Genomic DNA, 72,089 nt, shown 5'->3' with positions numbered 1-72,089 from the left:
TAAAGTTTGCAAGAGGGGTGGCATCTCTATTTGGCTAAGAGAAGAATAACAGTTCTCTCCTCAGGGTGGAGATTCCTCCAAGATGGACTCCAGGGCTCACGCCTATAGTAGAGTCCACTATAGAACTGGTAAGATCAGACCACCCCTTCCCTACTGTAATGGCGGAAATCCTGACTTTGTGGGTGGGTTAATATACCAATAGATAGAATATTTGCATTCTCATTTCAGGAGCCATCGGAGGGACAAACTGGCCATTGTTCAGGGTAGGAAACATCTCCCAGAGTAAAAAACTTGCAGAGGGGAGATATCTCTGCTTCTGCTTGTGTCAAAAGACAGATGACACAGGGCAGTTCCACTGGGAGACCAAACCCCTTGGCAGGCCAGCTGGGAGGTTCTTGGAGCCTCCACATGGCCACTTTTGCAGAACCGGCCATGGCTGCTTTTGATCTTTCTCCCCTTTGTCCCCTCCCCCCCCCCAACAGAGAGAAGACATCTTATATTTGGCTTCAAAAGCCCTCGGAGGTAAGAAAGTTTTGGCAGTGGGGCAGAGGGTTAGCGTTAGGGTTATGGCGATGCCTTGACTCCTGATGGGAGGGGGAGAAATTATGGTAGATATCTTTGTAAGCTTAAGGCTTGCAAAAGCTTTCTCCCCCTCCCATCAGGACTGAAGGCATCTCCCTAACCTTAAGGCTTGCTGTTGGCCCACGGGGCCTGATGCACCCTATCCTTTAGCAATCTTATTGGGAGGCAGAAAGCTTAGGATATAGACTCCATATCTTCATTTGCAGGATTCAATGTCAGCACAAATGGGGTCAGGGAGCAGTAGCAGCATAGACCTGGCTTCATTGGAGGGATCCTCCAGCAACACAATGTCTTCTCAGTTGGGGAGGGATGGAGTTCCCTTAGTTAGTTCTCCTAACCTGAGCGAGCTGTGCTGGAGCGCTCTGGGCAGCGGAGCAAGGGGACACCCGGCCCTTGGGAGAAGGTACTTAGGTTAGCCACATGCCCCCAAGCTCTGGTGCCACTGGTTCCTTTGCCACAAAGCATCAGGGACTGGTGTCCTAAATGGGGAATGTGATCATTGTTGTTCACAGGATTCTCCAGAGGACACTCTGGAAGACGTTAGCAACTTGGAGTAGGACACCCCGGACAGCTTAGAGCGCCTCCTCCAGGAATTAGAGGTATGTATTTCACCCTCTTCAGGGATCAATGCTTTGCCTTGCGAAGTTCAATGAAGCAATGAGCTATGCTGTGCAGGGCCACCCAAGTCAGACAGGTCATAGTGGAGGAAGCTGACACAACGTGGTCTTCTGGAGAAGGAAATGGCAGCCCTCTCCTTTCTGCCAGGATCTGATATCCGTTTAAGGCTGGCAGGGATCTGGCATTCATGGGGTGAGTGTTCTCTCAGCTGAGGGACTCTGAAGCCCCCAAGAAGTTGGCTAGGAGTAAGGTTTGCAAATGGGGAGGCATCTCTACCCTCTGCCTCTACTTTGGCTAACAGAAGAATGACTCTGGCCCTTTGTTCTCTCCCAAGGATGGAGATCCCCACAAGATGGACTCCAGGGCTCTCCCCTATTTTGGAGTCCACTACAGAACTGGTAAGGCCCCCTCCCCACTGTAATGGCAGACACCCTGCCAAGAAATTATGCCAATAGATATAATATTTGCATTCTCATCTCAGGAGCCATCAGAGGAAGAAAGTGCCAGTGTTCAGGGTTGGTAACATCTCCCAGATTAAAAAACTTGCAGAGGGAAGATATCTCTGCTTCTGCATCTGCTTGTGTCAAAGGATAGATGACCCAGAGCAGTCCCACTGGGAGGCCAAACCCCTTGGCAGGCCAGCTGGGAGGGTTCTTGGAGCCTCCACATGGCCCCTTTTGCAAAATAGGTCATGGCGGCTTTTGATCTTTGTCCCCTTTATTTTCTCCCCCCCAGAGAGAAAACACCAGACATTTGGTTACGAAAGCCCTCGGAGGTAAGAAATTATGGTAGATATCCTTCTCAGCTTAAGGCTTGCAAAAGCTTTCTCCCCCTCCCATCAGGAGTCAAGGCATTGCCCTAACCCTAACCCTCTGTCCCACTGCCAAAACTTTCTTACCTCCGAGGGCTTTCACCATTAGCACAGATGGGCTCAGGGAGCAGCAGTGGCGCAGACCTGGCTTCATTTGAGACACCGATTGAGAAGGGATCTTCTTCCAGCCCTTGGGTAAGTAAGACAAAGTCTTCTCAGTTGGGGAGGGATGGAGTCCCCCTAGTTAGTTCTCCTAACCTGAGCGAGCTGTGCTGGAGCGCTCTGGGCAGCGGAGCAAAGGGGACACCCGGCCCTTTGGAGAAGGTACTTAGGCAAGCCACATGCCCCAAAGCTCTGGTGCCACTGGTTCCTTTGCCACAAAGCAGCAGGGACTGGTGTCCTAAATGAGAAATGTGATCACTGTCGTTCACAGGATTCTCCAGAGGACACTCTGGAAGACGTTAGCAACTTGGAGTAGGACACCGTAGACAGCCTGGAGCGCCTCCTCCAGGAATTAAAGGTATGTACAGTGATTCCCCGGGTATCGTGATCCCGATCATTGCGAACGGGCTAAATCGCGATTTTTCAGCAATTGATACCATCTCGATCGTTGCGAAACGCTATACAGGCTGTATCGCGATTTTTCCAAAAAAAAAAAAATTAAAAATACGTGCGTGGTTTTTCCCGCCCGATGATGTCACGCGTCATCACCAAACTGACGTGTAGCATTGCTGGTTGGCCGAAATCTCGGCCAATCAGCTTTGCCATTGCAATAAGTTTGCCCGGCAATGGTGATACAGCAAAATTTCAGCCAATCACCGTTGTCATTGCTGATGGACAGAAATCTCGGCCAATCAGTGTTGTTTGCTCAGCTTTGCTTTGCTTTGAAACTTTTGCAACTTTTGCAGCCCTTTCTTGGAGCTTGCGTGTCTTGCATCTGTGTCTTGGATCTGTTCCTTGGATCTGTTTCTTGGAGCTCTTTGTGAAGACTTCGTGGAAGATGGCACCTAAACGTTGCACCCGGAGTGGAGCCGGCGATGCTAAAAAGACCCGGAAGATGCTGACAATCAAGGAGAAGATTGTACTTTTGGACATGCTGAAAGCGGGACGTTCTAATGTAGAGGTTGGTCGGCATTATGGGATCAATGAATCGACTGTGCGATACATTAGGAAAGATGAGAAGAAGATAAGGCAAACTTCTCTGATATCATTCAACAAGGCTGCAAAAAGAATAGTGACGCCTAGAACCAAACGCCTTATGAAGATGGAAGCTGCTTTGTCTGTGTGGGTACAAGACTGCCGAAAAAAGAGCATTGCTTTGGATACGAACACTATACGAACCAAGGCGCAGCAATTGTACAACCGTCTTGAACACACAGAAGGAGGCGATGCAGATGAGGGAAATGCAGGTAAGGGCTGGGGTTTTTTATTCTGTCATTACATACTGTATTTAAGTGTTTTTTAAGGAAGGAGGGAGGGAGGGAGGGAGGGAAGGAGGGATGGAAGGAAGGAAGGAAGGAAGGAGGGAGAGAAGGGAAGGATGGAAGGAGGGAGGGATGGACGGAAGGAGGGAGGGAGGGAGGGAGAGAAGGATGGAAGGAGGGAGGGATGGGTGGAAGGAGGGAGTTATGGAAGGACTGTATGCTTTCATTCAAGTCACTTCTCTCTCCCTTTCCTGTCATTCTCTGTAGATGAAGGTGTTGTTGACTCTGATGACCCCCAGCCATCAACATCTTCTGCTTCTTCAGCCCCAGCCACATTCACAGCAAGCAAAGGGTGGTTTGACAGATTTCAACGGCGCTATGGCCTGAAGAGTGTGTCATTGCATGGAGAAGCTGCCTCAGCAGATACAGGTGCAGCTGAAAACTTTGTCCGGCGCACGTTTAAACATCTAATTGCAGAAGGGGGCTACCTTCCAGAACAGGTGTTCAACATGGACGAAACAGGCCTGTTCTGGAAGAGGATGCCTTCACGGACTTTCTTGATGCAAGATGAAGCCAAAGCCCCTGGCTTTAAGGCCATGAAAGATCGGGTGACTTTGATCATGTGTGGGAATGCAGCAGGCTTTTTGATGAACCCAGGGCTAATTTATAAGTCACGAAATCCAAGAGCCCTCAAGAACAGAAATAAGAATGCATTGCCAGTGTACTGGATGCATAATCCTAAAGCATGGATTACAAAACCCCTCACGCGGGACTGGTTTCATCAGTGCTTCATCCCACAGGTGAAGGATTATTTGGCTGCCAAAGGACTCAATTTCAAAGTGCTTCTCCTAATGGACAATGCTGGAGGCCATGATGACCTGGCACATGAACATGATGGGGTGCAAGTCGAATTCTTGCCACCAAACACCACATCGCTTATCCAGCCGATGGATCAAGGTATTATCCGCGCATTTAAGGCACTGTACACGCGCAATTCTCTTGGAAGCATCGTGGAAGCAATGGATGCTGATCAAAACTTCACATTGAAGGCCTACTGGCGTCAGTACACAATTGCATCTTGTCTGAAGAACATTCAGGGTGCCTTAATGGATATGAAGTCACAGACAATGAATGCCTGCTGGAGGAAATTGTGGCCAGAAGTGGTGAATTATCACAGGGGATTTGCTCCCGAAGAAATTCAAGATGCTGCAGTCCAGAACTCTGTGAAGCTGGCACAGGCACTGGGTGGAGAAGGCTTCGTTGACATGACACCAGAGGAAGTCAATGGTTTGCTTGATGAGCATGGCCTACCGCTGACAAACAAAGATCTGGAGGAGCTGACCAGGTCAGCAAGTGAAGAAGAGGAGGGAGCTGAAGAATCTGACGAAGAAGAAGATGTTGGCCTAACGCTTGAGCGGCTTGCAGAAATGAACAGAACTGCTGCACATCTGCAACGCATGGCGGATCTTTGGGATCCCAACATGACTCGCTCTATACACTTTAAGGCCTCCCTTGACAACACCATTGCACCATACAGAGCCATGTTAGCCAAGCAAAAGAAAACGCGCCAACAACTGCCCATAACTATGTTTGTCACGAAAACCAAGAGGTCTGCCACACCATCACCTGCAGCATCCATTGTAGACATGGTGATAGAAGAAGATCCCGATTTATCCTAGTTATGCTAACCCCCCCCCAAAAATGTAAAAATGTAAATAAATATTGTTATTGTTTCTATCAGGATGACTAAGTGTGTTATTCAATGTGTACAGTACAGGTACAGGTAGAGGTACAGTACAGTACATTACATTAAGGGGATGGGAAATGGTAATTTGTGGGTTGAAAGTGTTGGGACTGAGTGGCATAGAGAAGAATGAATGAATGACTGAATGAATGAATGAAATTCAAACACAGGTGAGGGCTGGGGGTTTTTATTCTGTCATTGTTTAGGTGCTTTTTACGAAAGGAAGGAGGGATGGAAGGAGGGAGGGATGGAAGGAGGGAGAAATGGAAGGAGGACATGAGGGCCAAAAAACCTGGTTCAAATTGGACTGGGAAATCAGAAGTGTGGAAAGTGTTCTCACTGAGAGCTAGCAACTTGGGAGGGCCAAAAAACCTGGTTCAAATTGGACTTGAAAATCAGAAGTGACAGAAGTGTTCTCACTGAGAGCTAGCAGCTTGAGAGGGCAAAAAAAACCAGGTTCAAATCTGAATGGGAAATCATAAGTGACAAGAGTTCTCACTGAGAGCTAGCAGCTTGAGAGGGCAAAAAAAACCAGGTTCAAATTGGAATGGGAAATCATAAGTGACAAGTGTTCTCACTGAGAGCTAGCAGCTTGAGAGGGCAAAAAAACCCAGGTTCAAATTGGAATGGGAAATCATAAGTGACAAGTGTTCTCACTGAGAGCTAGCAGCTTGAGAGGGCAAAAAAAACCAGGTTCAAATTGGAATTGGAAATCAGAAGTGGCAAGTGTCCTCACTGAGAGCTAGCAACTTGAAGCACAAAAAAACCAGGTTAAAATTGGACTGGAGGGGATGGCCGGCATGAAAAATAACCATTGCCAGCCTCCGAACTGCCGTCGCCCTACCATCTGCGCATGCGCGGCCTTAAAAAAAAAAGAAGATCGCGCATGCGCAGATGGTGTTTTTACTTCCGCAGCGCTACTTCGCGAAAAACCGATCATTGCGAGGGGTCCTGGAACGGAACCCTCGCAATAATCGGGGGATCACTGTATTTCACCCTCTTCAGGGATCAATGCTTTGCTTTGTGAAGTTCAATGAAGCAATGACCTATGCTGTGCAGGGCCACCCAACTCAGACAGGTCATAATGGAGGAAGCTGACACAATGGAGAAGGAAGTGGCAGGCCTCTGCAGTACCCTTAGGGAGAAAACCCCAGGAAAACAATGCCAGAAGATGAGCCCCTCACATAGGAAGGAGTCCAATGTGCTACCTGGGAAGAGTGTAAAACCATTACATGTAGCTCCAGAAAGAGCAAAGCGGTACCAGTAATAGCCTTTCATTCCTCCCACGGGAGCTGCATCAGAATGCCGAGGTCAGCTTGGAGGAGGAACCAGCCCTAGGCACCTCCAGAGGTGAGTTGTCAGTGGCTGAGAGCAGCCTGCCAAGAAGGATCTGGCTGAAACAACAGCTGGAGCAGGGCAGCCCTGAGGGTTCACGTGGGGAGGCACACATATATAGATGCCAGCTGGTTAGTGATGATGATGAGGAACTGCCTTCTGCCCATGAACCAGGGGTGAAATGCTCGTGGTTTGGACCAGTTCGGATGTACCGGTAGGTCTGTATGCCCCTTCCTCCCATGTCCACTCAATCACCCGCTTGCCATTTTTCTCACTCACTACTTTTCCTTAAAAAAAAAAAAAGCCTGCTTTTCCTGCTACTCAGGTCAGCATTTCTGGCCCACCTACCCCACCTCCAGCCTATACAGATTGTTTCTCTTTGCACAGGTGATGTTCGTCCATCGCGTTCGAGGAGGACCTTGACTTCTAATGGGTTGTGGGTTGTATACAATGTGTCCAGCTAATAAGGCCTATATGGGCACCAGATGTTCTGCCACATGTTGGGCAGATATGTGTGGGCACCACTGTCACAGCTTTTTCCTTTGCAGCCCTGGCTTTGCAGAGTGCTCGCTTCTCTACTGCTCTCAATGTTCTTCTGGCCTCAGATGTCTGGCCGCCTGGGTGGATCAGCATGCGCCCCATTGGTTGACCTTGTGCCAGGGCTTCCCAGGAGGTTGGTGTCAATATTGAGGGACTTGAAGGGGGCTTTCAACATGTCTTTGTAACGCTTCCTTTGTCCCCCAGGTGACCGCTTTCCTTTAGACAGCTCACCATAAAGGAGCACACTGTGGTTGATATCCACCTGGGGCATTCTGCCGATCGTCTCATTGTTGATGGAAGATGGGCGGTTCAATACAGGTTGGAAGTGCTGGGCCCAACACTATAGAATCAGGGTCGATTCAGTGATGAGAGCTGAACCGGCTGTGTCCAGTACAGGGGAGCTCCTTGAGCGCTGAGGTCCATACATGGATCTGAGGGCTTCATAGAATCGTTTAACATCATTTCTCTGGAACCTCTGGATTTCTTCTGCTTTGGTACTCAACCAGGAGTCCTACATCTTGCAAAGCTTGCTATGTACGATCCTGCAAGTGTTGTTGAAAGCATTTTGATGCACCACCGACCTTCATGAGTGACAGTGTCAGATGCCTTAGTGAAGTGGTGTACAGTTCACGATTCTGCTCTTGACACTTCTCTTGGAACAGGAACAGGTACTTGCTTTGCCTCGCCTCGCCCGGACACCTTGTTCCTTCAACTGGGTAAGTAACTTTTTTTTTCCTTTAGAAAAATAGTAAATTGGGTTTTTTTCCCTTGGCGGTTTTTTTGGAAATTTTTTTGGGTTAGACATAGTTATCTAAAAGATTTTGCAGCCTAGCTAACCACCTACCTTCCCCCCCCCCCAGCCTCCACCTTGCTTAGTTTTGCTCTTCAGACCGAATTGTGAGCTACCACTTGCAACGCCTTCCTTGCTTTATTTGGATTACAGCCTGCAATCTATCTCCTAGGAAAGAGGAATGGATTCTGCCTGCCTTGTTCCTTCAATTTGGCAAGTAACATTTTTTCTTTTTCCTTTAGAAAATTAGTAAATTGGGTGGGGGATTTTCTTGGTGATTTTTAAAGGATTTTTTTTTTGGGGTGGGGGGTTGTTAGACATAGCCATTTAAAAGCTTTTGCAGCCTAACAAACCACCTACCTTCCCTCTAACTTCCAGCTTGCTTACCTTCACTCTTCAGGCTGAATCCTGAGCCGCTGGTCAAAACAACTGTCTTTTGTCTGGAGTGTAACCTGCAATCCATCTCCGTGTCCAGCAATTGTATAATCCATCTCCTTGGAGAGGAATTGAATCTGCCTGTCTTGTTCCTTCAGTTGGGCAAGTAACTTTTTATTTTTTGCTCTAAAAAATAGAAAATAGGGCAGGGTCTTTTTTCTTGGAGTTTTGTTTAGGATTTCTTTTGTTAGGCATAGCCATTTAAAGCTTTTGCAATACTGCTAGGCAGGGGGCTGGACTAAATGACCTTGCAAGGTCCCTTCTTCCAACTGTTAAATCTCTTCAATGTGTTAGTTTGGTTGCAGGAATGAGTAAGTTGTGTTCTTGGGTGTGTTTAAAGTTGTATTTTGAGCTTTTTGTGTGCTTTAATATTGTGTCCTCAGTTAACAAAGCTCCTTTTTTCCCCTTTTGCAGTAATAGCTTTTACTGGGAAGGATGAAAAGGCAACAGACAGTGATAGGTTTCTTGGCCAAGAAACCCAAACTGGCACAACAACACCATCAGAAGTGCCACTCTTGGGTGATCCATTCCAAGCAGAATATTAGTAAGTTGGGAGGGGTTTCTACTTGGATTTTTAAGGATTTTTTTTGTGTTAACATAGCCATCTAAAATCTATTGCAGCCTAGCTAACCATCCTCCTTTCCCCCCAGCCTCCACCTTCGCTTACCTTGCTCTTTGGATCGAATCCTGAACCCCTTGCAACAGGTATCTTCCTCTGTATCAATTGCAGCCTGCAATCCATCTTCTCAGCGATCAACTGTGCAATCCATCTCATCAGAGAGTAACAGAATCTGCCTGCCTTGTTCCTTCAGTTGGGCAAGTAACTTTTTTTTTGCTTTAAAAAAAGAGTAAATTGGGGAAGGGGGGGTGTTAGGATTTTATATTTTTTTTGGTTACACATAGTCCTCTAAAAGCTTTTACAGCCTAGCTAATCACCTACTTTACCTCCAGCCTCCAGCTTGCTTAGCTTCACTCTTCGGACTGAATCCTGAGCTGCTGGTCGAAACACCTGCCCTTTCTTTGTCTGGAGTGTAGCCTGCAATCCATCTCCGTGTCCAGCAATTGTATAATCCATTTCCTTGGAGAGGAATTGAATCTGCCTGTCTTGTTCCTTCAACTGGGCAAGTAACTTTTTATTTTTTGCTCTAAAAAATAGAAAATAGGGCAGGGTCTTTTTTCTTGGAGTTTTGTTAGGCATAGCCATTTAAAGCTTTTGCAATACTGCTAGGCAGGGGGCTGGACTAGATGACCTTGCAAGGTCCCTTCTTCCAACTGTTAAATCTGTTCAATGTGTTAATTTGGTTGCAGGAATGAGTAAGTTGTGTTCTTGGGTGTGTTTAAAGTTATATTTTGAGCTTTTTGAGCTTTTTGTGTGCTTTAATATTGTGTCCTCAGTTAACAAAGTTCCTTTTTTCCCCTTTTGCAGTAATAGCTTTTACTAGGAAGGATGAAAAGGCAACAGACAGTGATAGGTTTCTTGGCCAAGAAACCCAAACTGGCACAACAACACCATCAGAAGTGCCACTCTTGGATGATCCATTCCAAGCAGAATATTAGTAAGTTGGGAGGGGTTTCTACTTGGATTTTTAAGGATTTTTTTTGTCTTAACATAGCCATCTAAAATCTATTGCAGCCTAGCTAACCATCCTCCTTTCCCCCCAGCCTCCACCTTCGCTTACCTTGCTCTTTGGATCGAATCCTGAACCCCTTGCAATAGGTATCTTCCTCTGTATCAATTGCAGCCTGCAATCCATCTTCTCAGCGATCAACTGTGCAATCCATCTCATCAGAGAGTAACAGAATCTGCCTGCCTTGTTCCTTCAGTTGGGCAAGTAACTTTTTTTTTGCTTTAAAAAAAGAGTAAATTGGGGAAGGGGGGGGTGTTAGGATTTTTTTTTTTTTTGTTACACATAGTCCTCTAAAAGCTTTTACAGCCTAGCTAATCACCTACTTTACCTCTCAGCTGAGGGACTCTGAAGTCCCCAAGAAGTTGGCTAGGAGTAAGGTTTGCAAATGGGGAGGCATCTCTACCCTCTGCCTCTACTTTGGCTAACAGAAGAATGACTCAGGCCCTTCGTTCTCTCCCCAGGATGGAGATCCCCACAAGATGGACTCCAGGGCTCTCCCCTATTTTGGAGTCCACTACAGAACTGGTCAGGCCCCCTCCCCACTGTAATGGCAGACACCCTGCCAAGAAATTATGCCAATAGATATAATATTTGCATTCTCATCTCAGGAGCCATCAGAGGAAGAAAGTGCCAGTGTTCAGGGTAGGTAACATCTCCCAGATTAAAAAACTTGCAGAGGGAAGATATCTCTGCTTCTGCATCTGCTTGTGTCAAAGGATAGATCAGTGTTTTTCAACCAGTGTGCCGGGGCACACTAGTGTGCCGCGAGACATGGACAGGTGTGCCGCGAAGCTCAGAGAGAAAAAAAGCAAGAGAGAGAAAAAAAGAGAGAAAGAAAGCAAGAGAGAGAGAAAGCAAGAGAGAAAGAAAGCAAGAGAGAGAGAGAAAGAAAGCAAGAGAGAAAGAGCGCGAGAGAGCTAGAAAGAGAACAAGAGAGAGAGAGAAAACAAGAGAAAGAAAGAGGGAGAGAGAGAGAAAGAGTGGGAGGGAGGGAGAAAGAGAGCAAAAAAGAGGAAGGAAGGAAGAGAAAGAAAGAGGGATGGACAGAGAGAGAAAGAAAGAGGAAGGAAGGGAGAGAAAGAGGGAGGGAGAAAGAAATAGAGTGAAGGGGAGGAAGAGAGAGAGAGAGGATTTTTTTGTCCAAACTTTTTTTAGCCGCCGCCCCCTCCCTGCTCAATGTGCCCCAGGGTTTCGTAAATGTAAAAAATGTGCCGCGGCTCAAAAAAGGTTGAAAATCACTGGGATAGATGACCTAGAGCAACAGAATCTGCCTGCCTTGTTCCTTCAGTTGGGCAAGTAACTGTTTTTTTGCTTTAAAAAAAGAGTAAATTGGGGAAGGGGGGGGGTGTTAGGAATTTTTTTTTTTGGTTACACATAGTCCTCTAAAAGCTTTTACAGCCTAGCTAATCACCGACTTTACCTCCAGCCTCCAGCTTGCTTAGCTTCACTCTTCGGACTGAATCCTGAGCCGCTGGTCAAAACACCTGCCTTTTGTCTGGATTGCAGCCTGCAATTCATCTCCTCGTAGAGCAACTGCATAATCCATCTTCTTGGAGAACAATGGAATCTGCCTGCCTTGTTCCTTCAGTTGGGCAAGTAACTTTTTTTTTTTGCTTTAAAAAAAGAGTAAATTGGGGAAGGGGAGGTGTTAGGATTTTATATTTTTTTTGGTTACACATAGTCCTCTAAAAGCTTTTACAGCCTAGCTAATCACCTACTTTACCTCCAGCCTCCAGCTTGCTTAGCTTCACTCTTCGGACTGAATCCTGAGCTGCTGGTCGAAACACCTGCCCTTTCTTTGTCTGGAGTGTAGCCTGCAATCCATCTCCGTGTCCAGCAATTGTATAATCCATCTCCTTGGAGAGGAATTGAATCTGCCTGTCTTGTTCCTTCAACTGGGCAAGTAACTTTTATTTTTTGCTCTAAAAAATAGAAAATAGGGCAGGGTCTTTTTTCTTGGAGTTTTGTTTAGGATTTCTTTTGTTAGGCATAGCCATTTAAAGCTTTTGCAATACTGCTAGGCAGGGGGCTGGACTAGATGACCTTGCAAGGTCCCTTCTTCCAACTGTTAAATCTGTTCAATGTGTTAATTTGGTTGCAGGAATGAGTAAGTTGTGTTCTTGGGTGTGTTTAAAGTTGTATTTTGAGCTTTTTGAGCTTTTTGTGTGCTTTAATATTGTGTCCTCAGTTAACAAAGCTCCTTTTTTCCCCTTTTGCAGTAATAGCTTTTACTGGGAAGGATGAAAAGGCAACAGACAGTGATAGGTTTCTTGGCCAAGAAACCCAAACTGGCACAACAACACCATCAGAAGTGCCACTCTTGGATGATCCATTCCAAGCAGAATATTAGTAAGTTGGGAGGGGTTTCTACTTGGATTTTTAAGGAATTTTTTTTGTGTTAACATAGCCATCTAAAATCTATTGCAGCCTAGCTAACCATCCTCCTTTCCCCCCAGCCTCCACCTTTGCTTACCTTGCTCTTTGGATCGAATCCTGAACCCCTTGCAATAGGTATCTTCCTCTGTATCAATTGCAGCCTGCAATCCATCTTCTCAGCGATCAACTGTGCAATCCATCTCATCAGAGAGTAACAGAATCTGCCTGCCTTGTTCCTTCAGTTGGGCAAGTAACTGTTTTTTTGCTTTAAAAAAAGTGTAAATTGGGGAAGGGGGGTGTTAGGATTTTTTTTTTTTTTGGTTGCACATAGTCCTCTAAAAGCTTTTACAGCCTAGCTAATCACCTACTTTACCTCTCAGCTGAGGGACTCTGAAGTCCCCAAGAAGTTGGCTAGGAGTAAGGTTTGCAAATGGGGAGGCATCTGTACCCTCTGCCTCTACTTTGGCTACCCTCTGCCTCTACTTTGGCTAACAGAAGAATGACTCAGGCCCTTCGTTCTCTCCCCAGGATGGAGATCCCCACAAGATGGACTCCAGGGCTCTCCCCTATTTTGGAGTCCACTACAGAACTGGTAAGGCCCCCTCCCCACTGTAATGGCAGACACCCTGCCAAGAAATTATGCCAATAGATATAATATTTGCATTCTCATCTCAGGAGCCATCAGAGGAAGAAAGTGCCAGTGTTCAGGGTAGGTAACATCTCCCAGATTAAAAAACTTGCAGAGGGAAGATATTTCTGCTTCTGCATCTGCTTGTGTCAAAGGATAGATGACCTAGAGCAGTCCCACTGGGAGGCCAAACCCCTTGGCAGGCCAGCTGGGAGGGTTCTTGGAGCCTCCACATGCCCCCTTTTGCAAAATGGGTCATGGCGGTTTTGATCTTTGTCCCCTTTGTTTTCTCCCCCCCAGAGAGAAAACACCAGACATTTGGTTACGAAAGCCCTCGGAGGTAAGAAATTATGGTAGATATCCTTCTCAGCTTAAGGCTTGCAAAAGCTTTCTCCCCCTCCCATCAGGAGTCAAGGCATTGCCCTAACCCTAACCCTAACCCTCTGTCCCACTGCCAAAACTTTCTTACCTCCGAGGGCCTTTCACCATTAGCACAGATGGGCTCAGGGAGCAGCAGTGGCGCAGACCTGGCTTCATTTGAGTCACCGATTGAGAAGGGATCTTCTTCCAGCCCTTGGGTAATTAAGACAAAGTCTTCTCAGTTGGGGAGGGATGGAGTCCCCCTAGTTAGTTCTCCTAGTTAGCCTTTCATTCCTCCCACGGGAGCTGCATCAGAATGCCGAGGTCAGCTTGGAGGAGGAACCAGCCCTAGGCACCTCCAGAGGTGAGTTGTCAGTGGCTGAGAGCAGCCTGCCAAGAAGGATCTGGCTGAAACAAGAGCTGGAGCAGGGCAGCCCTGAGGTTCATGTGGGGAGGTACACATATATAGATGCCAGCTGGTTAGTGATGATGATGAGGAACTGCCTTCTGCCCATGAACCAGGGGTGAAATGCTCGTGGTTTGGACCAGTTCGGATGTACCGGTAGGTCTGTATGCCCCCTTCCTCCCATGTCCACTCAATCACCCGCTTGCCATTTTTCTCACTCACCTACTTTTCCTTTAAAAAAAAAAAATGCCTGCTTTTCCCGCTACTCAGGTCAGCATTTCTGGCCCACCTACCCCACCTCCAGCCTATACAGATTGTTTCTCTTTGCACAGGTGATGTTCGTCCATCGCGTTCGAGGAGGACCTTGACTTCTAATGGGTTGTGGGTTGTATACAATGTGTCCAGCTAATAAGGCCTATATGGGCACGAGATGTTCTGCCACATGTTGGGCAGATATGTGTGGGCACCACTGTCACAGCTTTTTCCTTTGCAGCCCTGGCTTTGCAGAGTGCTCGCTTCTCTACTGCTCTCAATGTTCTTCTGGCCTCAAATGTCTGGCCGCCTGGGTGGATCAGCATGCGCCCCGTTGGTTGACCTTGTGCCAGGGCTTCCCAGGAGGTTGGTGTCAATATCGAGGGACTTGAAGGGGGCTTTCAACATGTCTTTGTAACGCTTCCTTTGTCCCCCAGGTGACCGCTTTCCTTTAGACAGCTCACCATAAAGGAGCACACTGTGGTTGATATCCACCTGGGGCATTCTGCCGATCGTCTCATTGTTGATGGAAGATGGGCGGTTCAATACAGGTTGGAAGTGCTGGGCCCAACACTATAGAATCAGGGTCGATTCAGTGATGAGAGCTGAACCGGCTGTGTCCAGTACAGGGGAGCTCCCTGAGCGCTGAGGTCCATACATGGATCTGAGGGCTTCATAGAATCATTTAACATCATTTCTCTGGAACCTCTGGATTTCTTCTGCTTTGGTACTCAACCAGGAGTCCTACATCTTGCAAAGCTTGCTATGTACGATCCTGCAAGTGTTGTTGAAAGCATTTTGATGCACCACCGACCTTCATGAGTGACAGTGTCAGATGCCTTAGTGAAGTGGTGTACAGTTCACGATTCTGCTCTTGACACTTCTCTTGGAACAGGAACAGGTACTTGCTTTGCCTCGCCTCGCCCGGACACCTTGTTCCTTCAACTGGGTAAGTAACTTTTTTTTTCCTTTAGAAAAATAGTAAATTGGGGTTTTTTCCCTTGGCGGTTTTTTTGGAAATTTTTTTGGGTTAGACATAGTTATCTAAAAGATTTTGCAGCCTAGCTAACCACCTACCTTCCCCCCCCCCCAGCTTCCACCTTGCTTAGTTTTGCTCTTCAGACCGAATTGTGAGCTACCACTTGCAACGCCTTCCTTCCTGCCTTTTGTCTGGATTGCAGCCTGCAATCCATCTCCTCGTAGAGCAACTGTACAATCCATCTTCTTGGAGAGCAATGGAATCTGCCTGCCTTGTTCCTTCAGTTGGGCAAGTAACTTTTTATTTTTTGCTTTAAAAAAAGAGTAAATTGGGGAAGGGGGGGTGTTAGGAATTTTATATTTTTTTTGGTTACACATAGTCCTCTAAAAGCTTTTACAGCCTAGCTAATCACCTACTTTACCTCCAGCCTCCAGCTTGCTTAGCTTCACTCTTCGGACTGAATCCTGAGCTGCTGGTCGAAACACCTGCCCTTTCTTTGTCTGGAGTGTAGCCTGCAATCCATCTCCGTGTCCAGCAATTGTATAATCCATCTCCTTGGAGAGGAATTGAATCTGCCTGTCTTGTTCCTTCAACTGGGCAAGTAACTTTTTATTTTTTGCTCTAAAAAATAGAAAATAGGGCAGGGTCTTTTTTCTTGGAGTTTTGTTTAGGATTTCTTTTGTTAGGCATAGCCATTTAAAGCTTTTGCAATACTGCTAGGCAGGGGCTGGACTAGATGACCTTGCAAGGTCCCTTCTTCCAACTGTTAAATCTCTTCAATGTGTTAATTTGGTTGCAGGAATGAGTAAGTTGTGTTCTTGGGTGTGTTTAAAGATCACCCAAACTGGCACAACAACACCATCAGAAGTGCCACTCTTGGGTGATCCATTCCAAGCAGAATATTAGTAAATTGGGAGGGGTTTCTACTTGGATTTTTAAGGATTTTTTTTGTGTTAACATAGCCATCTGAAATCTATTGCAGCCTAGCTAACCATCCTCCTTTCCCCCCAGCCTCCACCTTCGCTTACCTTGCTCTTTGGTTCGAATCCTGAACCCCTTGCAACAGGTATCTTCCTCTGTATCAATTGCAGCCTGCAATCCATCTTCTCAGCGATCAACTGTGCAATCCATCTCATCAGAGAGTAACAGAATCTGCCTGCCTTGTTCCTTCAGTTGGGCAAGTGGTTTTTTTTTTGCTTTAGAAAAATAGTAAAATGGGGTGGGGGGGTATGTTTAGGGTTTTCTTTTTCTTTTTGTTAGACAAAGCCATCTAAAACATTTTGCAGCCCAGCTGACCACCCACATTCCCACAGGCTCCAGTTTGCTTATCTTCGCTCTTCAGACCGAATCCTGAGCCGCTGGTCACAACACCTGCCTTGCTTTGTCTGGATTCCCACCTGCAATCCATCTCCTCGTTGAGCAACTGAATCTGCCTGCCTTGTTCCTTCAATTGGGCAAGTAACTTTTTAAAAATCCCAAAATAATTAATTTATTGATTTATTGATTTATTGATTTATTGATTTAATTAATTAATTAATTATTAGATTTGTATGCCGCCCCCTCTCCGGTTTTTTCTTGGAGTTTTTGTTTAGGGATTATTTGTTTTGTTAGACATCACTATTTATAGCTTTTGCAATACTGCTTAGGCAGGAGGCTGGACTAAATGACCTTGCAAGGTCTCTTTTTCCAACTCTGTTAAATCTCTTCAATGTGTTACGTTGGTTGCAGGAATGAGCCATTTGTGTTTATTTATTTACTGGATTTGTATGCCGCCCCTCTAAAATTGTGTGTTTAGGTTTTTGAGCTTTTTGTGAGACTTTATATTTTGTGTCCTCAGCTAACAAAGTTCCTTTTTTTCCCCTTTTGCAGTAGTGGCTTTAACCTGGAAGGATCAAAGGAAACAGACAACAAAGGTTTTATTGGCCAAGAAACCCAAACTGGCACAACACCACCATCAGAAGTGCTACCCTTGGATGATCCATCCCAAGAACCACAACATCCCAAGCACTACAGCCATCTCATTTGCACTTGGAGAAAGCAGCAAGTCCCTCGAGCCTGAAAAAGAAATCTTTCTTCCAGATTGGGTTTATGCAGGATTACCTGCAAAAAAAATGTCATCGCATTCTGCTCTAATGATCCCAGTGTTATGCTTTAGGATAAAATCTGGAGTGAGCACTAGAATAGCAAAAGAGCTTCCAAATATCATCAGCTCCATTTTTTTCATCAATCCAACAAGAACAAAATTAAACTTGACAAAATAGGCGTTGATTGCTTACCTGAACGCCTCTTCTCGTACGGTGAGCGGGTACAGCAGTCACATGGGTTGCTCATGTCCAATCCGGTGGAACTGAGCCTAGTATTAAAAAAGCTTGCCGGATCCGCCCCTTCCCCAGAATTCGCGAATCCATAGACTAGGCTCAGTTGTGAAGCTCTGTAGTGTTCAACTCTCATTGTTAGAGGAAGAAAGGATATAGAAAGGTAAAGAAGACACATACAAGGGCGGGAAGTGACTGCTGTACCCGCTCACCGTACGAGAAGAGGCGTTCAGGTAAGCAATCAACGCCTATTCTCCGTACTGAAGGAGCGGGTCCAGCAGTCACATGGGACATACCCAATAGATGGTCCCTAGGGTGGGATTAACTTGCTATCGTGTGAGATAACGGATTGGAGTACCCTTCTGCCGAAGGCAGCGTCCGCTGAAGCGTAAGAATCAATTTTGTAGTGCCTGATGAAGGAATTTGGCGAGGCCCAAGTGGCTGCTTTGCAGACCTCCTCCAACGGGGCTTGAGTCGCCCAAGCGGCCGAGGTGGCTGCGCTCCTGGTGGAATGCGCAGTGATGTTCCTTGGAACTGAGAGGGAGGCCGACTCATAGGCCTTAGATATAGTCCCTCTGATCCAACGGCCTATTACTGTTGAAGACACTTTGGCCCCCATGACTCTGGGATGATAGGCTACAAAAAGTGCTTCTGACCTCCGAAAGGGTCCTGTGCGTTGGATATATATTCTCAGCGCTCTGGTGAGATCCAGGGTGTGCCATCTAATTGCCAAGGGATGGTCTCGTTGGAGGCAGAAGGAAGGTAGGACAATATCCTGAGATCTGTGGAACATGGAACTGACCTTGGGTAAGAAGGTGGGGTCCAGTCGCAAGACTACCTTGTCCTGATGGAATTGACAAAGGTCCTGCCTGATTGAGAGGGCAGCCAGCTCCGAAATGCGTCGGGCAGAGGTAATAGCCACCAGGAAGGCTACCTTAAAGGATAGGTACCTGAGGGACGCCGATTTTAGGGGTTCGTATGGTGCCTGCGTGAGGGAGTGGAGAACCCGTGGCAAGTCCCAGGATGGATACCTGTGGACCTTGGAAGGTCTGAGGTTGGCTATGCCCTTGAGGAATTCCTGAACTTCAGGGAAGGATCGGAGAGGCTGTCTGCGGGGGCCCCCTAGGACAGATGAAATGGCTGCCAGATGACGCCGGAGGGTGCTGGTGGAGAGTCCTTTATGGAAACCTTGCATAAGGAAGGAAATAATTCTGTGTATGGGGATGCACAGAGGGGAGAGACCTTCCTGAAGACACCACTGGTGAAACTTGGACCACGTGTGGTCGTAGATTCGATTGGTCGAGCCCCTTCTGGCCTTTAGAATGACCTCCACTGAATCGGGGTCATGCCCACGCAGTTCTAAATCTCTCCTGATAACAGCCAGGCGGTGAGGTGGAACCACTCCGGGTCTGGATGGAAAGAGGCCCCCTGCCGCAGCATATCCCCCGAAACGGGGAGTCGCCAAGGGTCCTGGACGGACAGCTGTTGGAGATCTGCGAACCAGGGCCGGCGGGGCCAATGAGGGGCGATTAAGATTACTCGGGCCCTCTCGGTGAGGACCTTGTGAATCACGTCCGGGAGGATTGGGATTGGAGGAAATGCATAGAGTAGGCCTGGAGGCCATGGACTCCGGAGGGCATTGATCGCTTCCGCTCCCGGGGATGGAAATCTGGAATAGAAGCGAGGGAGTTGGGCGTTTGCATTGGTCGCGAAGAGATCCAGGACTGGTAGGCCGAATCTGAGGGTGATTTGATGGAACAGGTCTTGATGGAGGTTCCACTCTCCTGGGTCTATCGTTGCTCGGGATAGCCAATCCGCCTGGATGTTGAGACTCCCCGAGATGTGATCGGCTAGGAGCGACTGGAGATGTTTTTCCGCCCAAAGACCCAGCTTGAGGGCCTCCCTCATGAGAGCCTTGGATCTCGTGCCCCCTTGCCTGCAGATATGGCTTTTTGTGGCAATGTTGTCGGTGAGAATGAGAACGTGCCGGTTGGGGATGCGAGAAGAGAAATGCTTCAGAGCCAGGGAGACGGCTCTTAACTCTAGCCAATTTATTGGCCTGGAAGCTTCCTCCGGGGACCACGTGCCCTGGGCTATCATCCCCTGGGCGTGGGCGCCCCATCCCGATAGACTGGCATCTGTGGTGATGACAAATTGATCCGGGCACCTGAACGGGGATCCTCTGTCCATGGCCGGAGACTTCCACCACTTGAAGGATCTGCGAACACTCAGTGGAATGACGATGCGTCGATTTGAGTTGCTGTGCCCCGATCTCTGAAAAGGCAACAGAAGCCACTGGAGTTCCCTAGCATGAAGGCGAGCCCAGGGAATGATGCCTATGCATGACACCATCTTCCCCAAAAGGGAAGATAGAGTAACTATGGATACTGAAGGATTAGATAAAATGTTAGAAATTAACTCCACGATACTGAGTTTTCTCTCGGGAGAGAGAAAAACCTGGGAAGATTTTGAATCAATAATGGCTCCCAGGTGAGGAATGGAAGTGGAAGGTTGGAGGTGACTTTTTTCAAAGTTGATGGAAAACCCATGGTCCTGAAGGACTGACATGGTGACAGAAAGGTCTGATTTCACTCTCTCTAGGGAGTTCCCATGAATTAAAATATCATCAAGATAACATAAAATGTGGATGGGAGACGCCCGGATATAGGCCGCCAGGGACCCCAAGAGCTTTGTGAAGACCCGAGGGGCCGAGGAAAGGCCAAATGGCATCGCCCTATACTGGAAATGCCTGCCTTGAAAGGAAAAACGTAAAAATTTTCTGTGGCATTTGGCTATAGGAATGTGAAGGTAGGCCTCAGTGAGGTCTAAGGAGACCATGAAATCTCCCGAGTGAATGGCGGCCAAAATAGAAGACAAGGAGTGCATTTTAAACTTCCTATATTTGATGAATAGGTTTAGTTTCTTTAAATCCAAAATGGCTCTCCAACCTCCGGAGGACTTTGGAACCATAAATAGGATGGAGTAAAAACCTAGGCCCTTCTGACCGGAAGGGACCGGCTGAATGGCTCTAATGGACAATAGATGAGAAATGGCCTCCTCCATACGGTTACAATCTGAGGATGACCTGGGCGAAGGGCAGGAAATAAAACGTTTAGGGGGAGGAGAAATAAATTCTAAAAGAAGGCCTGTTTGAACAGTGTCAATGACCCAAGGGTCCTTGGAGGTGAGACGCCAATTTGCAGCGAAATGAGCTAGGCGACCCCCTATGGGAATGGAGGAAAGGTTACCATCTAGGTTTTTTTGAAGCCCTGTTAGAGGCAGCTCCCCTTTGGAAACGAAAACCCCTACCCCTGGAGTTCCTACCTTGGGAACGAAAGCGGGGGGAATACTGACCTGGAGATCTCTGATAGGAAGCCGCTTGATCTTGCTGGCGCCCTGGGCGACGAAAGGACTGCGTTTTAGTAACCTTTTTAGTGGTTGGACCCAAAACCTTCTTCTTGTCTGTGGTCTCCGTGAGGAGAGGATCCAGAAGATCACCGAAGAGAAGGTCGCGCTTTAAGGGGCCCTGGGGTAACTGCCACTTTTGGCGAACTCCCGCTTGCCAAGGGCGAATCCATAGGAGTCTTCTTGCCGTTGTAGAGGCTGCAATAGACTTAGCAGAAAATCTAGTAGATTGTAAGGTGGCATCGGCCACGTACTGGGCAGCTGCAAAGACCTTGTTGAAGTCTTGTTGACCTCTCAAGTCATCTGGAGGAATGTGCTGTTGAAGTTGGCGAAGCCACAGCAGCATGGCTCTGGAGAAGAAGGAGGCTGCTGCAGAACTTTTAATGGCCCAGGAATCAGCGGAGAAGCCTCTTTTGAGCATTTGCTCGATGCGCTTGTCCTCTGGACGGAGGACTTCCTCCGCCTCGCCTGGCACAGCCGCTGCCGAGTGAAGAATTTTGACAGGTTCATCTGGTTTGGGAAAAGATAGAAGCTCTTCATAGGAAGAGGAGAGTTTATACAACTTTCTGTCCTTGGTAGAGGGATTAAGGCCAGAGGCTGGAAAATCCCACTGTTTAAGTAAGGCATCTTTAAATAATTTAGGCATAGGGATTACCTCGTTATCCTCCTGTTCCTCTGTGAAGTAAGGTAAATTCTCCTCCGGGGGATCAGTGGAAGTGGAGGCTTGTTTCTCCTGGGCCGCTAATCCCGTAGAAATTCTAGCTTTGAGGAGGAGAGATTTGAATAGTTGAGAAGGGAAAATAGTAATAGGAGGAGGGACCTTTATTTGGGATTCCTCATCCTCTGATAAGCCCTGGAAAGGGTCTTCATCCTCCTCTACATCCTCATATTCATCTTGGGAGGACTCTGAGTCATCCTGAATAGGAGCTCTGACCGCTGGGGAAGAACCCAAGGGGCGGGAGGAACGAGAAGGAGGAAGAGGTAAAGGAAGCTCATTGATGGAGGAGAGTTTGGCATCAATGGCTTTGGACAACACAGCAAAAATAGATTGGAACTCAGGAGGTAAACTGGAAATATCAGCAGAAATGGCAGAAGAATTCCTAAAGGCCTGGGAGGATCCTGGCTGGGGGGAATCTTCCATAATATCTGGTTCCTCTGGACCTATGCCCCATAGGTTAGGTTGGGGTCTGTCTAGGTTTGGCTCATCCAGAGATAACACAGGGACCCCAGAAGGAGGCAGACTAGAGGCCTCTGGTGGGTCTTGACTACTGATTACTTGGGCCTGCACTTTCAAACGTTTTGCTGATTTATCATGAATCTTTTGTAGGGCTAGGTCCCTTCTCTTCTCGGCCCTGGTGACCTTGGTCGAGGGGCGGGCCCCTGGAGAAGAGGAGGAAGAGGCCTGGGGGATACTAGTAATCTCATCGCCTGTAGGCCTGGCCTCTCTGGGACCTTTAGTTGTGCCTCTCTTGGGAAAAGTAGCCATAGTCTGACAATTAACAGAAGACAAGGCTGAGCCAATAACTAAATTATAAGGAGAAGATTTCAAGGACTTCCCAAGAGGAATGGATCCTGCTTCGAGGCCTCGAAGCTGCTGAAACGTGAGGACAATCTGGGCAAACCCAGAGTTCGTGCCCCCAAATCCAGCGGGGCCAGCCTCCCTAAACTTTGCAATTAAGTAAAACCAAGGCACTCTGGTTGGAGGCTAGGCCGGTGGAGAATTTAGCCTGGGACCCCCAAGGCCCGCTCCCGGATCCACGCGGTGGACTGAGGCCTACGCGGCTGGCAGAAGGCCAACACGAGAGGCCTAGATATTTTAAGAAAGGGCGCGAAGGCCTTCGCGCCAAAAAATCGCTTCGTAGAATTTCTTAAGGGAAAAGCGATCGACTAAGTCCAGGAGACTAGAGGCGTCCCACTCCGCAGGAGGTATTTATAAGCCCTTAAATATATTTTTATACAATAAATAAGCAATAATCCAATGATAAATACTTGCACCAGGACCTCCAGGCCAAGGGATTAGAAGAATCCACAAGCGGCCGCAGGAATCGTAACCGGCAAAACCGCCGGGGGAAAACGAAACCGCAACTTCTCCCAAGTAAAAAAGCCTAGCCGCCTTTTACTTTTTTTCCTTTTTAAAACGGCTGGCGCAAATAGTGCAAGTAATAAAATAAAGACAATAAATCTTACTACTTTTTTGAAGGAAAGATCGAAGGGAAGGTGTTAGAATGTTGAACGAGCTATCACATACAACCGCAGGATATGCGAACTGAGCGAATTCTGGGGAAGGGGCGGATCCGGCAAGCTTTTTTAATACTAGGCTCAGTTCCACCGGATTGGACATGAGCAACCCATGTGACTGCTGGACCCGCTCCTTCAGTACGGAGAATATCCAAAGAACTTGATATTGACATCGTAAGGATTAGTAGAATTTTTGGGCCAAGATGGGCTGCCTGTAGTTTAAGGGCAACCATAACTGTGTGGCGTGCTTATCCAGGGCTACATCAGTGTTTTCAGAAAATCATTGATTTGTTGGACTTCACCAGGAAAGACTTTTAGGAAGCATCATAACCAATTTACAGAAATCACTGATGGACTATGAACATTTAATGGACTACCTTGACTGTGGTTTCTTCCCCAAACCCCCAAAATTTACAATCCAAGGTTTAGAAAGCTTAGAACTACATTGCCTTAAACACGACATATGCGTAGCCCATAAAATCATCTGCTACAATGTCCTTCCTGTCAACACTACTTCAGCTTCAACCACAACAACACACAAGCACACAACAGATACAAACTGAAAGTAAACCGCAACAGGAGAAACTATATAGGAGAAGCGGCAAAACGACAAAAAACTAGGGTGAACGAACACAAACTAGCGGTCCAACGCCAGGAACAGCGCTCCCAGATTTGGGCACATATGGAGGAGCAGGATCATGAGTTTAACTTCTAAGTGGTGGCTTGTGATGAAACAAAAGGAGGCCATCTCCTGAAAGAAGCTTGGTTTTCGAACAACAACTCGCTTAATAGACACATTGAGAGACCACCAGCATACCAGGCATTAAGACACCGTCAAAGACTTAAAGGGAATGGATCATTAGAGTTGAATAGAGTTCCAGGAAAGTTTCTTCTTTATTTATTTATTCCCCAAAGGATAGAGATTAGCCCAATGAAGGTATAATAAACCTCAACGAAAAGAGCACACCAGGAGGGCAACAGAAAGAGGAAGACAGAGGGGGTGAAGAACAACGTAGACCCACCACAAGACGATGGGCAAAATGTGTTCGACATGAGGGAGAAAATAGCAATAAATTTATTTATTTATTAGATTTGTGGCAGTTGGAATGTTGGAGACAGCCAACAGAAATCCCAACTGCCAGCATGAATAAGACAGAAAAAAACCAAGTTAATTATAGGAGGGAAGAAAAAGTGTGGGCCCCTTACGCACACAATGACCAGTTGAAGCAGCATCTGATGAAGTCAATAGGGATTGACGAAAGCTCAGTAATTTTTTAATAGTTTTAAATAAATTTTAAATATTCCAGAGATCGTGATGGTGATTGCCTCTTCATTTATAACTATACCTGGACCTCACATTTTTAGGACAATTCTCTTTTACATATATTTACATATAATATTAGCCATTAATCAAACAATTATCTTTGAACTTAGGTGGGTAAACCATATGATGGATGGTTTTAGGAACTGGGTATGTTTGGTTTCGAGAAGAGAGGAGAGGAAGAGAAGAGAATGAGAAAAGGATGTTGAGACTCTCGAAAGAGTACAGAGAAGAGCAACAAAGATGATTAGGGGACTGGGGGCTAAAACATATGAAGAACAGTTGCAGGAACTGGGTATGTCTAGCATAATGAAAAGAAGGACCAGGGGAGACATGATAGCAGTGTTCCAATATCTCAGGGATTGCCACAAAGAAGTGGGAGTCAGGCTATTCTCCAAAGCACCTGAAGGCAGGACAAGAAGCAATGGGTGGAAACTAATCAAGGAGAGAAGTAACTTAGAACAAAGGAAAAAAATCCTTACAGTTACAACCATTAACCAGTGTAATAGCTTGCCTCCAGAAGTTGTGAATACTCCAACACTTAAAAGTTTTTAAGATGTTGGATAACAATTTGTCTGAAATAGTGTAGGTTTTCCTGCTTAAGCAAAGGGTTGGACTAGAAGACCTCCAAGGTCCCTTCCAACTCTGTTGTTGTTGTGAAGAGAGGAGAGGAGAGGAGAGAAAGAGAAGAGAAGAATTATGGATGACAAAATAGCAATCTTCCAATATTTGAGGGCTGTCACAAAGAAGAGGCACTCAAGAGCAGGACAAGAAGTAATGGATGGAAGATTTTTAAAAATGATCCAACCTAGAACTAAGGAGAAATTTCTGACAGTGAGTTCAATTTATCAGTAGAATGGCTTCCTTCCAGAAGTTGTGGTTGCTCCATCATTGTAGGTTTTCAATAAAAGATAGAACAGCTATTTGTCCGGGATGCTAATAGGTGGTTGGGCTAGACGCCTCCAAAGTTACTTCTAATTCTGTTACAGGTAGTGCTCAACTTACAACCACAACTGAGCCCAGAATTTATATTGTTAAGTGAGACATTTGTTAAGTGATTTTTTTCCCATTTTATGACTTTTCTTGCTTCATTTATTTATTTGATTTGATTTGATTTGATTTGTATACCGCCCCTCTCCGGAGACTCGGAGCGGCTCACAACAACAAAACAGTACAAATCTAATAGTTAAAAACAATTTAAAACCCTTAATATAAAAACAGTCATACATCTCATACAAGCCATACGTAAAGTGGAAATGGCCAAGGGGAATCAATTTCCCCATGTCTGACGGCAGAGGTGGGTTTTAAGGAGTTTGCGAAAGGCAAGGAGGGTGGGGGCAATCCTAATCTCCATGGGGAGTTGGTTCCAGAGGGTCGGGGGCCGCCACAGAAAAGGCCCTTCCCCTGGGTCCCGCCAGACGACATTGTTTCGTCGACGGGATCTGGAGAAGGCCAACTCTGTGGGACCTAACTGGTCGCTGGGATTCGTGTGGCAGAAGGCGGTCTCGGAGATATTCTGGTCCGATGCCATGAAGGCCTTTATAGGTCATAATCAATACTTTGAATTGTGACCGGAAACTGATCGGCAACCAATGCAGACTGTGGAGTGTTGGTGTCACATGGGCATACCTGGGGAAGCCCATGATTGCTCTCGCAGCTGCATTTTGCACAATCTGAAGTTTCCGAACACTCTTCCCCATGTAGAGAGTGTTACAGTAGTCGAACCTCGAGGTGATGAGGGCATTTGTCAATCAAATTGCTGCCTTTCTTAAATTAGCATAGTTGGTAAGAGAATCTGGCTTCCCCATGGATTTTGCTTGTCAGAAGGTTGCAAAAGAGGATCACATGTCCTAGGGACACTGCAATGATCATAAATATGAACCAGTGGTCAAGTGGTCGGAATATAAATCACGTGCCTATGGGCTACTGCAATGGTTATAAGTTTGAAAAATGATCATAAGTCACTTTTTCCAGTGCTGTTGTAACTCTGCGTGGTCACTAAATGAAACTCTTTAAGCATCGATTTCTATCTGCTCACTATCCAATCAAGGGGAAAAATTAAATCCAGGTCTCATTTCAGTCCTGGTCAACACTACTGTATATAATGTTAACAAATAAGATATACTGGCAATTATTTTCCAGGTAGGCTTTCCAGCCTGGTTCTGCTGATGTGCTAGGATAACTTCCAGAAAATGGTCAGATTGCCTGGGAATCAGGGAACTAGAAGGTGTCAAAAGGACAAAGGAAGTCACCTGTTCCTTGTAGTATAATCATATTGCAATTAAAATCCCTTGGAACTCCACAAGTTATACAAAATATGGCAGTATTTACTATCTGTAGTCAGCTTCTGCACTGTTTCTTTCTGCAGTGAACTTTATACATAAGACCAACTCTCAAAGTTTTTCCACTTTTTAGTTCTGAAATAGGTGTACGGTTTTGTCTCCTCTCCTTTTAAAAAAACATTAAGTATTGACTCTTTCGAAGTTGCTCATGAAGAATGTGCAGGTTTGGGGAAACTTTCAGCAAAAAATGAGCTTAAACTTCTCAGGCAACCTCTACTTTTTACTCTTTTTACCTTTCAGATTGCTACAGCCAAATTCAAGCCCACTGTAACTCAAAGTGTCACTGCTTCAATCTCATAAGGAGTAGAGAAACATGGGTTCCTTACCTTTAAATCTCTGTGGATAATAGGGGGTTTCTGTTTGTGCATATGTTGCACAGCACGGCAAGTCTGATAAAATATCTTCAAAACTGTATCGCACGAGAGGGGGCCTTTCGATTCCACTTTCTTTAAAAATTCCACCAGCTGCCCTATGAACATAAAATCCATGAATCACACACACATTAGGGAAAAGGCAACGGGAATGCTAATTTTGATGACAGACAACAGAGGCAGATAAATACCCTCTCCCACCCCCAGATCCCTTTACTTTCTTAGCATATTCTAAGGTAAGAGTTGAAGCTCAGGTGTTTTGGATCATTCTGAGATTGTGTGATGAGCCCAGCGTTAATGGCAAGTGAATACATTGTATGCTGCTCCATGTGCCATTAGAAAGGGAGGAGAAAAATGTGCAAATCGGTCCAACTCTGGGATTTTGCTGGGCAGAAATAAGTCTCCTGTAATGTATCCTCCACCTTGCAACAACACCTTAGCTATATGCCATCTTTTTAGAAGTATAAGACACACCTTTCCGCCCTAAAAGAAACTGAAAATTTGGGTGCGTCTTATACTCCAAATGTTGCAGGTTTTTTTTTCCTCCAGCCCTAACAAGATGCTAATGATCTTCCCAGCTTGCAGGATTGTTTCATTGCTACTCTGAAGAAGTTTTTTTTCCAGCCTTGTCTTTGCAGGCTTTATTTTCATTGCTACTCCCTCCAAAAAAGGGGTTTTTTTCAGCCCTAACCAGGGGATAAAATAATGTGCTGACCAGACTTAGGATGCTAGCCAGATGAATACCTGGTAGATGGATTCCCCCCACCATCAATTTTCCTCCCCCAAAACTAAGGTGCGTCTCATACTCCAAAAAACACAGTACTTCTTTTCTTCAATGCACTCTATCATTATTTTGTATGATAATAGACTGCAAACAAGTACTGCAGTACACTCCAATCATTATTCAGCCTTTGTAAAGGTTTGGTGCAGTGAGGTATGGTGTAGTAGTGAAGGCGCTGATCTAGTAACCAGGAGTTCTACCTTAGGCTGTAAAGCCTGGTGGGTGACTTTAGGCCAATCATTGTCTCTCTTAATCCGACCTACCTCACAGGGTAGTTGTGGGGGAAATAGGAGAAAGTAGGAGGACTAGATGTGTTTGCCAGTTTGATTTACTTATAAAGTAAAGGATAAAAATCTCATAAACAAAGGGAAAACAGGGAAGACCAAATACTGAACAATTTTTGGTTCATTAGCCTATCGTTCTTTTGGCGAGAAAAATGGCAAGTTTTGAAATGTAAAATGTTTATAAAAGTTTTTCTTTTCTTTTTTGTACTCAGTTGAGAACTTTTTTTAAAAAAAAGGTCATTTTATTTCTTTTTAAAGGTATTTTTATTGGGGGTTTTTTAAGACAAAAAGAAAACATACTGACAACAAAAAACAAAAAAGTAATTTTAATTTTGCATTTGTTTCATGTCTGACACTAGGACAAAGAGGAGGAGGAGGAGATAAACATATTCATCAATCTTAGTCAAACCAAATAATTAGTCAGAAAATTTTAATAGGCAATGAAAACATTAATTAAAATCCAGAGTCCTGAAATGGGGAAGAGTCACTTGGTTATTCCTCTGTGACCCTTAAAATAATGTTTTTGTTCATTCTGTTTCTAAAATATTGCTTGAATCAAGAAATGTCAGAAATGAAAAGGAAGGAATTAAGTTTCAAATTCCAGATACTGAAGACTATATATTTTGTTCAAAATACGTAGCAGCCCTAGAACCCTTTGCTGATACTAAACATTTTTGTTCTAAAAAACATTGCCTGAGTCTCAATAGAGCCAGCCTGGCTGAGTCAGTGAATGAGGCTGTCAAGCCAAGGTGATTCCACAAAAAGACAACAACAACAACAACAACAACAACTTTACCTTTACAAAGTTCTGTGAGCAGAAGAAACTCCCCTTGCCCAGTATCCGATTCTTCTTTTCCAATGGAGGCAGCAGAACAGAACTGGACAATGTTTGGATGCCCAGATAGTTTTTTCTGGATCAAGTGTCTATTAAGGTTTCAAGTGTCTATTAAGTTTCTTGTTTATTTGGAAAACCTCTTTGCAGGCATGCAGTAGAATTACAGTTTACTCAGGTGGATTATAATTCCAATTCTGAACAAGAGACCATGGTCAGGAACACCCAGCCCAGGATGTTGAAAACTCAATGGATTTTGCATTCCACTATTATTGGCAAAGTTTGGCAAGTGTGCTTCCTGCCTCCAATGCGATTAAGAATGGCTTACATTGAATTTATCCAATTAACATTAGTATGCAACTTTTAACCACATTCTATGCATAATTTAAAGCAGGAGAGAGAAAAGGACAGAAAAAAGCATTTCTGATGTAACAATAATATTTCAAAAGAATGTAAGAGTTTTAAACAAGGATTAATTTACACAAATTAGGAGGGAGGTAGAACTGAGGCAACTACAACTTCAAACAAATTTGCTATTCTATATATTTAATCAAAGATCCCATTTAGAGTAGCTGTTCTGTCCTCTGCCTCTTCTGCTTTTCTTGTCATATGAGCAGCAAAACAATCTGGAATACAATCGTTAACTGATATTTTAGCTGCAGACAAATCTGGGTTTCAAATTCTGAGCTGTTTGAAAGACATTCAGATAGTAAATATAAAACAGACGTTTTGCTCTGATGAAGAAGCATAGAAGACTGATGGCAGAAAAAGACCTCATGGTCCATCTAGTCTGCCCTTATACTATTTTCTGTATTTTATCTTAGGATGGATATATGTTTATCCCAGGCATGTTTAAATTCAGTTACTGTGGATTTATCTACCACGTCTGCTGGAAGTTTGTTCCAAGGATCTACTTACTACTCTTTCAGTAAAATAATATTTTCTCATGTTGCTTTTGATCTTTCCCCCAACTAACTTCAGATTGTGCCCCCTTGTTCTTGTGTTCACTTTCCTATTAAAAACACTTCCTTCCTGGACCTTATTTAACCCTTTAACATATTTAAATGTTTCGATCATGTCCCCACTTTTCCTTCCGTCCTCCAGACTATACAGATTGAGTTCATTAAGTCTTTTCTGATACGTTTTATGCTTAAGACCCTCCACCCTTCTTGTAGCCCGTCTTTGGACCCGTTCAATTTTATTTATTTATTTATTTATTTATTTATTTTATTTACTTATTAAATTTGTATGCCGCCCCTCTCTGTAGACTAGTCAATATCTTTTTGTAGGAGAGGTCTCCAGAACTGAACACAGTATTCCAAATGTGGTCTCACCAGCACTCTATATAGCGGGATCATAATCTCCCTCTTCCTGCTTGTTATACCTCTAGCTATGCAGCCAAGCATCCTACTTGCTTTCCCTATCGCCTGACTGCACTGTTCACCCATTTTGAGACTGTCAGAAATCACTACCCCTAAATCCTTCTGAAGTTTTTGCTAACACAGAACTGCCAATACAATAGAAAAGAAGCCACTTTTATATCCTAACGTATTAAACCAGGATTTGACAGTCCAAGCATAATATAATTTCACCTATCTCCAAAAGGATACCATGAAGCAGACTTCTTGAATGATGGCTTTGTTCTTTTCCTCTTCATTGGACAATAATCTCTGCCAGGGGAAAAAAAGAGATCACAAAGAGAAACATTTTGGTTTCTTTTCTCTTTTGTTGGTGTGTTTGTTTTGTTTCCAAACAATAGTAATTGTACCCTTCTCTTATAATTATATTAAAATAAATTATCAGCTCACACAAACTTTGCATGTAAATACATTCTGCGAAACAAATAATTCCCTCACCACTGTCAAACTATTCACTAAGGTTGCATTACTATTACTATTAGTCTTCTCATCGCTCCTATCACCCATCCCCTCCCACTTATGACTTGTTGTTTGTATCCTTGCAATTTATATTAACATTAATTATTTCATGATTGCTTATTTGTACCGTATGACAAACATTAAGTGTTGTATCTCATGATTCTTGAGAAATGTATCTTTTCTTTTATGTTCACTGAAAGCATATGCACCAAAGACAAATTCCTTGTGTGCCCAATCACCCTTGGCCAATAAAGAATTCTATCTATCTATCTCATATCACTGATTTCAAGAATTGTGGTGGCGCAGTGCTCAGAATGCATTGTTGTAATTCTGCCCACAGCCTGGAGTTTGATCCTGACTGGCTCAAGGTTGACTCAACCTTCCATCCTTCTGAGATCAATAAAATGAAGATCCAAACTATTTTGGGCAACATGCTGACTCTGTTAATTACTTGGAGAAGGCTGTAAAGTGGTATATAATTGCTAAGTGCTATCATGCATGACCTCCAGGTTTAGATGAAATCAAGTGTGGAAATTAATCCACAAGTTTTGGTTGGATCCTGGCTTCACTGTGCAAATTCACAGGAATCTTAATTTTCAGCTGAAAATCATCTGGGTTATTGCTAAAAATACCTCAATACGTGAAACTGTATGCTATCAGAAATCAAAATGTGGTAACTAGGTTCTATTACTGGTGATTATTTCTTTATTAGTAGGAAAGGCTCAAGTATGCAGGTAACGGTATTTAACATTCATACACAATCCTTTAGGGACTGTAGGCTCAAGGTTGACACAGCTTCCATCCTTCCAAGGTCACTAAAATGAGGACCCAGATTGTTGGGGGCAATATGCTTACTCTCTATAAACTGCTTAGAGACAGCTGTAAAGCACTGTGAAGCGCTATATAAGTCTAAATTCTATTGCTAATGCAATTGCTATATTTATTCTTGCTTTCCTCTCCTCAAATAAGAGTTTAATCTGATACAGTGGTACCTCATCTTACGAACGCCTCTTCTAACGAACTTTTCACGATACAAACCCGGTGTTTAAGATTTTTTTGCCTCTTCTTCCGAACTATTTTCACCTTACGAACCCAAGCAGCTGCTGCTGGGATGAAGGGGTTTCTTTTTTTCCCCTTTTTTGAAGAAAGAAAAGGGAGGGGCTGCTTGGAGTAGGAAACATTTTGCAGAGAACAACGTGCTTGCAAAGGAACTGAAAGGGTGTCTTTTGAAGAAAGAAAAGGGAGGAGGGAGGGGCTGCTTGGAGTAGGAAACATTTTGCAGAGAACAACGTGCTTGCAAAGGAACTGAAAGGGTGTCTTTTGAAGAAAGAAAAGGGAGGAGGGAGGGGCAGCTTGGGGGAGGAAACATTTTGCAGAGAACAACGTGCTTGCAAAGGAACTGAAAGGGTGTCTTTTGAAGAAAGAAAAGGGAGGAGGGAGGGGCAGCTTGGGGGAGGAAACATTTTGCAGAGAACAACGTGCTTGCAAAGGAACTGAAAGGGTATCTTTTGAAGAAAGAAAAGGGAGGAGGGAGGGGCAGCTTGGGGGAGGAAACATTTTGCAGAGAACAACGTGCTTGCAAAGGAACTGAAAGGGTGTCTTTTGAAGAAAGAAAAGGGAGGAGGGAGGGGCAGCTTGGGGGAGGAAACATTTTGCAGAGAACAACGTGCTTGCAAAGGAACTGAAAGGGTGTCTTTTGAAGAAAGAAAAGGGAGGAGGGAGGGGCAGCTTGGGGGAGGAAACATTTTGCAGAGAACAACGTGCTTGCAAAGGAACTAAAAGGGTGTCTTTTGAAGAAAGAAAAGGGAGGAGGGAGGGGCAGCTTGGGGGAGGAAACATTTTGCAGAGAACAACGTGCTTGCAAAGGAACTGAAAGGGTGTCTTTTGAAGAAAGAAAAGGGAGGAGGGAGGGGCAGCTTGGGGGAGGAAACATTTTGCAGAGAACAACGTGCTTGCAAAGGAACTAAAAGGGTGTCTTTTGAAGAAAGAAAAGGGAGGAGGGAGGGGCAGCTTGGGGGAGGAAACATTTTGCAGAGAACAACGTGCTTGCAAAGGAACTGAAAGGGTGTCTTTTGAAGAAAGAAAAGGGAGGAGGGAGGGGCAGCTTGGGGGAGGAAACATTTTGCAGGGAACAACGTGCTTGCAAAGGAACTGAAAGGGTGTCTTTTGAAGAAAAAAAAGGGAGGAGGGAGGGGCAGCTTGGAGTAGGAAACATTTTGCAGAGAACAACATGCTTGCAAAGGAACTGAAACGATGTCTTTTTAAGAAAGAAAAGGGAGGGGCGCCCCCCTTGCCTTTCTTCCTTTCCACTCACCCTTTAGCCTAGCCTTGCTTCTTCCACCCGCCCCCTTTAGCTGCTCCTCCCTGCCCTCTGTTCGCCTCCCTTCTAAAGTTTGGGATTTTCCTGAAGGATTTGCTTTTACATTGATTCCTATGGGAAACATTGTTTCATCTTACGAACTTTTCACCTTACGAACCTCCTCCTGGAACCAATTAAGTTCGTATGATGAGATACCACTGTATTTACCTTGCAAGCTCTTTCATTGTTACTCTCTGCAAAGAATGTTTTCCAAGCCCTAAGACTTTCCAGGGTTTTTTTTCTTTGCTCTAACTTGCTCCAAATAAGTTTCTTTCCAGCCCTAAATCCGGGCTAACAATGTTCCCATCTCTTACAGGCTTGCAAGTTTTAGGGAGGAAAAAGGTGCATCTTTCATTGTTACTCTTTCCGAATAAAGTTTTTTTAAAGCCCCAACCTGGGCATAAAATAATGTGCTATGGATGCTGAATACCTGATAAGCAGATTCTTTCCCCTATTTTCCTCCCAAAAAACTAGGGTGCATCTTATGCTCCAAAAATACGGTAGTCAATTCTGGAACTGATTTGTTCTTAACTGCTGTACAGGCAGTCCTCAACTTACAACTACAATTCAGCCCAGAATTTCTGCTGCTAAGTGAGAAATTTGTCAAATGAGATTTGCAACTTTTCTTGCCACATTTATTAAGCGAATCAACACAGTTGTTAAATTAGCAACACAGTTGTTAAGTGAACCTGGTTTCCTCAATGACTTTGCTTGTCAGAATGATGAACACAGGACTCTGCAACCATCATAAATATGAATCATTTGTAAAGCATCCTAATGTAAATCACCTGATCATGGGAAGGCTGCAATGGTTGTAAGTGTGAAAAAAAGATCATAAGTCACTTTTTTTCAATGCCATTGTAAGTTTGAATGGCCACTAAATGAACTATTGTAAAATCAAGGACTAACCGTATTTGCTATTCACAGTGTTACCATCAATAAAGTCAACAATAAATAAAATAGCAGATAAATAAAAATCCTCCAAAATAAGATAATTACCTTTAAAGCATAATCCTTGCCACTTCCAAGATCCTGAGCTTCATATACAAAAGCAAAGCCACCTAAAAAGAAAATGAGATGATTAAAAAACCTTTCAGGCCCAAACCCCAGAGACGATGAGATCCACTCAAATCCAGATCCTTATTTGATTACACCTAATAGACAGAATCTTGCCGGACTAAAACTATAACCATGTAACCTAATACAGTAGTTATGGCTTGGGAGACTCTAGGGCAGTGACGGTGAACCTTTTTCCCTTCGGGTGCCAAAAGCACATATGTGCATAATTCAATGCCCCTCATGCACCCTATGCATGTGCATGAGACCCTCCACTTCTGGTCCGCCCCCCCATGCTCACATTTCCCAATTTCCGGTGAGCCCAATGGGTCGGCTTTTAACCCTCCCCAGGCTCCAAGGCTTTCCTGGAGCCTGGGGAAGGCGAAAACAGCATCCCCCACCTCCGGAGGCTCTCTGGAGGTCAAAAACGCCTTTCCAGACCCTCCACGTAAGCCAAAAATCAGCTAGCCAGAGCACACACATGCTGTTAAAAAAAGTGTAAAAATGTAGGGAGGGATTGAGCTGAAGTGCCCTGTGGAAGAGTCAGCTGGAGCAGTGGTGTTATCAGGGCTCTGCTGAATGCCCAGGATCAGTGTTGTGTGGCTCCAGCTGGTTGGCACTTCCAGGCACAACCCGCAGCCTTGGGGAAAGGAGACGGTTGGAGCTGCACCAAAGAGAAAAAAAGAGGAGGAGGAGGAGAAACGGAGAGAAAGAAAAATACAACAGGGAAAAACAAGGGGACGGAGAAAGAGAGACGGAAGAGAGGAGAGGCTTCTCTGAGACAAGCAGAGGGAGAGAAGAGCATAGAACAGTGCAAATATTAATGTCAGAGAAACAGGCACCTGTTTCCCATTAAAAGTGTGGTTAAATGGATGCACAGATATCCTGTTTCCCCAAAAATAAGTCACCCCTGAAAGTAAGACATAAGAGAGATTTCGTAGAATTGCCTAATATAAGGCATCCCCCAAAAGTAAAACGTAGGAGACGTTTTGTTTCTCAGCATTCCCAAACAGAACATATAGAATAGAATAGAATAGAATTTTATTGGCCAAGTGTGATTGGACACACAAGGAATTTGTCTTGGTGCATATGCTCTCAGCGTACATAAAAGAAGAAGATACATTTGTCAAGAATAACATTGCTGTCCATAAATTGCATCCCAAAACGCTGCATCAATCAGATTTAAAACACATCCAACATGCATCCAAAATGAGGCTGCGTGTTTGGATGCATTTTTTCTGCAGCGGGACACAGGATACAATTCATTGGAAAAAAATAAGACATCCCCTGAAAATAAGACATAGCACATCTTTGGGAGCAAAAATTAATATAAGATGCTGTCTTATTTTCGGGGAAACACTGTAGTCCTCAACCTACGACCACAATTGAGCCCAAAATTTATGAAGCTAAGTGAATAATTTGTTAAATGAGTTTTTGTCCCATTTCACGAGTTTTCTTGCCAAGTGAATCACCACAGTTGTTAAATTAGCAACGTGGTTGTTAAGTGAATCTGCTTTCTCCTTTGACTTTGCTTGTCAGAAGGTTGCAAAAGGGGATCACGTGACCCCAGGATACTGCAACCATCATAAATGTGAATCAGTTACCAAGTATCCAAATGTAAAACAACTGACCCTGAGATGCTTCAATGGTCATATATGTGAAAAATGGTCATAATCACTTTTTTCAGTAACTTTAAAAAAAGGATTTCAAGCAGCTCGAAATCTTTTTTTAGGTACAGTTACAGCAAACCAGAATATTTTTGTGGCCCTTTAAAGACTCCCAGAAAGAGAGGAGTAACTTTGAAGGAACCTGGTCTCCCTATTCCTAGTCCATTACCTTAACCACTACAGCCATGGTGGCAGTTTATAAATCTCATAATTCAGACAGCATGGATGTAGGGATACGGACACTTCGGGTTCAAACCCATCATTGGCTAAGGGAGCTCCTTATTTGGGTGACTTGGGGCCAGTCATTTTTGCTCACCTTACCTGATGATTGTGGTGAGGAAGAAGCCCTGCATATGTCAATTAAGACACAATAAAAGGGAGAGTATAAATCTAACAACCAAATGCTGCCATAATCACCAAGGACATCCAATAAGTCAACATCATAAAACAAAATATACTGTGCAACACACAACTATGTCCCAACCTGTAAAATACATAACAAATACACACACACACACACACACCAAAGAGGCTGAAAATTTGGATACATCTTATACTCTGAATGTAGCTTTTTGAAGCTTTCTTTTCAGCCTTAATGAGGTACTAACAATCTTCCTGGCTCTTATCGGCTTGGCTTGCATTGCTACTCTCTCCGAAGGGTTTATTTTTTAATTTTTTTATTTATTGTTAGAGTTGAAAGGGACCATGCAGGTCATCAAGTCCAACCCCCTGTCTGAGCAGGAATCCTAGAGCACCCCAGCCAAGTGGCAGTCCAATCTCCTCTAGTTGGGGAGTTCACAACCTCCGTAGGCAGGTTGTTCCAATGGCTGATCGCTCTGAAACTAAGTCTTTATGTCTAAATCTAAGTCCAATGGTTTTTTTTTTTAAATAGATTTTATTGTTAAAATTAAAACAAGTACAACATTTGATACAACATCTAGTACATTACAAAACGTAAAACATAAAATACAAAAAAAAGAAAACAAAGCAAACAAACAATATCCAAACCAGTAGTAAGGATAAAAGTATCGGCGAATGTACATGGGAGTTGTATTAAAAACGAAAACTAGATCCAATTATATTTGCTCATTACCATGTTTCGAATAGTTTATCTAGAATGATTAAATGCAAGGGTTGAAATAAACACATTGTAGAGAAATTAACAAATAATAATAAAATTCATATCCAAATATATATAAAGTCTCATGTTATTATATTAGATAAGCAGTTGCTTTATACCAGATTTGTAACAGTTCAAGAGTATATCTAACATTTCAATCTTGTAGTCTGTTGTTCCCGCTGTTGCTTCCTAACCAATTATAAAAAGGGTCCCAACAATTATTGAACATAGACAATGATTCATTTCTAACTAGTGTAGTCAGTTTTGACATTTCTGCGCAGTATATTATTTTTTTAATTATTACTTCATTTGGAGGCAATTCGTCGTTTTTCCACCACTGCGCATAAGATAGTCTTGCTGCCGTTGTTAAGTGTATGATTAAATGTACTTGTGATTTCGATAGTTTTTGTCTGATTATGCCCAATAAAAAACATTCAGGAGTTTTATCAAGTGATAGATTTAGTATCTCATCAATCCAAATTCCAATTTTGTTCCAATATAATTTAGCTTTGGTACATTGCCACCACAGGTGGAAATAGGTGCCCAATTCTTGTTGACATTTCCAACAATTTGGTGAGAGTTTATTGTTTATTTTGGTTAGCTTTATTGGGGTAATATGCCATCGGTAAAACATTTTGACTAGATTTTCTTTATAGGATGTGGCAATAGTCAATTTATAGTTCCTACTCCAGAGTGTTTGCCATTCCTCCTCTTTAATCTCATTTTTAAGATCCAAATTCCATTTTTTGACATTAATTTTTGTGCTAAAGTTGTCCGGTTCATTGTAGTTTAAGTAACCGTAAAATTTTTTGATTAGCTGATCTTGAGGGCCTATACAAAGTTTATCTAGCAGGGCATTTTTGCTTATCCCGGTTTTGCTTTTGTCTTTGTTAAATTTAGTTTGAATCTGTAGGTATTCCCACCATTCCACTTTTTGACCCAGATTTTCTAGTTCTAGCCTTGTTCTAATTGCACCATTTGGATTAAGAATATCTTTATATCTTATTATGTTGTTACTTTTGTGTAGGTTAGGATGAACATAGGCTTCTAAAGGGGCGTACCAGATGGGAGTTCCTTTATAAAGTTTAGGTTTAATTTTTTTCCAAGTATAAATAAGCGATTTCCTAATCATGTGATTAGTGAAGTATTTATGGGTTGTCCGCTTTTCGTCCCAGAGATAGTAATGCCACCCTAGGTGGAGGTCGTGGCCTTCTAAGTTAAGAAGTCTAGTATTTGTTAGGCTCATCCAGTCTCTCGTCCATGATAAGGATGCAGCAATATGGTAATCCTTCCAGATTGGGAGTGCCAGTCCTCCTTCTTCTTTCTTTCCTTGTAAGTATTTTAGTCGAATTCGGGGACGTTTATTTTGCCAAATGAAAGTGTTAGTTATTTTGGTCAATTTATTGAAAAATTCCTTTTTTAATTGTATAGGGATTGTTTAAAATAGAAACAAAACTTTAGGCAGAGTATTTCACTTTATGGCTGCAATCCTTCCGAGTAAGGAAAGTTGTAAATTTCTCCATTTTAACAAGTCAGCTTGTATTTTGTCTATTAAGGTATCATAGTTGTTTAATTTTAAGCTGGACACTCTATTTGTCAAATTAATGCCGAGGTATTTAATTTTTGTGACTATTTGAATATCCAGTTTAGCTGTTAAGATATCTTTCTGTGATTGTCGCATATTTTTGGTTAGAATTTGCGTTTTGGTCTTATTTATTTTGAGGCCTGCCACTGTACCGTAATCTTCTAGAACTTCTAGTAATTTGGGACCTGACTCTAAAGGGTCTTCTAAAATAAATACCAGGTCATCCGTGAAGGCTTGAAGCTTATAGGTTTCTTTCTTACATTTTAATCCTCTTATATCTTCCTTATCTCTAATAATTCTAGTTAATACTTCAAGAGTTAAGATAAACAATAAAGGAGACAGTGGACACCCTTGTCTTGTACCTTTATAAAGAGAGATTTTTGTCGATGTATCTCCATTAAGGATAATATAAGCAGATTGTACAGAGTAAATAGCTTTTATTGCATTAATAAATTTGGAGCCGAATTCCATATACTCAAGCTGTTTGATCATAAATTCCCAAGACACGTTGTCGAAAGCCTTCTGGGCATCAAGAAATATTAATGCCACTTGTTTTTCATTATGGACTTCATAATACTCAAGCGTGTCTAACACAATTCTAATATTGTTCTTTAGCTGTCTCCCGGGAAGAAAGCCATTTTGATCCGGATGTATAAAATAATTTAGGAATCCTTTAATTCTACTTGCTAAGATGGAGGTAAAGATTTTATAATCGGCATTTAAGAGAGAAATCGGGCGGTAGTTAGATATATCTGTATGATCTGTATCTTTTTTTGGAATTAACGCTAAATTTGCTTCTGTCCATGAAGTTGGTATTTTACCTCTGTCTAAAGCCTCATTTAACGTTTCTAACATGGCCTTTTCCATTTCTATGGGAAGATCTTTATAGAGTTCTATGGGGAGCCCATCCGGACCTGGGGCTTTGTTGTTTTTTTGACTTTTTATTGCTTCTTTTAGTTCTGTAACGGTGATCGGTTTATTAATTGTGTCAACCATTTCCTGTGGTACTTTGGGAAGCTTGGCCTGCTCTAGAATTTCTTGAGTTTTTAGATCATTAATATTGTTTGGTGTAATATCTATATGTTCATAAAGTTTACTATAGAAATCGCCAGCAATCTTTTTTTTCCTTTCCAAATCATGACATATTTCCCCATTTTTATTTTTAAGACAGTTTATAAGTTTCTTTTCTTTTTGTTTCCTGAGTTTATTGGCTAGCCATTTGCTAGGTTTATTGGCATTTTCGAAATTGTATTGGTTAGTTCTTTTTATTTGTTGTGCCAAATTTTGTTGGTCGCTCTAGCCCTAAGTCTTTGCAGGCTTTTTTTTTTCATTGCTACTCGCTCCAAATAAGGTTTGTTTAAAGCCCTAACAACGGGATAAAATAATGTGCTGAAGCTGACCAGACTAAGGACGCTAGCCAGATGAATAGCTGGTAGGCAGATTTTTTTTCTCCTATTTTCCTCCCCCAAAAACTAAGGTGCGTCTTATACTCCGGTGCTTCTTATTCTCATAAAAATACAGTAATCACTGACAAAACAATCCAACATATACACCCAAACATTCTCTTGAAAAGGGTTAAGAGGCCAACTGAAGGTTTTAAGCAACCCACCACATGATTGCTGACCACACTTGCTGTGAGCATCCAATTCTCAAAACATGCTGAGCAGACCAAGCGCAGCCCTTATGCCAAGAGACATTGCGCTCTCGTTTCGATATATGGATCACTAACTGTTCTGTCGAGCTCTCTGGTAGAATCCTCCCCAAAATGCACACATACAATTTCAGACACACACACGTTTGAAAATTCAAAACAATGTTCTTTATATACCGAAAATGCAAATAAACAGAGCACTCTTTTTGTATAGCAAAGAGCACTTGTCTCCAAACAAACTGGTAATTTGTACAAGTCCCTTATCAGTTCTGAGATACTTAGCTTGCAGCTGTGAGGCAATTCACAGTCCTTCTTCTTTCACAAAGTGAAACACACTTTGCTCTGGGTTAGTTTCAAAGCGGGGGGAAATCAGCACACAAAGATCAAAGTCAGTAAAGCAGTCATGAAACATAACTATCAGATAATCCTCCACAATGGCCAAACCCACAGGCTGCTACTTATAGCAGCCTCACTAATGACCACAGCACCACCCAGCCACAGGTGGCCTCATTTTCTTTGATAATAATCTCTCAGTTGTTGTTGCCTACACATAGCTCTCCGCATGCGTGGCTGTATCATTAACTCTTGTTCTGAATCTAAGGAGGAGCTAGATAATTGATCTCCTTCTGAGCTGTCTGCCACACTCTCCTCCTCCCTGTCACTCATGTCTTCTTGGTCAGAGGAGCCTTCATCATCAGATTCCACCAGGGGTGGGGGGGCAAAACAGGCCTGCAGCATGTGGATGTCTCCCCCACATCCACAGTCCTTGGGGCAGGAGCTGGGCCAGAGCTAACCACAACACTAACCATGATGTTTTCTAGCAGCAACAGCGAGTGTTTGAGGCCCTCTTAGAAAACCAAGAAGACCAACCCTGGCTCCCCTAATCCTGTTCAATGACCCACTAGCCGTTCTCTGGATGTTGAGAGTATACAGTACACTCCACTGCAGGTACAGAATATTGTGTTATTTTCACAATAAGGTTTCAATGCAGTAGGAACACTATTATGTGCCTACAGTTAAGTACATCACTTGCTACTGATTTGGCAAAACAACTAGCTCTCAACTTTAGGCAGAGAGTCTGCAATTCTTTAAAAGAGATACCCCGGGCATAACCAACAGAAGCTATGTTTTGAGAAATGTATATATGTTCATGAACAAGGTTGACAAGGCCTGTAGGCTGTTTGTTATTACAGGCGTGTAATTTGTGCCCTCAGAAACCAATCAGATTGTTTAATGGTTGGACGAGAAATAAATTGCTCTCTGCAAAAGATTGCTTCTTGTTTAACAGGAAACCCTACGGCGTTGAGTCATGGGTGTGAGTAGTTCCTTTGCAAGCTGCATGTAAGTCCTCGTTATACCATGCTTCATCTGAAAAACAGCTGCCTTGCTCCTCTACTTTCCATGTATCATTGCTTAGAGCATAAATTAAAAATAATTCAAAATTTGACTGATCCTCTGCTTTTCAGCTGCCTGTATGAAGTTTATGGATGGTTTGTTAGATTTCAAGGTAGAGCAAGTAAAGAAGAGTAAAGAAGCTTACTCGAGGCTGGAAAACTAGAAATTGAAAACACCCCATATTTGGGGAAGGGGACTGGTGGCAAGTTAGGGCAGCCCGGCTGAAAGAACTTTACCTACCTTTCTTCTTTCTTTCTCAAAGTCAACATGGGGTTAACATACTATTTCCCTGCATTTATGCCTTGCATTATTTATTATTTGCCTCATGTTGTCTTATCCAATCATTTTGGCATAAACAGATTCACATAAAAGTAAGGTACAAAGAGCAAACGGCAATAGCACTAATGCATATGTCAGATGTGTATGTACGTGTATGTATTTGTGTGTGCTATTCATTTATATTTCATATTTCTAAACTGCCTATTTTCCACAAAGAGGGGCTCTACCGAGAGGCTCTTTGTGTTCCAATTTGCAAGTAGCAATTCACAAAGGATAACCAAAAGGTCAACAGGCAGCCATCTGTGGATAAAAGAACTTATAAAACATAATTTTACTGTATCTCAAGCAGAGGAAGAAAAAGTTAACATTATTTGATAAAGGTGTTGGTTATCACCTATAAAGCCCTACATGACTTAGGGCCAGACTATATTCGGAAACGCCTCCTGCCACATAGCTCCCAGCGATCGATAAGGGCCCAGAGGGTTGGCCTTCTCCATATCCCAGAGGGACCACAGAGGAGGGTCTTCTCTGTGGTGGCTCTGGCTCTCTCAAGCCAGCTGCCCCGAGGTCTGTGTTGCCCCCCACCCAACTGGCCTTCCAGAAGGCTGTTAAAACCTGGCTTTGCTGGCAGGCCTGGGGCAGAGGATAGTTTGACACCATTGTGTCCTGGCCATTTAAGGATGAATGTATTTTTAATGTGTTTTTTGATTCTTTATATTGTTTTTTTTTAATGTTGTATACCACCCAGAGTCCGAGAGGAGTTGGGCAGCCTATAAGTACAAAGAATGAATGAATGAATGAATGAATGAATGAATGAATGAATGAATGAATGAATGAATGAAGTGGCTTTAAAATGTTGGTTGTAATATACAGATGAATCAATTGGAAAATATGTGGTTAAAAGGGATGAGATTTATATTGTGTTACAATCTCAAAACAAATATTTATAAAATGATTCATTTTTGGTACATGATGCCAGAGAAATCATCTAGGACAGTGATAGCAAACCTATGGCATAGGTGCCACAGGTGGCACGCAGAGCCATATCTGCTGGCAAGCGAGCCGTTGCCCTAGCTCAGCTCCAATGTGCATGTGTGAGCCTGCCAGCTGATTTTTGGCTTGCACAGAGGCTCTGGGAGGGTGTTTTTGGCTTCCAGAGAGCCTCCGGGGGATAGGGAGGGCGCTTTTACCCTCCCTCAGCTCCAGGGAAGCCTTTGGAGCCTAGGGAGAGTGAAACACGAGCCTACTGGGCCCACCAGAAGTTGGGAAACAGTCCGTTACCGGCCTCCAGAGGGCCTCAGGGGAGGTGGGGAAAGCTGTTTTAACCCTCCCCAGGTATTGACCTATGGGTGTGGGCACTCGCACATTCACGATAGTGCATGTGCATGCTCTTTCGGCACCAGAGGGAAAAAAGGTTCGCCATCACTGATCTAGGATGTATAAAAGCACTTCAAATGAATGTTGGAAATGCGAGCAATGCAAAGAGGCATTTAATCATGTTTAGTGGCCATGTAATATAGCTAAATAATTTCACAGCATCGCATCACACTCATGTTGGAAGCATCAAGGTGCTTCAAGGTTGGAAGGATTAGCTGGTGACAGCACTGTTGTTCGGCTCGGAGCTGATTTCATGTGCCCAGCAGGAGCTGGGCCACAGGACTGGAGCTCACCCTGCCCCATGCTAGCACTTGGGTCTCAAACACGAGTTTGTTGCTTGTCAAGTCAGCATCCTAACCACATGAGTTTTGGATGAAATACATACTTTGATACAGAGGATTTTAAAGATCATTATTAAACTGAAGCCAGAACTTTCATTTAGGATTAATAGATAAATAGTTAACAAAAACCGTGGAAGGTTATTTTAACATGTGATTACTATGGTGAGATTACTACATAGACAGAGATTGAAAGATACGACACTATCCACTACGAAGGAATGATTGATGAAGTTGACAGATTTTGCTGAAATGGATACACTCACATCTTTGATTAGAGAAAAGAAATCTAAATTTAGAGGTGACTGGAAGCCTCTTACGGACTTTTTGTGTTAAAAAATGAAAAAGTGAACAAGTGAAGATCATATGCTGCAACGTCCTGCCTGTTGGCGACTACTTCAGCTTCAACCACAACAACACAAGAGCACACAACAGATTTAAACTTAATATTAACCGCTCCAAACTTGACTGTAAAAAATATGACTTCAGTAACCGAGTTGTCGAAGCGTGGAACTCATTACCGGACTCCATAGTGTCATTCCCAAACCCCCAACACTTTACCCTTAGATTATCTACGGTTGATCTATCCAGATTCCTAAGAGGTCAGTAAGGGGCGAGTACAAGTGCATTAGAGTACCTTCCGTCCCCTCTACTATTGCTCTCCTATATCTCCTATAACTTTCTTCTATTCCTATATCTCTTCTTCTATTCTTTCATTGATATGTTCTATTATTATATCTTCTTTTCTATTCTTTCTTAGATATATTTTACTATGAGTATCTCCTCTATAACATTCATCATGTATTTTACTATGTGTATATAGATATACTGTATACCCACTAAAACCCTCATTGTGTATTGGACAAAATAAATAAATAAAATAAAAACAGAGCAAGCAGCCATTGCTTGCAAGTTACCTGATCAATTGTTTCACCTTTTCTAAAGAGAATGCATGTATTCAAGGCAATTTACCTCCTCCCTCAAAGACCTCTGCTTGCTAAAGCAAGCTGCCAATTCAATTAGCATCTTTTTTTTTAAACAGCAAAGAAAATTTTGAATGCCTGCAACAGAACCTAGAGAAACACAACCTTACTCATTGTCCTTGCATTTATAATATTAGATGTAGATTAGTTCATATCCTGTATGTATTTCTGGGTACCATACTATATAGTAATTGAAGAACATAATGAGACTAAGGCACTTTCTTGCTTTCTTTTAGCAGCATTCTCTAGGGCCCAGCTAAAATTCAGACAATTCAAATGTTAGCTATAACATTATTTCTGAGGGAATAATACCCGCCATCATGAGTATTTGTTTTGCATCTGAGAAATTACCACATTCCTTCAAACTATAACATCAAACACACTCCTTCTGAGAGTAAATACGTTAATACAGTGGATGCGACACCACAAAATTCTGAATGCTACTTGCCAGTGAAAGGAAATATTAACTACATGAAAGCATTTTTACAATTCTGTGCCAAGTGATGCAGAAAGTTATTTTATACAGTATTCAGAAACACCACATTCCACTGCCAGACAATAGCTTTAAGTCTTTCAACAGCCCATTCAAAAGCCTCTCGTAAGCTACATAATTGTCATGCCTAAGACTATATTGTAGCTTGATATGTAATATGCACTGTATTTTAAAAAGGAAACAAATTCCTTGTGTGTATAAACACACTTAGTGTCAGGGCTCCAAGTAACAAGCCCAAAGCTATAAAAAATTGTGAGGCCTAGAGTTTCCTCAAAGCATAATTTTAGTTGGGATGTCATATTGACATAGCTGGTGAAAGGCCAACTCTGAAGAACCCAAACATTTCCCCACCCAATCAAAATCCAAAGCTCCCCCCCCTCCCCAGGTCACATGTCCAATCAGGTTGCAGTCCCAACTGTGGCTGGCTTTTGTCTACGCCCCTCCAACCCCTGGTAGAGCATCCTCGGCTCCCACAGGAAAGAATGCTAATTTGGCTATACAGTGATCCCCCGCTCGTTGCGAGGGTTCCGTTCCAGGACCCCCCGCAACGAGCGGGTTTTCGCGAAGTAGCGCTGCGGAAGTAAAAACACCATCTGCGCATGTGCAGATGGTGTTTTTACTCCCACAGCGCTAGCGAGGAGCCAAAGATTGGGGGCGGCGCGGCTGTTTGCCGCCGGCATGGAGGGCTTCCTAGCAGCCCCCGAAACCCGGGTTGGGGGTCCGGGGGGCGCTGGCTCTCGGCGCTTTCGAGCTGAGTCCGGGAGCGAATTCGCTCCCGGACTCAGCTCAAAAGCGCCGATAGCAAGCGGCAAGGAACGGCTTGTCCACGCCGTTCATTCTTGCCGCTTTCGAGCTGAGTCCGGGAGCAAATTCGCTCCCGGACTCAGCTCGAAAGCGCCGAGAACGAACGGCAAGGAACGGCTTGTCCACGCCGTTCATTCTCGCCGCTTTCGAGCTGAGTCCGGGAGCAAATTCGCTCCCGGACTCAGCTCGAAAGCGCCGAGAACGAACGGCAAGGAACGGCTTTTCCACGCCGTTCATTCTCGCCGCTTTCGAGCTGAGTCCGGGAGCAAATTCGCTCCCGGACTCAGCTCGAAAGCGCCGAGAACGAACGGCAAGGAACGGCTTTTCCACGCCGTTCATTCTCGCCGCTTTCGAGCTGAGTCCGGGAGCAAATTCGCTCCCGGACTCAGCTCGAAAGCGGCGAGAACGAACGGCAAGGAACGGCTTTTCCACGCCGTTCATTCTCGCCGCTTTCGAGCTGAGTCCGGGAGCAAATTCGCTCCCGGTCTCAGCTCGAAAGCGGCGAGAATGAACGGCGTGGGCGGGCGAAGGGCGGGCGGCAGCGAGGAGTTTGCGTGGGCGGTGGGGAAACTCCTCGCTGACGCCAGCAAGAGGGGGAAGCCGCCCAGCAGCTGATCTCCCGGTTGCCATCTACGCATGCGTGCCCACGGGCACGCATGCGTAGATGGTATTTTGACTTCCGGGTTGAAAAATAGCGAAGTACCCTGTTCGCAATGGTTGGGGACGCAATAAACGGGGGATCACTGTACTGTACATCTCCCAGCTATCTCTATATCCCCCCCCCTTAAGTTCCTATAGCTCCACCCTGCCTTGCTGTGGAAACCCTGAAGATGCTCCCAAAATAGCTTCAGGGCTGACACTTGCCCAATTAAGTAGCCCACCCCATCCCAACGAAATTGAGTGACGTTTGTAAAAATATATATCTCATTACTTGCCATGCTAGTACTGTAGAAAAGGCAGGTAAATAAAAATGAATGATTTTTAAAATCAGATTTTTAAAAAAATTTAAGACAGGTTTTGTTTATTTAAATCAGATTTTTTTAATTTAAATCAGATTTTTTTAATTGAAATCAAATTTATTTTAATAAAATGCTTTTGTACTTCACATTAATAATTTAGTTTATTCAGCATGAAATGGAGCTTAGTTCTGTAACATGAGGCTGCATAGTCTTCACTATTGGGACTGTCGGTGAGTCAACAGCAGGTCAGAGGAGCTGCTTCTGTGGGACAGACATGACAGTTGCTTTTAAAAAAATTATCAAGTTGATTTAAATCAAGCCTTTTTGGAACAGGGGGTGTCAAACTGGTGGCCGCGGGCCAGATACGTCACATGCAGGCCATACCCACCACAGCTCAGTGAATGGGAAAAACATTGTGAAACGTCACATGACAGCAACGTAATGATGCAAGTTTGACACCCGTGTTGTACAAGCAAAAAATTGGAAATGACTAGTTCAGAGGTGGGCAATGTTGGCTCTTCTATGACATGTGAACTTCAACTCCCAGAATCCCTGAGGTTGTGACTTGCACTTTTCTACGCAGCATTTCCTTATTTCAGGTGACCATGGGGAAATTGCAACATAGGTGTGAAAAATAGTCATGTCACTTTTTTCAGTGACTTCGTTGTAACTTTGAATGGACACTAAATCAACCTGTGTTGAACTGGCACTGTCTAATGTCTAAAGAGTGAATGGGATACCTCGCAAAGGGCGTTTAAGGCTAGGAAGGCATCAGCTCATGGCTGGTGGAGGTAATTAAGTGGTGTGTCAAGGTCCAGGTAGCATCCAAACTAAATCAGAGTCCAAGTCAATGTATTCCTCAAAGTTCCAATTTATTGCCAGAGCCATCTTGGCACCTACGCTGGGAAACCTAAATCTGAGTTTTCCACCCAGTTGAAAGTTCACATCCCTTGTCTCCCACCCCCAAACTGTCACGTTGCCCACTCAGATTGTGCCAGCATGGCAAGCCCTCCTTCCGCTTCCGCCCAGGTGGGTGGGCATAGGATGGCCTTGACCCACTCGAAAGAATGCTTTGTGGCTGCATCTCTTCCCTCATGGAAATCACCCCTCCCAAGTTCCCATAAACATCAGGCTTTCTATAGTATAGCCATCTATAGCCATTAATTTATCACTATCTTCTACACCGGCTTGACATGGTGAATATGTACCATTAGGGAGAAGGATGGGCTGGCTGGAGTAGCTGTTGATTCTTTTATTATTATTATTATTATTATTATTATTATTATTATTATTATTATTATTATTATTATTTGTTTTGTTTTATTATTTTATTTTATTTATTTTATTATTTTATTTATTTATTTATTTTGTCCAATACATAATACACATTGAAGAGAAAGACATGTAATAATATAAGTAAAGAAAAGAATAGAAGAAAAGATATAAAAGTATAGGTGAACATATTTGAAAGGAAGAAAAGATAAATGAGATAAGGAGAGACAATTGGATTTCTATGCCGCCCCTCTCTGAGAACTCGGGGCAGCTCACAACATATAAAATACGGTATACAATATAAAATATCTTAATCCAATTAACTAATTAAAAATCTTATTTAAAAACCCCAATTAGGTGGTTTTAAGATTAGATTAGATGGTTGCTTCACTGAAGGCTGGCATTACTGGGTCAAGGGAGAATAATAAGGCTGCTGCTCATTGCCAAGTTGGCTAGAGGTTAAGTTAGAGAAAGGTTCAGCAATTCCATGAAGGTAAGATACAAGCAACTAAATGGAAGAGGAAAACAAGATAAAAGAGAAAGATAAGAACAGTAACCGGCAAAATGGTGCCGGTACCAAATGCCTCTATTCTGGAGTTTGAAGTCAGACTGTTAGCACTCTTAGCTTCGTGTTGGCTGTTGGTGAATAACAAACCACTAAGTAATAAGACCGTATTATTTTTCGTGACCTCATTGGGAATGAACCGGTGAACCTTGCATGCGTGACTGGGAGAACTGGTTGAACAGGAGTGAGATGTTGCTCTGTCCAATTTGGGTTTCAGCGGCTGTGATTTCAAAGCTGGAGGCGGGGCGTAATGTCCCTGAGGGGCTTTGGCTATAAGCCTGGACTGTGTTCCAAAGACAAACGCTATGAATGTCAGCCTTTGACAATAAAGCTGGTACATCACCCAACCTGCCAGCTAACAGTAGCCCTTCCTGAATTCCTAGACCTTGTCACAGGCCTAGTGGTAAATTTTCCCTGAGGGGACGGTACTGGGGAACTTCCAAAATTCACAGCCTCCATGGACCTGGCCTATGTAATTAATAGATTCACACTCTTATGGAGTGTGTACGGAGTTCACACTCACTGCCATGCCAATGACTGGCATCTGTGATCTCTACAAAAGGGGGGGCAGCCACCTTATGTATCTGTTTTCCAAAGGATCTAGGACAGGGGTCCCCAAATTTTGCAACTTTAAGACTTGTGGACTTCAACTCCCAGTATTCTCCAGCCAGCCATGCTGGCTGGAGAATTCTGGGAGTTGAAGTCCACAAGTCTTAAAGTTGCCATGTTTGAAGACCTCTCATCTAGGGATTTTCCAGTTACATTGCAAGAGTTCTACTAAGCATTTCAGAGACTTCTGGAATTCACAAACAACAGTGTTGAATGTAATTGCTTGGGATTTGTCTCTCCTTGCTCGTTAATCCCATAAAATGAAATACCTAAAGGGATGCCTGCAGCACCAATAGAGGAAGACAAGGAGCTTCACTAAGCAGGAGCATGAACTCATCTTCAGGCCTTTCTTGTGGCAACAAAAGTAGTAAAGTCGTTCTTTGTTCTTACTATCTTGGTAGAATATTATCTACCCTCTCCTACTGGAGAGCACTGGACAGGACAACTTTCCTGCAACCTACTGGGAGTACTGGCTGGACTGGGGAGCATACAAATCTAATAAATAATAATAATAATAATAATAATAATAATAATAATAATAATAATAATAATAATAATAATAATCATCTCTCAAGCTGGCAATTTTAGATGACCCATCTAGTTTCCAATCTTCTCTTTTTGGAGGAGGTTTTAGGAAAAAGGATAGAACATCAGAGGCAGGAGATCCTAGTTAAATTTAATTATCTTATGTAAAGTGGTTCATCTAGACCTTTTTCAGTCGAGAGTTTAGATTTCGGCATGGGATGGAAAGAGCACTGGTCTCTTCATCAGGTCCTGGATGGAGGTGGCATGGCCTTCCTGTGGTAGCATTTAGTACCATCAGTTTTGGTGCTCTTCTAAGCTTCCTGTGAGAATTGGAGGTAGATGGCATTGCTTTATAATGGCTCTGCTTCTTCCTGAGGAAGAGTTTCCAATCAACCATATTGGAGGAAGAATAGTCCAGAGCAGGTCTTCAAATTTGGCAACTTTAAGACTTGTAGATTTCAATTCCCACAATTCTCCAGCCAATTTCCAGAATTTTGGAAGTTGAAGTCCACAAGTCTTAAAGTTGCCAGGTTTGGGAGGCCCTGCATTAGTCCCTCTTCTGTGGGGTACTACATAATGCTCAGTTATCTCTCTTCTGTTATTGAACACATTTATGAAACCACAGGGAATTTATTCTGTATGGATTGTGGGTAAGGTACATGTCTTCAGACAACAGTAGTTCCCTCAACCAAGAAATAAGAGATGAGCACCGTGCCCTAGACTCAGACGCCGGCAGACCTACAAGGGAAACCCTTACCATTTTTATAATTAATATGCATATGATACACCTGATGTATATAATATCCCAGACTAGCCTAGAGATTCCTGGAAGTTCGTCCCTAATGATTGGAGGATGCAAGTTCTTGGATGAAATAAACAATCTAAAGCTAAAACCCAGCAAGAGAAAGATTCTATTTGTTTGGAAAGCATTTAGCACAATGTCTTCCTCTTTGTTAGGTCAAAATGGCAATATGCTAGTTTAAAGGTTTAAAAGATGGTATGGGTGGGAGTAATGAAAATACCCATTCAACTGCATTTGGCTATTCTTTCTAGAAGGTGAGATACAGTATATTTATTACAGATTTCAATCAGAGATAGGCAGAATCTGAAAGATTTTCCAATTCTTTGGGGAGGGGTGAAGTACACTTCTCATAAAGTTGTGAATTATTTAGGTCAGTGTTTCCCAACCTTGGCAACTTTAAGATATGCTGGCTGGGGAATTCTGGGAGTTGAAGTCCAAATATCTTCAAGTTGCCAAGGTTGGGAAACATTGCTTTAGGTGACCAGCCAGTTACTTGACAATATAAATCCTTAAACTTCTTGACAGCAACCTAGAATAGTCTCTGCTTATGGCCAGAGTCCAAATTCAGATTCAGTAATAGAAGACAGTTCCATGTTTACATGCTCTGCTATTATTTTATCTCTTCTTCCATTGCAGTTCTTGAAGCACTGCAAGTCATTATCATAAAACGAATATACCCTATCATTTGGTATTAATTAGTACTCTAGACACATTTTAATAATTAGTGTCACATCCTCTTTAGGATGAGCCTCTATACATTAGCATAGAAATCATCCTAAAAACCTTGGGATTGGTTTTTTTTAATCTACCAATGAATTTGCTACCCTTCTCTCTTAAAATTGTGAACATTTCCACTCATCAATTACTGGTAGCAATAAGTAATACTATAGGTTTCCTGGGACAAACACACTATCTCCATCCCTTGCAATTTAGCACTTTGGAAGAACTTTATAAACAGTAGTGGTGACATTTCTATCCATCTTAATGCATACTAGACTCTCAATTATTGTTTTCCAATGTATAAATTTTGGTTTCTTTTAAAAATAATTTTCAGAAAAGTAACGTCCAAGCATATAATTATGCCTACTACAGTTGTAATGCGAACCCTAATATTTCCCTATCACTCATCTAAGTTATATATTTATTGGCCTTAACAGGGGTTATGGTTATCCATTACTTGCAAGGAGTAAGGTTAGAGGTTGATTTTCAAACAATTATCTACAACTAATTCACTTTTTTGTCGTGACTGACATTAACCTTAGGGAAAACAGTGGAAATCTCATATGATGATAAGTTGCTGGAAAGAAAATGCACAAACCCAATAGTTGCTATTAATAAAAGTGTAAGAGCTAGTATATCTGCATTCATTGTGTTCATAACATGGTTAAACTATAACTACAGTTAACAAAATGTAACATATAATTTCACACCACATGCTGAGCCAAAATAAACTCATTATAGTTTTACATGATTGGCTGGTTCATATTTCACAGTGCTATGAAAAGTAACTTTTGACTTACTACCGTGTTTCCCCGAAAATAAGACACTGTCTTATATTAATTTTTGCTCCAAAAGTTGTGCTACGTCTTATTTTCAGGGGGTGCCTTATATTTCTCAAATAAGACAAATTCGCAGGCAGAAAAGCTGACACCCCCAAAGAAAGTGTACCGTACGGTACACTGATTACAGTACGGTACCTGTCAGTATGGCACCCACACACACAGACGGCACTTATATGGTACAACAGTATACTCCCACTATTGCAGCTTCCAGCCACCAGAGGAACTACAGTCTACGCACTGTAGTGGAGACTGTAATGGCGGTGAGACAGCAGCAGACTGTGTCTTCTGTACTGGATGGTACAAAGCGATTGAAGGGGCCAGCAGGGGACGCCACATTATTACGGTACTGCTATGAACAGCTTTGAATGGTACCGTATGTTTTTCCACCGTACCGTATGTAAACTTGACTACGCCTTATTTTCGGGGGGTGCCTTATATTAGCAAATTCTGCAAAACCTCCGACATGCCTTACTTTGGGGGTACATCTTATTTTCAGGGAAACAGGGTAGCAGGTTTCTTAGTGTATTTTGTGTCTCAAATTTCCAAGTCAAGCAAAACCCAACGATCATCAGCATAGGAAAGTTGTAGGTGGAAAATGATACACTTCTGATGTACCTCCATGCATTTTAAAAACATATAAAATTAATCGTACTGTCCTCTAAACTATAGTCCAACTCATAATACTAAAACTCAAATTGAGGAGTAAAATTTTCAAGTTACAAAAGTCAAAGGTAGAATTCTTTTAAAAATTAAAAACATGTTTGCATAATATGTGGCTTATGGTTCTGAACATACAAAAAAGCATTTTTCAAGTGGTTTGATAATACCACTAAGGTAACAGTGTCTACAACAAGACTATAGCACAGTGATGCCGAACCTTTTTTTCCTTGGGTGCCGAAAGTGTGCGCCAATGCGCTATAGCACTTGTCTGTGTGCCCACATCCATAATTCAATGCCCCCACACCGCACACCCCACGCATGCATGCATGACCCCCACACACTGCCTTGCCCCTGTGCAGAGTGCCCCCTGCTCCTGTTTCCCGATTTCCAGTGGGCTCAATAGACCTGTTTTTCACCCTCTCCAGGCACGCGAGGGTTTCTTGAAGCCTGGGGAGGCCGAAAACGGCCCCCCTCCACCCCCTTGCAGTTTCCCCAGAGGCCAAAAAAACCCTCAGAGCCTCAGCACAAGCCAAAAATCAGCTGGAGCTGAAATAAGGCAACAGTTCATGTGCTGGCAGATATGGCTCTATGTGCCACCTGTGGCATATGTGACATAAGTTAGCCATCAATGGCTACAGCAGGTTACATTGTTCGACCACAACTTATTTTTATATTCTGCTTCAAAATTTGTCATTTACATTTAAATTTTTCACATATAATAACTCATGCCGCACAAATCCCAGCGACCGATTAGGTCCCACACAGTTGGCCTTCTCCGGGTCCCGTTGACGAAACAATGTCGTCTGGCGGGACTCAGGGGAAGAGCCTTCTCTGTGGCGGCCCCGACCCTCTGGAACCAACTCCCCCGAGAGATCAGGACTGCCCCCACCCTCCTTGCCTTTCGCAAACTTCTTAAAACCCACCTCTGCCGTCAGGCACGGAGAAATTGATTCCCCTGGGCCAGTCCGTTTTATGCATGGTATGTATGGGATGTTTGATTGTTTTTACATTAAAGGTTTTAAACTGTTTTAATAAATTGGATTTGTACTATGCTTTACTGTGAGCTGCTCCGAGTCTTCAGAGAAGGGCGGCATACAAATCTAATAAATAAATAAATAAACCACTCAATCAATCCACATGCAACCAACACAGGTAAATGAATGTTACAGTGCCATATTGTAGCACCTGTAGGAACAATCTTTGTCTTATGTTCATTCACCCATCATGTTAATGTGGTTTAATTTTGTTTTAGTACGTTATGCATCATATGCATTGTGATTTGTAAATAATGGCAAAGGCCTTAGTGTACACCCCAGCCAATTGTTTTTTTATTCATTAAACTTGTTGGAAGGCCTGAAAGACAGGATTTAGGGACAGATCATCATGGAGAAAATCTATCTAGATGGTTGCCAAGAATTGGCACTAATTCGATAGCATATAATCAATCAATCAATCAATCAATCAATCATGAAACATGATTAAGCATCTCTATTCAATATAATATATAAACTACTTCAAATAAAAAGCTTTTAAATCAATCAGAGGATTAACCTCCATTAATCTTTCCCCTGTCCTGGAATATTTGAAGCATTAAATTCCTACATACGATTTTTGACTAAGCAATGGTGACTGAAGATGGATCTGCCGAGAGCAGAACTAATCACAGTGGCAGGACAAGGAGTTGGCAAGTATCAGCTCCTTGGAATTCCTCCCCAGATAAAGGAGAAGATCACCTGCACTCCATACGGTGGGTTCCAGCAGACTGTAAGACAGCAGTCTCCTGTGGAGAGTTTTAGAGCTCTAGAAGCTGATCGAAAGGCATTTTTGCTGAAGCCGCGGTTTGGGTTTGCATACACTTTTTCTTAATCACTTCTGGAAATTGCTTAACAGCCTTTTGGGTAACAAGAATTGTCAAAAAGACAAAGTTTCATTACACCAGGAAAATAAATCCTTAACAAAATGATTTTAATGAAAGCTTAAAGACTTAAAAAAATTCTGATTATAGAGTAAAAAGCAAAAGGGTGATTAAAACACCGATCATGCAAAGTTACAAATGGACTAAGGGGTGGGATTGATTAGAAATTAAATTCACTACCTCCATATGCCCTATTTTCAGCTTCCATGTGTCCCGTTTTTGGCCTCCTCCAGGCGATGGAGATCGCTATCCCCACTGCCTGGAATGGGCCAAAAATGGGGTACATGGAGGCAGTGATAGGTGGCCGTGCCAATGGGCAGCGATGGCACCAATGAGCAGCAGCGATCCCCACAGCTTGGAACAGGTAATTGGTGGTATTTCAGGAGCCTTATCCAATTGCCAACCAGCTGCTCATGTTAAATCAGGCTGTGCTGAAGCTGACCAGGCTGTTTGCTATTTGTTCCAAGGAGGCAAATTGTTGGGTGGTAGAGACAGATTTTGTTTCCTTGTTTTCCTCCCCAAACGCTAGGTGATTTTATAATCCGGAGGGTCTTATAGTCTGAAAAATACAATAAGAAATATTCCCATGGGAAGATATGCTGGATTAGAGGAAAGCATAGGAGTAAAAGGAATAAAAAAGAATTAAAGATTATAGTTAAAAGAGAAGAGAACTGTTAGTATAGAATAGAGCAAAATATTTACATTTGGAGGAAAAATTAAGGATATTTGGGGATAATGCAATTAAAGATTACTTTAAAGATTGCATGCCACTATAAAAAGGGTCCAAAAGATTTGATGGAAGTCGATAAATGAGTGGGGGATGTGGATTTAAAAATGACAAGCTACAAGAATGATATGGAAAGTTACACTGGATATACAAATGAAACCAGTTGGTCTTCATAACTAAAACGGACACACAAATAATAAAACAGAAGAATTACTTGGACAACATTGTTATCTTGGACTTTCAAAGCATGTATCTTAAATTTATGAAGGAGTTCCTGAGAAAAAGGCAAAGAAAAAGGGATTAAAGAGCATTTTTTAAAATAAAGGGAAGGAATATAAAGTTGGCTTAGCTGATCAAGGTTAAAATACATACAGCGTTTCTGGTAGTTTTTAATGGATTTTCTAGAATAGGATTGAATGATAAGATTTTAAAGATTGCTTTATATAAAATAGAAGATTCCATATCTTATCTTTTATATAGAGCAATCTTTAATCTTTATTAAAAATTTATAATCTTCCAACCTTTACTTTGGAAGAAGAAAAAGTATGTTATATTTTGAAATAAGGAACACAAAGTTGGTTTTTTAAGGTTAAGATACAAACCCACACAAATACACATGCATTATTTTTTGCAACTCGTAATGAAGTTTTGCTGATTAGGACTGATGAGGCTTTAACATTTGTTTTTGACAAAATATGAGATGAAAAATTCTTTGGTTATAATATCAGAGGAGATGATACATTATTGAAATTGTATTTGCCTTGATGAAGGGGGAAATAAGTTTCTTATATAGTTTTCTTCCTTTTTTTATCTGTACTTTTTTCTTTTATTATTTTCCTTCTTAATTTATTGGAAACTAATTTATATATTTTCCTTAGATTTTTTTATCTTTGTATCTGTAAAGTTCAGTAACAATTATTAAAAATGAAACTCCATGTAGGAGAGCATTTAAACAGTAAATTACCATAGTATCCTGATGAAAACAATCCACTTTACCAATCATGTTTAAGAAGAAAATAAATCAAAAGAGCTTTTGTATTAAGGCATAAAAATTGAGCCTATTTCTAGAGATTTCTTTGTACTGCCTTGAGCATTACACAAATATATGTAACCAGATCTGTTAAATGTTAAAATTCATCTCATTTTAAAATATTATCATTCAAGACATAAAAATGTCCTAGCTAAGATTTCATATCATATTTGTATGTTGTTTATTTAACCATAGTTGATAGAATTCAGAAAAATATCTCAAACTGCCTGATATACAAAGCCATAAATCATGTTTTACAAATCAGAGTACCCTGCTACACACAATATACTAAGCAAAAAACAAATCACTTGTGGGATAGCTGATACTGGATAAAGCACAACTGAACAGTTATCGGTCAACATTTTGACATATTTCAGATAAAATCTAGAAGGGTGCATTTCACCTGTAAAAGACAGATCATAAAACAAGATGACCATTTGCTTTGCTTTATTTTTGGAATAGGGAAATCATGCAGGTGCAATAGCACCCCAGTTTACTAAGCCTCACCTCCACAACCTCAGGTGACTATGCATTTTCTAATTCCCTAAAAATGTATATACAATGACAACTAAAATGAAATATTTTAGTTTTAACAGCAGGGTGGTTGAAAAAATAATTCTGGAGAAAAGAATGCTTTAAAGCTCAAGACCTCACCAAAATAAATATTTAGTGTAAGAACAGAAAATTTACACCATTCAATTTTATTCTCTTTCATTTTAGCCCAGGGCATGGACTGTATCTTTTGCCAACAGAGGACTTTCAAAGTCTAGCTTTACAAGCCCTGCAGCACAGCATAAATATTGTCCATATGTTCAAATGATTTCTGGGTGATATCTATATTAAAGTGTTCATCTGAGACTTGCTTAATAGTTTGAATGGGGCAATTTTTCTGGAGTGGAACAACATGTCCAATGAGGAATACAAGGAAGAAATCAGAACTCTTGGTTTGGACATATGAGTCACCAAGGTACATTCCCTTTCAATACCTTTAATAGTTAACTTGACCAAACTCCATTAACATTCTGCTTAAGGATTTTGGTCACATGAAACAATATGCTTTCACAGTTAGCACTTCACAAATCTAGTAACTCTATCCTCAAGTGAACAGCAGCACAGGTAATGCCTTTGAATTTTATCCTGTAGACCAGGGGTCAGCAATCTGCGGTTCTGGAGCCACATATGGCTCTTTCACCCCTCTGCTGCAGCTCCTTGTCACTGGTCGGCTCTATAATTGATAGAGCTTTTGGTTAGGACAGGTAGAGGAAAAAGGATGCCACGCTAGAAGGAGACTATGATGGGGGAGAAGGATTTTTAGTCGGCTCCAGAACTGAACCAGGGGCTTCCAGTTAGGGCCTTTGTGGCTCTGTGAGTGTTTAAAGTTGCTGACCTCTGCGGTAGACCAAGGAATATTTTAGATTCTGATGGCAATTTTTTGAGTAGTAAAAAAGTTAATAGTGTGTCATGAGTGTCATTTTCTCCAAAAGATGGAAGAGGGAGGGAGGGAGAAGGAAATAAAAAAATATTTTTTTGAATATTGGAAAGGGAGAGCACTTCCTAAGATGACAACCTTAGGCAAAAAGTAATATGCCTTAAACCCAAATATTACATTTGTAAGATGTACAGCATTACAGACTAGTTAGACAAATATAAAGACAGAGATGAAGGTAGAAGAGTTAAAACTGTCATAAAATCTCTGCTAAGCAGATTCATAATTATTCAAAACAAATCTAGAAACAACAGAGCTGTACAGGACTCTGTGATGATATGATTTCAACTAGGGACAAAATACAAATGTGGCATTCGCTGCCATCAAAATTTGGGAAAATACATAACTAATCATTATTATTATTATTCATGTAACACATGAAGCCACAACATGCAGTTACACTTGCAGTTATGCAATACCATTCCCAGTTCACCAGGAATATACACTGCTCAAAAAAATAAAGGAAACACTCAAATAACACATCCTAGATCTGAATGAAATATTCTCATTGAATGCTTTGTTCTGTACAAAGTTGAATGTGCTGACAGCATATGAAATTGATTGTCAATCAATGTTGCCTCCTAAGTGGAAAGTTTGATTTAACAGAAGTTTGATTTACTTGGAATTATATTGCGTTGTTTAACTGTTCCCTTTATTTTTTTGAGCAGTATGTGTTTGAGATGGTTCTGATTGCTAGTCCTCTGGAATCTAATATCCTGTAAATACATTTGGAAACTCTTGCATGTTGAGACTTCTAGCATCTTGTAAATGCTCCATCTGCTATAACCCCCCACTTCCAGGTTGATTCTTCTTTTTTGTATTTATTTCATGGGAAGAAATGAAGAAATCTTTTCTCAGAAACATTACTGTGAATATGCCCAGCCAGCACTGTGAGACATAGCAAAACTGCCTTTGCTGAACATTAGACCTTGAACTGATCTTAAAAAGATCCAATGCCCCAAAGTCAAATGCCTAAAATGTATAATTCTTCAGACAGCTATGGAAAAAGATTAACATTTTACTGACAACAGAATGGGAAAAATCCTAAATTGTGGGGGGGGGAGGTCACTCATATCTGCCAAATCCGATGAAAGCTATTATTTTATTTATTCCTACTTCTTCCTCTTTGATCACAGCTTGTTAAGGAACATTTTATTAACACTGCCATATCTTTTATGTACGCTGAGAGCATATGCACCAACTCAAATTCCTTGTGTGTCCAATCACACTTGGCCAATAAAATCCTATTCTATTCTATTCTACCAGGAAGACTCTCTCCCATAAATGTCACACTTGTCACACACAAAAATGCTCCTGCTGGCCTTGTTACACCCTTACAGACCCTTCTTCCGCCTTCCTTTTTCTTCCTAATCTCTCTTGACAAATTTAACAATTCACCTTTACACACACACACACATACACACACACCTCTGAAGGCCAATTATACAGTATTTCCCATTCCGATGCAATGCCAGAGGGGGTTATTTGGTTCAATCGTTAAAAAATAATAAAAATGGGAAACAGGAATTTTTTAAAAATTCTTATACAGTGGTACCTCGAGATACGAGTTTAATTCGTTCCGGACCTGGGCTCTTAAGTCGAGCAGCTCTTATCTCGAACGACTTTTCCCCATAGGAATTAATGTAAATAATTTTAATTGGTTCCAGCCCTCAAAAAACTCACAAAGTTAGTCTAAATTATGCAGAAAGACATGTTTTTAATGAAGAAATGTACATGTACATATAAATGAATAATGAAGTTTCTTTCACTTAACTTGTAAACTTTCTTAAACTTTTAAATTTACATATGTTCAACTTCTCTGCCACCCAATCCTGTAGGACAGAGGTCCCCAACCCTTTTTGCACCAGGGACCGGCTTTAAGCGATCAAGAGAGGAATGGGTGAATGAATGGACGGAGGGTGGGAAGGAAGGAAGGAAAGAGGGAAGGGACAGGAACAGAGGAAGGAAGCAAGGAAACTTATGAAAGGGGAGAGTAAGAGAGGAATGAGTGAAGGGAGGGAGGGAGGGAAGAAGGTGGGAAGGAGAAAGAAAAGAAGAAATAGAGGAAGGGAAGGTAAAAGAGAGAAAGAAAAAGAGCAAGAAAGAAAGAAAGAAAGAAAAAAAGAAAGGGGGAAGGGACAGGAACAGAGGAAGGAAGCAAGGAAACTTATGAAAGGGGAGAGTAAGAGAGGAATGAGTGAAGGGAGGGAGGGAGGGAAGAAGGTGGGAAGGAGAAAGAAAAGAAGAAATAGAGGAAGGGAAGGTAAAAGAGAGAAAGAAAAAGAGCAAGAAAGAAAGCTGCAAGCACCCCCCCCGAGCCCCCCAGGCCGGCTGCAACCTTTTAAAACACGCGCGCAGCTTCGCAGCTGTCTCCCGAAGCCGAACGCGGAAGTTAGCGTTTGGCTTCAGGAGACAGCTCCTTGGCGCTTGTATCTCGAATTTGGGCTTGTAAGTAGAACAAAAATATCTCTCCCCTCCCAGCTCTTATCTCGAGTTGCTCTTAAGTAGAGCAGCTCTTATGTCGGGGTTCCACTGTATTGGGGATTATAAGCATCCTGACTCCCAGGGATGTCTTGTATGGAGTCTGTTTCCCGGGACTGAAATGGAAAAGGCAGAAGGCGGAAAAAGGGAAAGGGAAAGACTGGAGAGGGAAGGAGGAAGAAGGGAAGAGCAGCCTGGCCTCACCGGTTCGCGCCCTTCCCCACGATCGGAGGTGGGGGGACCCCATCCGGAGCTCCCTCCGCCCCGCTCACGCCCCTCCCGCGCACCTTCGGCGATGACCTTCTTGATCCGCAGCTTCATGTCGCCCATCTCCACCACCTGCCCCACGAAATCGTTCTGATCCCGGCTGGCGGCTCCTAAGGAGCCGGGCCCGGCCAAGAACTCCAACGCCGACTGCAACAGCGACATGGCGGCTCAAGCCGAGGCCGGCGGGGGATCAAGCGCCGGGCGGGGGTGGGAGAGCACCGCCGAACACGGCCGGTTCTGCCTGCCGCCGCCAATGACACCCTCGTTCAGCGCGCCGGTTTCGCCCGCTCCTCCAGCCCGCACCGAGCCCACTTCCGCCAACGTTGTTCGTCAGAGCAGGAAGGCGGGGCCCCGCTCACTTGCTTGGGTCGCCCCGCCCTCCAGCCAGCCGTTCGCCAAGGAGGAAGAGGAAGGCGAGAGGCTCTACACTTCGGGTGCCTCCTCGAAAGCCGCCCTGCGCTGATGTCGCTTTTGAACTTTGGCCCTTCCCGACGGCGGAAAAGATTTTAAAGGGCGAGCAGCAATCCGTCCCGCTGCTCTTTGCTTTTTAGCACGGGCATTGCATACCTGGACTCGGAAGCCAGAAATTCAACTTGACTTTAGGCCTGTGTATGCTGTGCACATACATATAGAGATGTTTTAGACGGATAGACACTAAAAGCGGATTGCGTGGTTATATTATTTCTCCGCTCACCTTTTAGTTTGAGAAAGCTTAATACTGGACCCTCGTCCACTATATAGAATTGTCTTGTGCCAATGTCGCTCTTTGGCAGGACTGTTTATTTTGTGTGTGTGTGTATAGAGGTAGGTAGGTAGGTAGATGATAGAGATGGATGGATGGATTGATGGATGGATAGATTAGATAGATAGATAGATAGATAGATAGATAGATAGATTAGATAGATAGATAGATAGATAGATAGATAGATAGATAGATAGATAGATGGGCAGACAGACGATAGATGAAGGGAGGGAGGGAAGAAAGAAAGAAAGAAAGAAAGAAAAGAAAGACTTTGTATTCCAGATTTGAGTGGGAGTTTAAAAAAGCATTCTGTCTTTGCTCTCATAAAATATAGGAAGAGAACACTTGTCAAAGTAGGAAAAAAAGTTTTGGGGTTTCCCATTGTCTTCTTTAGGATGTTGTTTCATAAAACTTGCTAAAAAGCACACAGAAACCACCGAAAGCACCTCTTCCCTTACGGCAGGTGCCTAATTTCGAGCCACGCCCACCGAGGGCTCCGTCCCGCCCTGCTCAACATTCTAGGCCCCGCCTTCTTCCTCCTCCTCCCGCCCCCCCTTTTCCGGTGTGCTTGGTCCGCTTCTTATCTCTCCTGCCGGCTGGCCAGAATGTTCGCCGCGCCCACGTCGGCTTCCGCGAAGTGGCTTGGACCCTTGTGACGTCACCTCGATGACTTTCGCCGCTCCGAGAACTATTGCAATTGATGCCGCCCTACCTGGTTTCGACAGGAGAGAGGCTCGTACGTCTCGTACGTTATGCATAGAGTACAGTCATTTCAGTCAGAATAAACTGAGGTTTCATCTGTTTCCCTCTCTGTTAGTTCAGTTAGTTAGTTAGTTACTTAGTTAGCTCTGTCTGTGTGTGCGTGTGTATTTATTTATTTATTTATTTACTTACTTACTTATTTATTTACTTACTTATTTATTTATTTATTAGATTTCTATGCTGCCCTTCTTCGGACGACTCAGGGCCACGTACAACATTATAAATGCAACAGTATATATAAAGAAACCTACATTACTTTAAAAAGAATTATACAAAACTACTAAAAATGTTAGGAAAACCCCATGTACAGCCATGCACATTAATTCAATCTTTCATAATATCGGCCAGAGACAATGTCGACACTCATGGCCCCCATGTCCACCGGCAGAGGTGGGTCTTCAAAGCTTTACAAAAGACCAGGAGGGAGAGGGCAGTATGTATTTCGGGGGGGGGGGTTTGTTACAGAGGGGTGGGGCCGCCACAGAGAAGGCTCTTCCCCTAGGTCCCGCCAGTCGACATTGTCTGGCCGACGAGACCCTGAGAAAGCTGACTCACTGGGACCTAACCGGCTGCTGGGATGCATGAGGCATTACTGTTAACTGGCTTCAACACTAGTCTAGAGTCCAGGGGTCTCCAAACTTGGTGACTTTAAGACTTTGTGGGCTGGGTGTTGAAGCCCACAAGTCTTAAAGTCGCCAATGTTGGAGTACCCGGCCTAGGCTGAAACAAGATTTGGCGAGGAGATGTGTCTTGCAAATACTCTCATGGTTTTATTTTTTAGTACAGGATCAAAATTTAGAGCTTCCAGTGGCTGGCTCTAGTACAGACATTTAAGTGCAAAACGGGCAGATTTTACTCAGGATAATATTGGGTGTGTGTGGAGGGGTAGCTAGAAAGTTAGACAATGGTTGATTTGTTCATCAGTTCTGTTTTGTACAGTCCCAATTAAGGTTGCTAAGTGAATCCCAAACAGCTGCAAGGTCTCAGGATCATGTGATCAACTTTTGTGACCACCCGCTCTTCACTGAGTTTGCTTGTTGGGAGCCAGCAGAGAAGACTGCAAATGGGTTTAAGTTGTGGGAGCTTTCATCGCTGGAAGCTTTCAAGAAGAGGCTGGACTGCCATCTTTCAGAAATGGTATAAAGCAGTGAGGGCGAACCTATGGCACGAGTTCCACAGGTGGCACGTGGAGCCATATCTGCTGGCACGCAAGCAGTTTCCCTAGCTCAGCTCCAACGTGTATGTGTGTGCCAGCAAGCTTATTTTTAGCCCACACAGAGGCTCTGGGAGGGCACTTTTGGCTTCCAGAGAACCTCCAGGGGGATGGGGGAGGGTGTTTGTATCCTCCCCCACCTCCAGGGAAGCCTTTGGAGCCTGGGGAGGAAGAAACACGACCAGAATACCTCCGAGATCGCCTTCTGCCGCACGAATCCCAGCGACCGATAAGATCCCAGAGTTGGCCTTCTCTGGGTCCCGTCGATTAAACAATGTCTGGCAGGACCCAGGGGAAGAGCCTTCTCTGTGGCGGCCCAGGCCCTCTGGAATCAACTCCCCCCAGAGATCAGAACTGCCTCCACCCTCCTTGTCTTTCGTAAATTGCTTAAGACCCATCTTTTTCGCCAGGCATGGGGGAATTGAGACATCTCCCCCAGGCTTATATAGTTTTACGTATGGTATGCTTGTGTTGTATGTTTTTAAAATAATGGGGTTTTAGATATTTTCTTTTAAATATTAGATTTGTTCATTGTACACTGCTTTATTATTGTTGTGAGCAGCCCCGAGTGTGCGGAGAGGGGCGGCATACAAATCTGATAAATTATTATTATTTAAATTATTAAATTATTAATTATTACTACTGGGCCTACCAGAAGTTGGGAAACAGGCTATTTCTGCCCTCCAGAGAGCCTCCAGGGGGCAGGGGAGCTGTTTTCGCCCTCCCCGGCATTGAATTATGGGTGTGGGCACTCACGCATGCGCAATAGTGCACGCCCACGCTCTTTCGGCACCTGAGGAAAAAAATATGGTAAAAAATGGTATAGAGCCATCATGGCGAACCTATGGCCATACTGAAGAGCACGTGAGACTTTGCCCTGTGTCAGCGCACTCTGGCCAGCTGATTTTCGGCCTTGGGAAAGGCCGTTTCACCCTCCGGACACTTTAAGGCAAACCAGAGGTGTGCTTTCCGTTGTGCTTTTTTTTGCACTCCAGAGCTTCAGAAATCTTTCCTCAACCCTCTTGAGAGCAAAGAATAGCATAACGGCAAACTAAAAGTGCGTTTTCCAAACTTCCATCTTGCCTATTGTTCTGTCTGGGTCCCTCCAGAAGCAAACACCAACCCAGAAAGAGAAGCCAGACACACTGGTAAAAATCAAAGGCAGTTTATAGAATTCAAAGCAAACACAGGTAACAGAAAATGTCCTTACACACAGGAACACGCTGAAACTTCAAAGATGTTTCACGAAGGCCATGAAGTAAAACAGGATTCTTGCTGTCAAAAACAACGCTGGAGATAACAAACATACGCCTCCCCCAAGTCTTCCAGTCTTCTAGGCCACAAGCCAAGATCACAGACGCCGAGAAGCAAAGCAGGGTCACAGAACTTCCAGTTCATAACGCTCCACATGGCTGAAAAGGGTTGCCTGCCTTTTAAACCCTGCTGAGGAGAACCACACCCAAACCCAGCTGTTGCCAATTCAGTGATGCCAATACCTTTCTAATTGGTCCCATCTCTGAGCTGCACGTTGCTGTCTCATGTCAATTATAGCCTGTGCTTCCTCATCCAATGAGTCCAGGCTACTGGCTGGGGAGAGGGCCCCCCCGGGGCTCTCAGGCTGCTGCCCCTCATCCTCTTCCTGACTTTCCTCTCCCCCGTCTGCCTGGTCCTCCCCCTCCTGTTCACTGTCCTCCTCCAGGCCTGGATCCAGCAGAGACGCAGCCGGTCCCTGAGCAGCCTCAGGCTGAATCACAACCCCTATTGTGCTGCGTTTTGCACTCCGGAGCTTCAGAAAGCTTTCCTCAACCCTCCGGAGTGCGAAAATCAGCACAACAGCAAACCGGATGTGTGTTTTCCCGAACTTCCGATTTGAATATTTGGGCATTTTTTCCACCTACTAGCCTTCAGTAAGGGCTGTGCACATGCACAGGAAGGGGCAGTGCGTGTGTGTGTGGGGAGTGTATGTGTATGGGGGGAAAGGTGTGGGCACGGGCATGCATGCTAGCATACACCCTTTTGGAACACAAATCAAAAAAGGTTCACTGGTGTAGGGTCTCCTGCTTGGGCAGGGGTGGTGTGGTGTTGGACTACATGACCTTACAACAGTGTTTCCCAACCTTGGAATCTTGAAAATATTTGGACTTCAACTCCCAGAATTCCCCAGCCAGCAAATGCTGGCTGGGGAATTCTGGGAGTTGAAGTCCAAATACCTTCAATATTCCAAGGTTGGGAAACACTGCCTTACAAGATGGCTTCTGTTAACTTCTAGATTAGATTAGATTTATTGGATTTATATGCCGCCCCTCTCCGCAAACTTCTAACTCTGAATCTGGTAATCATGTGACGACAGAACACTGCAACACCACCTTAATTGCAAGCCCTTTGCCAAGGGTCTAAATCATGGTCACGTGATCCCTGGGGTGCTGTGATAGCCACAACCAATCAGGACCCATTGGTTGCGGCTTGTAAAATCCCCCTGGTTCAGTAACATCATAACTTCAAATGGTTGCTGAATCAGTAGATTTAAAGCAAGGATCACCCTCACCCAAACTAAAGGCAACCTGCATTTTAGCAGTTCTATAGGGCGCTTAAGAGAGTCTCGCTATGCTGGTCTTGAGGAAACTAGCTGATCAGCTGACATTTCCCAGGCTCCCACGACATCTCTCACATTTTTCAAATCTGGCTCAATATACGCGGGCCCAAGCATGATTAGAATCAGGGCAAAGAAAGCCGAGGAAGGATTTCCCTCACTACAATGTCATTGGGTTCCTTGTTTAATAGAATAGAAACCTGAGAGAGAAATCCAGTTTAGTGTAATGATTAAGGCGTTTGGCTAGAAATCGGGAGACTGTGAGTTCTAGTCCTACCTTAGATATAAAGTCAATACAGGTAGTCCTCAACCTATGACCAAACTGAGCCCAGCATTTCTGTTGCTAAGCGAGACATTGAGGTTTAGGTTTATTGGATTTATATGCCGCCCCTCTCCGCAAACTCGGGGCGGAGTTGAATTGATTTTTGCCCCATTTTCTGACCTTTCTTGCCACGGTTGTTAGTTGAATCATGGGAATTGTTAGTAATCGGGTTGTTAAGTGAATCGGTCTTCCCAATTGACTTTTCTTATTAGAAAGTCGCAAACGTGATGATGGGACACTGCAGCCATCATAAATATCATCTAGGTGCCAAGCGTCTGAATTTTGATCATATGATTGTGGAGATGCTGCAGTGGCCAAGTGTGTGTGAAAAAACAGTCATATCCTAAGTCAATTTTTTCACTGCTGTTGTAACTTTCAACAGTCACTAAATGAACTGTTGTAAATTGAGGACTACCTGTATACATACATACATACATACATACATACATACATACATACATACATACTTACTTACTTACTTACTTACTTACGTACCTTCAAGTCAATTTTGACTACCGACTACTTCCTAGACTAGTCCCTGAGCATCTCGGTAAACAAATATTAATGCTAAAAGTAAAACAAGGAAGTATTTAAAACAATGCCTTGGAGTAGGACCAAACATCTATACATCTATTAACCTAGAACTTTCAGATAAGTAAGAGCAACATGGAGCAGCCAAATCTATGAAAACCCCTAATGAAATACAGTGGTACCTCGGTACTCGAACGCTTTGGTTCTTGTACAATTCGGATAACGAACAAAATTTTCGGCAAAAATTTGCTTCTGAACAAAAATTCGGATACCAAACAGCCACAGAAAATTTTGTTCATTATCCGAAATGTTACCGCCGGGGGCTGCTGCAATCCCAGCAGCTTCAGGGGGCTGAGGAGCTCTATAAGAGCTCCAAGCTGCAGGAAGGGTGGGGCGGCTGCAATCCCGGCAGCTTCGGGGGGCTCCTTTCCTCATTGCTTCCTCTTATTACCTGTAAGCAGCTGCAAAAACTTTCTCCTTCACGGCGGCAGCTTCCCTTCGAGTAGCAACAGCGAAGGGTGATGAAGGGAAGCAGCTGGAGCCATCTCAGCAGTTGCCGCCACTCCAGCAGCTTCCCTTCATTACGTGATGTTCCCAGCGCTGTTTCTCCTCGAAGGGAAGCCGCCGCCGTTGCCGCTGCCGGGAAGGAGAAAGTTTTTGCAGCTGCTTACAGGTAAAAATACGAAGCATTGAGGAAAGGAGCCCCCCAAAGCTGCTGGGATTGCAGCCGCCCCCACCCTTCCTGCAGCTTGGAATACCGAATTTATTTATCCCATAGGAAATAAAGAAAATAGATTTAATTGGTTCCCAGCGAGTTAACAGGGGCTGGGAACCAATTAAATCCATTTCCATTATTTCCTATGGGATAAATAAATTCGGTACTCGACCAAATCGGTTCTCGACCACATTTCTGGAACGAATTGTGGTCGAGAACCGAGGTACCACTGTATATGGTCTTTAAATGTATGGTCTTTTAAGCCCATCAAATTTTCATAGAAACTATCTTTCAAAAGACGTTGACTTCTAAGCCCATATAATATGAAAAATCAAAGTTAAGGTAAGAAAACTCATAACTTTGTATTGAGAATCTGCATTTGTATGTCAAGCTGGGTCTAACTCTAATCTAGCATCATGTGATGCTACAGGTGAAAGTCGAAAAATTAGAATATCCATGTATAGGGCAAGCTAAATAAATAAAATTTGCTCCCAAATGGCAAATAATGTATCCGATATAACTATTCTTTCCTGTTACTTTGCCTTGTGTTCCCCTGGTATTTTATCACCACCATAAACCTATTCATAGTTATTTACTGTGTTTTGTGTACAACATCGCCAAGAAGGCCTCAAGAGTTGTTAATCTAATCCTACGTAGCTTCTGTTCTGGAAATCACACACTACTTACCAGAGCATACAAAACTTTTGCCAGACCCATCCTAGAATACAGCTCATCTGTACATACCGCATACATACCGCATCTCAGACATTAACACCCTTGAAAATGTCCAGAGATATTTCACCAGAAGAGTCCTGCATTCCTCCTCCCGTAACAGAATACTGTACGAAACTAGGCTTAAAATCCTGGTCCTAGAAAGCTTAGAACTAAAATGCCTTAAACATGATCTAAGTATTGCCCAGAAGATTATATGATGCAACGTCCTACCTGCCAATGACTACTTCAGCTTCAACCACAACAACACAAGAGCACATAACAGATTCAAGCTCAATACTAACCGCTCCAAACCTGACTGTAAAACATACGACTTTAGTAATAGAGTTGTTGAAGCGTGGAATTCGTTACCGGAATCTGTAGTATCATCCCCTAACCCCCAACATTTACCCTTAGACTATCCATGGTTGACCTCTCCAGATTCCTAAGAGGTCAGTAAGGGGCGTGCATAAGTGCACTAGAGTGGCTTTCGACCCCTGTCCTATTGTCTCTCCTATATCTCCTATATCTTCTCTTCTATCCCTATATCTTTCTTCTATTCTCTCATCGATTTATTTTATCCTATAATCTCTCTTCTATTCTTTCTCTAATTCTATTTCCTTGAAGATGACCTCTGTTACCTTCATTGTGTATTATTGTGTATTGGACAAAATAAATAAATAAAATAAATTACTATTTCATGGTAAAATCACACTCTTTATTGACAAAAGCAGCACAAAGCAAAAAGCAGATTGAACGGCAAGAAGGAGTAATTTTTCTCTCCGAAGTGAAAGATAAACAAAATCTGGGAAATACGCCAACTCCGCCTAATTGCATTCCTTATTGATAATACAGGGAATTTATCATTCAAGGGAATAAAACAGCACCAGAATCTAAAACAAACATCATCCAGCAAAGATTTTTTTTTTTAGCAAGGCAGGAATCGACTTTTTGAAACCTTTTTTGGGCACCCTGCCCACTAGAATACCTCTACTATGAACAGTGGTGCAACCCCACACCCAATTACCCAAATCCTTTGATTTTATACTGCCTGGAAGTGATATCACACCCCAAAGAGGTAAAGCTGTAAGCCTATTTCCTTTTACTGTGCATGTCCTGTTGCCTTCTCAGAAATCTCCTATATCTAGCATCTAATAACAGATTGTCCACTCTATGGTCTTCCTCATCCTCCGACTGGGACCACTCCCCCATTGACATAACAGTCCACTCCAGTGATTCCTCAGGCTCACTCAGGTCACTTTCTCCCTCACTCTCACTCTGCATCAGCTGGCAACCCCCCTGGCCCTGGGTATCCAGAGGGGCCTGGCTCATCCTCTTCAGAATCTGACATGGAGCTCTCACAACAGTCTGTCTTCACTGAAAAAAGTGTAAACCGGAGGTGGGTTCCTCCAAGTTCGGACCGGTTCACTGTCTCAGCCTCGGGAGAACTACGAGAGGACAAACAGCAGGGAGTGCAGACTTCTCTCATCTCAGGCCTGATTTGGAGGCCTTGTGTTGGGAAAAGGCATTTCCTATTGTCCACAAATTCCGTGAGTGCTGGTTGGATCTTAGAATCATCAATCAACAACACAGGGTTCCTCCTTCTGGTTTATATTCTTGGAGGGAAGAGAAGTTAGAAATTTAGGAGCTGGGAGTGGAAGGACAGATGGGAGGAAAGCCTGGAATCTTTAGCCCTAGGAAAGCTAATGTGAGCTATAAAGGTGGTTCTCGACATGACCAGAATTGAAGCCAATATTTTGGTTGTTAAGTGAGACATTTGTTAAGTGAGTTTTGCCCCATTTTACTACCTTTTTTGCCATTGTTGTTAACTGTAGGTGATAAGTTATTAACATGGTTGTTAAATGAATTTGGCTTCTGCATTGAATTTGCTTTTCAAACTTTTTAAATAGATGATTAGATGACCTTGGGACACAGCAGTGGTCATGAGTATGAATCAATACTTACAAGTATCAGTCAAACATCTGAATGTGATTACATGATCAAGGACTGCAACAAAGATCGTACGTTTGAAAAGAGGACATAAATTCCTTTTTTTCACTTCCATTGTAACTTCCAAGTCACTAAATGAACTCTAAATGAACCCTAATGACTACATGCCCTATGTCTACCTAATCCTGTTTCCAATACTTTGAATCCTTCCATTGCAGGAAGAAAGAAAATTATACCTATATGAAACAATGGGTATTTTAGGACTAAAAATGCAAAATGGGATTTAAAAGAAAATAAGAAATTGTTTGGTTTCTGTGCAGCATGTGGTTTCATATTTCATTGTATCAGACTATGTACAAGTGGTGAAGCTAGTCACTTTGAACTTGGTGTCTATTTTTATTTTGTTCCTAGTGTATATTTGGAAAATTAAAATAGAATATATTTGCTACTACCAAGCCCATTCCTGAAGAAAGAATAAATGTCTATATTTATTAGGTCAATGAATGCTTCAAAATTTATTTAGAAGATATTTCAGTACAGCAACTCTCTAATGTGAGGTCACATTATCAGTAAGCGTAGTCCTCAACTTAAGACTGCAATTGAAGCCAGAATTCTAGTTGCAACATGTTCACAAATAAGGCATTTACCTGAGTCTGAGCAAGAAAAATGGCATGAGGCAATGGAAATTGAACTGGACTGTTTAAAAGAAACTTAAAGTGTTTACACATGTTGAGCCTCCAACGAACAAGAAGATTATTGGTACATGATGGGTCTACAGAATTAAACAAAATCCAAATGATGAGAAAATATACAAAGCGAGATTAGTAGCACAAGGTTACTCCCAAGTTTATCCTGAAGATTACACAGATACATTTTCAGCTACAGTTAAAAATGGAAGTGTTAAATTTGCTTTAACCACAGCTATTGCTTTGAATTTAGAAGTATTCCAATTTGATGTTGAGACTGCTTATCTGAACGCTGATTTAAATGAAGAGATCTACGTCAAAGGTGCACCGGGTTTCCAAGATCGAGAAGGAGATGTCTGGTTCCTGAAGAAAAGTCTTTATGGTTTGAAACAATCTGCTCTATTGTGGCATAGATGTCTCATCGACAAACTAAATTCAATGGGCTTTATTAAGTCCGATTCTGATAAATGAGTGTTTACAAAAAGGCAAGGTAATATTTATGAAATCATACTAATGTACGTTGATGACGTAGTGTACATTGGTCCAAACAAACACATGAGTGAAGTTTTGCAAAAGGTTTAGAGAGACACTTTACATTGAAAAGCTTAGGACACATTCATGATTACCTAGGTGTTCAGATTGAAAAAACTCAGAAGGGGTTCAGCCTCTCACAAGAAAACAAAATTGATCAACTTTTGCAAAATTGCAACATGACTGACGCACACCCATGTCGCTCTCCAATGCAAACAGATTTTTACAAGTTGACACAACCAAGTAGTTCTGATTTTGAAGATCAAGCACTTTAGCATTCAGTCATTGGGTCACTGTTATACATTAGCAGTTGGACAAGACCCGACATTTCACTTAGTGTTAATCTTTTGTCACAGTATGTTGGCAAAGCAACTAAATTTCATTGGACATGCATAAAAAGATTGCTGAGATACGTGAAGCACACAAAAGACGTGAATTTTTTTTTCAATTTTTTAATTAATTTTCATAAAATAAACAAACACACATACAAACACTAAACATAAAGTGGGGGTGTATTTCCCCCGCTTCTTTTGAAAGTGTACATTCAAGTACAGAAAAAGAATACATAATTGAATATATGTTAAATGTTAAAAGGTTTAGTAAATTTGAGTTAAAGTTTTACAAATCTTGAATACAATATGAATATTAGGTAAAATTAGTATAGAATAGTCATTAAAAAAATACCTTTAATATAA

General features: G+C 42.9%; 1 protein-coding gene across 1 annotated transcript; it reads right to left on the bottom strand.

Annotated features, from left to right (window-relative positions):
* Nucleotides 1–12,521: 12,521 nt before the first annotated feature.
* LOC139158881 (cyclin-G-associated kinase-like) lies at nt 12,522–60,900 on the bottom strand. The gene is made up of 6 exons (XM_070736221.1): nt 60,662–60,900; nt 34,033–34,094; nt 30,408–30,467; nt 28,762–28,876; nt 26,856–26,998; nt 12,522–12,548 (listed from the first exon to the last, which is right to left on the bottom strand). The coding sequence occupies exons 1-6, from the start codon at nt 60,801–60,803 to the stop codon at nt 12,522–12,524; spliced, it is 549 nt and encodes a 182-aa protein (XP_070592322.1). The 5' UTR covers nt 60,804–60,900.
* Between the last annotated feature and the right edge of the window lie 11,189 nt (nt 60,901–72,089).

The sequence above is a fragment of the Erythrolamprus reginae genome, chromosome 2 (assembly GCF_031021105.1).
Source record: "Erythrolamprus reginae isolate rEryReg1 chromosome 2, rEryReg1.hap1, whole genome shotgun sequence".
NCBI lineage: Eukaryota > Metazoa > Chordata > Lepidosauria > Squamata > Dipsadidae > Erythrolamprus > Erythrolamprus reginae.
Note: the sequence above shows the minus strand (reverse complement) of the source record. Positions and strands in the feature narration are given on the sequence as shown.

Bases quoted from the DNA above. Each gene is read 5' to 3' on its own strand.
- LOC139158881 (XM_070736221.1), bottom strand. From the start codon at position 60,803: ATGTCGCTGTTGCAGTCGGCGTTGGAGTTCTTGGCCGGGCCCGGCTCC. The intron at 30,468-34,032 runs GTAATTATCTTA...TTCCCCTGGCAG, and splicing joins GCAAGGATTATGCTTTAAAG to AGATTATTGTCCAATGAAGA. The intron at 12,549-26,855 runs GTAAGGAACCCA...CTTTTTTTAAAG, and splicing joins TTATCCACAGAGATTTAAAG to CAAAAAAACAGTTACTTGCC.